Source organism: Trifolium pratense, linkage group LG3 (genome assembly GCF_020283565.1).
Source record: "Trifolium pratense cultivar HEN17-A07 linkage group LG3, ARS_RC_1.1, whole genome shotgun sequence".
NCBI classification, from domain to species: Eukaryota; Viridiplantae; Streptophyta; class Magnoliopsida; order Fabales; family Fabaceae; genus Trifolium; species Trifolium pratense.
In genome coordinates, this window is record NC_060061.1 from 20,801,893 (window position 1) to 20,872,799 (window position 70,907).

Sequence of the window (70,907 nt, forward strand, 5' to 3'; positions counted from 1 at the left end):
GGCATGACTTGGTCAGAGATGTGTTTTTTTTATATTTTTAGGCGTGCAGGAATCTCTGTGAAGAAAGAGGCACCAGTGAACTTCTTAACTGACTCACAAGAAGCGAGATTGACATTTCACTCAGCGGATGTTCTGATGTTTGGATGAGTATATGGGAAACATGCTTGGTAGATTTGACTGGAGTTTTCCCACTTATGGGACTGGGGTCGGAGATTTTATTGTGGGATGGACAACCCTCAAATCTGCTTCAAGCAAAATGGCCAAACATGAGAAAGCGTACTATGACAATCAAACACGTTTTTATACCATTTGCATTCGACACCTTTGTATTTCTAGCACTAGAGACTATAAACCCTTTAAAAAGAGTTCGAAAGGTCATGCATTTTAATGTCGTGTTGCCTGGGTCTATGAATGTAGTTTTTCAAAGATTGGATTTTTCTATAGAGAGAGAGGATTCGCGGCGCAGCTTGTTGCCTTTTGTTCATGTGTAATTATTTTATATATATGAGATTAACTTTTGCTTGAATGTAGATGAATTTAGAAAAATCAAATGTAGAGAAACTAAATCCCTTTTCTAACCCCCTACTACTCTTATTTGATTGAAAATTAAGTAGATTCTATTAAATTATGTAAGTCCCTTATAATTTGATGAATTTTATATAAAAATATTATTATATATTAATCTATATAAAAGAGTGTGTATTGCTAAAAAAAAGACTGTATATTGAAAAAAAGTGTATTAAAATTTTTTTGTAAGTATTTTTTTATTTAATTATCATATAAGCTCACATTAAAGGGGAAAAAAATGTTATTATCATTTCCTCTCAATTTTTATTTAATTATCATATAAGAATTTTTTTTAAGAGGCTAAAGAATTATTTTTTTTGACAATTAAAAAAAAATTATATTAAAACGCACAAGATGCGTTAAAAAGTATCAAATACAAGAAAAACTTTGAATGAAAGCTAATTTCAACAGTATGCAAAGGTCATTGAACAAAAAATAATAATTATCTCATGCTCTCTATAAAAAACTATTTTTTTTTTACAAACTTATATATGGAAAATGTTAATGCACACTCACCATTTTTTATGAAGGTGTACATTAATAATAACAACAACATTCATCTTATGATGTATTTAATTATTTTTTAGTTATTAATTACTAACACACCTTTAAAAATATAAGTGGATGAATTATAATAAATGTCTATAGGAGTTTTTAATTTACCCCCACTTATTTTTAATTATCTACAAAACTTTTTATAAATGATAAATGAAACAGTACATATATGTTTACACATATATAACATCATCTTGATGTCAGCACTTGATTTTTATCAGTAAGTTTATTATATATATATATATATATATATATAGATCAACATAAATAAATAAATAAAAATACTCTATAAAGAAACAATTCACTCAAAAATAAGAGGCATGGGCATTGGGCACCCAGCTATGTTGCCCGGGTGCAGGTACGGTACCGGTATCTGGTACGGATACCGGTACGTGGTACGTTATTTTTAGAAAAACTAAGGTACGGGTATGTTCCTATAATTTTTTTTAATATAATTATATTTATTAAATAATATAATTATATTGTTAAAAAAAATAATTAAACATAAAAAGTATCACACCACACTTTAAAAATAATTTAAATTGTTCGAAACATCAAAATATGAAATTAAAAAGTAATTAGCTCAAAAAAGTCAATTGTTTCCTCTCCATCGTCACTAAAAAGAGCGACCTCTAGTTAGGTTCACCACGAGAAAGATTAGTAATTTCAAGAATATCAACTATATATTAAATAAATTTCATTCATCTCTACGAATATCGCACATTTTTGTTGCACTTTGATTATAAATATTACTATTTCTCTTTCTCGAGAGAAGACGAAGATTGGTATGATTAAAAATTAGATTTTCATCTCTCTTTGAATTGAACCTATTCATTTTTAATGAATGAGTGAATAATTCCGGCGGCAACTTTATTAGTTTTTTTAGCAGTAGTTGCTACCTTTATATTATAAACAAATAAAAAACTTAAATCTTCCTATAAAAAAAAAACTAATACAAGAAAAAACAGGAAAAAAAACCGTGTTTTTTTTTTTGGATTGGTGTACTACGCGCGTACCACAAGTGTACCACGCGCGTACCCATTTCATAAAAAAAAAAAAAAATACTGCGTCAGTGCGTACCAAGAGAGTACCATACGCGTACCAGTACCCTTTACGTACCCGATATCAGTACTCGTCTAGAATGGAGTACCTGTGCAACATAGGCACCCAGTCACCCACACATTCAAACGTGTTCTAATGTCTTCGAAACTAAATACCTGTTGAGATATGTTAAATTATAATATCATTATCATAAGAATGATATATTTTGACTAATTATTATTATAAAAATAAGAATGATATTATTATTTGGACAATCTAGACCAAAAAAAAAGAATTTTGTCCAAATAACATTTTATAAATATAAATATAAGACCGTAGAGTACGGATGACAAAACATAATCACTAGGAGTCAGCTTAAGGTTCGAAAAAGATTAAAAGAATTACATAAAAAAGCATATCATTCCCAACATCAAAATCATTATCAACATCCTTAATGTGTCACCAAGAATAATTTTATGCTTACTTTTTATTTCTTTATCAAATATCATTGTCTAGCCATTAGATTCTATTTGAATCCAGGTGGTTTATTATTTCTATTACAAATTGACAATATTTATAATTAATTAATTAATTTATACAAATCTGAAAGCAACATATCCTACATTAAATACATATGTTTGGTTTAATTTAAATATATGTGATTATGTTATAATTATTATGTCCACAACATAAGATTGATAAGATGATTAAGGTGAGAGGTTGTTGTGGTGTGGTTGGTCGACCACGTTAACAACTTTCTATTTTTGTAGTAACCGGTTTATGTGAAAGTGCCGTACACTATCCTACCTTCACTTCTTTGTAATTTTCTTTTTATAGAAAATATCTAACTTTTTTTAATCTTAAATTTTTAGTACTTTAGATTATTTTAAGGTCGGTGCTTTGTAGGTTGTTGTAGTGCCAAGACATACTATTTTTCCTTCTCTTAAGGTTTTGTCAAAATCTTGAATTTTGATTTTGTTAAGTTTAGAGCATTTGGAGTTTGGTGCAATATTAAGTTTACATCATTTGGAACTTAATATGGAGCATTGTTAGAGAAAACAAATCATAGATTGTGTTTGCAAATCCTTCGTTTTTTTTTATATGCTGTATTTTTTCATTGAAGGAACTTGCTATATGGAGCTCGGATTCAAGCTTTCAGGTTTTTTTGTGAAACTTAATTTCATTGTTTTTTATTTATATAAATTTGTTTGATTGTGTTTCTTGTATGTTATGATGTTTATTATTGAATCTATTGCCTGTCACAAAGTTGGTTTCTCCATGGTTGGTTTCTGGATTTTCAATAATAAAGGGAAATGAATTTCATATTTTTTTTTTTCACCACCATCATCCTGTTCGGAGGTGAATTCTGGAATCGAGTGGTTTCAGCCCCTCCCGATTGCAGTTGCGGGGAGTCGAACTGTGGTCCTCCCTACCAAGTTCAGCGTCAATCACCACTGAACCAACTAACGATTGGTAAAGGGAAATGAATTTCATATTAAAATGTGAATGGATTTAATCAGCCGAAGAGAATGCTCCGTTTTTTTGTCTTAAACTCTGCAAATCTGGAGTTTGGCTGAGAGATAACTAAAGTCTAAGCAATGATTGTTTAGTTAGGATTTGAACTTGTGTTCTCCCAAACGATTCGACCAGTTGAGCTCATGGTTAATAGAGTTTTCTCTAAATTGTTTGCATCATACTATTTCTCTTAGGATTCATTTTGTTTTCCTAAAAAACTTTCTAATGATAAGATCTTCATTTTCTAATGTTTGTGGTCAAAATAAGGCTAAAACAAGTGTTGATATTTTAATTAATTTTTGATTTATTTTCATGAATTCTTTCCCTATGTTGAGAGTTTGCATATATTCAGTGTTAATCTTGCAGGACTACAAGATGCTGGTAAATTTGGAAGGAATGTTTGGTGCAAAAAATCATTTTCATTCAAAGGGTCTCTAACATTAGTTGAATTTCAATTTCAAGTTTTTTCTCCAACATGAACATGGAAGATCAATTTTCCTCAAAGGACAATGGAATAAGCTTTTGGACACCATTGGATAATGGAATGAAAAGTTCAATAACTTCAGATGACATGTTTAACAATATCTCTGAGCTTATGAACTTCGATAACTATGCCGGTTGGTGCAACGGTTCATCATCATTAATTGATCAAACTCTAACTAGTGACCTTTCATCATTTGCATATTCACCACATGATGGATTGAGTTTAGTTGAACAAATTAATGGTCCATTTTTTATGACAGATATTGGTGGAAATTATAGCTCCACCAGTTATGAGGAAAAAGTACTTTTACAACAAATGGAAACACAATTTGCTTTCTTAGATAATGCAAATGAAACAAATAATAATAATTTAGATTCACAATTTGATATGTGCAATTACGTAATGTCGAAATCGCCTAGTTGGTCACTTGATGAGAGAATGATGAGTGCTTTATCCTTCTTTAAAGAATCAGCTGGTGGAGGAATATTAGCACAATTTTGGGTACCTATAAAGTATGGTGATGAAATTGTTTTAACCACAAGTAATCAACCATATTTACTAGACCAAAAGCTTGCAGGTTATCGCGAAGTGTCGAGGTCGTTTACATTTTCTGCAGAAATAAAAATGGGAGCTTGTTGTCCTGGACTTCCGGGCCGCGTGTTTATTTCGCATGTTCCTGAATGGACATCTAATGTTGGTTACTATCATAAATCTGAGTACTTAAGATTAGACCATGCAATTAGTCACGAGGTTCGCGGATCGATTGCTCTTCCAATATCTGATATGAACTCTGAAGTTTCATGTAGTGCTGTGCTAGAACTTGTTACTACAAAGGAAAAGCCTAATTTTGATAAAGAATTAGAATATGTTTCTCATGCACTTCAGGTTGGCTTTTCTTTTGCTATACTTTGATGTTCGACAATTTTAGGGTTAGTAGTTATGTTAGTTTTCAGGGTTCCAACCCTCCTTCGGTGTCCTTAAATGTAGTAATAATGCTAAAAATGTATTTTCCATGACTTTTCGCAGCGTATGAATTTAAGGACTATTACCCCTCCACGACTTCTTCCACAGGTATTTGACAATTTTCCGAGTCTCTAATGTGTTTTATTTTTGAAATTCTTAAAGAGAACCATTTTTTTTATGCAGTGTGTATCAAATAACAAAAGAGCTGCATTAGCAGAGATAGTTGATGTGTTAAGAGCTGTTTGTCATGCACATAGATTGCCACTAGCACTGACATGGATTCCATGTTATTATAGTGAGGGAAAAGGCGAAGAATCTGAGAGATTACGGATTAAAGAAGGCCGTACAACAAATTCTGATGAAAAATGTGTGCTATGTATTGAAGAATCAGCTTGTTATATCAACGATAAAATGGTAGAAGGATTTGTTCATGCATGTTCTGAACATCACCTCGAGGAAGGACAAGGTATATCTGGGAAAGCTCTTCAATCAAATCATCCATTCTTCTATACCGATGTGAAAGCTTATGATATTAGTGAATATCCGCTTGTTCATCATGCACGAAAATATAACTTGAATGCTGCTGTTGCAACTAGGTTAAGGAGTACTTATACTAATGATGATGATTATGTGTTAGAATTCTTTCTTCCTATCGATATGATAGGGAGTTCAGAACAACAGCTTTTATTAGACAATTTGTCCGATACTATGAGGCGAATTTGTAAGAGTTTGAGGACAGTTTCAGAAGGCGAATTACGAGGGATAGAAGTTTCTCAAGATGGTTTTCCAAAGGAAAATATTTCAGGGTTTTTTCCAATGTCTAAGGGAAACTCTCAGATAGCATTTAGCACTGGTGATCCTGATTTATTCCAGATGCCATTGATGGCAGCTAATAATGGAATCCAAGGTTCACATAGTCAGGTATATTTGACTTAATCTTGTATACTTTCATTCTTTTGAATTTAATGCGAAATGACTGATTCATTTTAGGAAGCATTTATTTTATGTTAGTATGAATCATGGTCGTGTTAGAACAATAATAAACAGATAAGGCACGATATTTGATCATGGAGTCCGGACAATTGTGTCAACGCCTCTGGCTTCAGAAGCTTAGTGACCTACTCACTTATCAGTAAACTATGAGCCCTGCCCGACAGAGTAAATGGAGGAACAATACTAACTGTCCGTATCACACTTCATTTGTTATAAAGGAGTGGAATAGTGAAGCAAAATCCTTAATTTAATGTCTTTTGGAAACGTGATTTTGAACATTGTAGTGATTTTTCTTATAGGTAACAAGTGAATCGAGAAAACAGGCTGAGAAAAGGAGAAATGCAGTGGAGAAGAATGTTAGCTTGAGTGTTCTCCAACAATACTTCTCTGGTAGTTTGAAGGATGCTGCGAAAAAAATTGGGGGTGAGACACTGTCAATATTTGTGAAAATTTTCATTATATTTATTATTAGCCCGTCTAAATTTTTCAGTACTTCTCTGCTAGTTCAATTTCAAACCTAGGCGAAGTTCATTAACATTCTTGGTTTTACAAGTTAAAACAAAAAGTTAAATCGACAACATCTACAGCTATTGTTCTATGATCTTTTCTTAAAATGGACAAATTTGTTTTTTATTTTAACAGGCACTTTTTTCTTTAAACAGTTTGTCCGACAACTCTGAAGAGAATATGCAGGCAACATGGAATTTCAAGATGGCCATCGCGGAAGATAAATAAAGTGAATCGTTCATTGAAGAAAATACAAACTGTCCTTGATTCTGTCCAAGGAGTTGAAGGAGTGCTTAAGTTTGACCCTCACACTGGTGGATTTGTTGCAGGAGGATCAATCATTGAGCAAATTGGCACATGTAATAAAAATCTTATGTTCCCCGAGAAAAGCTCTGTAGAGAACTCGGCCATTAAGTTGGAGGATGATGGTGTTCTTATCTCAAATTCATGTGAGGGTGACTTGAAGAAAGATAATAATGCTTCTTCTGATGATTATATTCAAGACTCAACATCATGGCTTTGGACAAAGACTCATGAATGTCCTAAACAAAACTCTATAGATTCTGTTCTTGAAAAAGAGGAAGATCAATGTGGTTTGAACAATAGTAGTTTGCATGATATTGCCTCTAATAGTTCATTCTCATTGATAGAACTTGGTTTGGATGAAGGAAAAGGACTTGATGAACCTAACCATCCGACTTCTTCAAGCATGACAGATTCTTCCGATGCATCTGGATCAATGGTTCGTGGAAGTTCATCGGGCTCTCAAAGCATTGAGAACCATAAGAACTCAAAGATCAAATCAATTTGTGTTGATAGTGAATCGAAATTTGCCGTCAAAGCTACTTTTAGAGGCGATACTATTCGTTTCAAGTTTGATCCATGTTTAGGTTGTTTCCAACTATATGAAGAAGTTGCAACAAGGTTTAAATTACGGAATGGTTCATTCCAACTCAAGTATCTTGATGATGAAGAGGAATGGGTGTTGTTGGTGAATGACTCAGATTTGAAGGAATGTGTAGAAGTTTTGAGTGATAGTGGTACACATTGTGTGAAGTTACTTGTTCGCGATATACATGGCGATGGTAATAGTTGATTCTTCTCAGATATTTCGTATATGAAAAGATGCATGGGGCTTCAATGATACAGTTGAAGTATTGCTTGACAATGTTTTTTTCACTGATCACATCAGATTCTAAGACCATGCAAGGTGGATGAGTTTTCCTTTCAAGCCATCTAAGACATGAAAATTTTCATTTCTAGTTAAGATATTTCATGTGTTGTGTTTTTCATTGTGTTAAATTTTTATTTTAGTTCTTAAATCCTCAAATAAGATAGGTTGGAGTAAGGTCAAGCTTCTTTGGGGTGATTGATTTTACTTTTTAGAAGACATATCATAGAACAGTGTTTCACATGGAATCACCAGCAATAAATAAGCACATATATAGCTCTAAGTGCTTTGGTCTTAGTTTGTATATATTTCTACTTTCATGAGAAAATATGATCAAACTGTAAACAATTTCTACAGATTTGAGTCATCATCGCTAATCTTTTGGCTTTCTAGAGACATAAAAATTTCTCAAATTAATTTTAAATTATCATACTGAATATAAATATCTTTCTATAAATTATTTTACTTCTCTTAAATGGCTCCATTGTTTTGGTTTGAATTGGTTTATATCATCTCCAACGAGTTCAGCACAGCCGTTGAAGATGAATAATGGTGGTATGAAGATAAAGCTTTGTCCATTATATGAATAATCAGAAGAGAATTGTTCTATTTAATATAAAAATTGCTATTAATTAAAGAATTGAAAAACTATATGGTTATAAATTACAATGTAAAACTCCTAATTTGGTGAACTATATCCAAAAATGCAAAACCATTTCAAAATGCCCTTCTCTAGTTGAACCTGAAAGCTTGAGTTCCATTATCACGAGCCCATCAATATCCTCAGCCTTTCCATGCTACTGCAATGTCCAAAACGCAAGAGTTACTCATACTTAGACACATGAATTTGGCTTGTTTAACCCAATATCTATGCATCCAAATTTTACTTCACAAAGATGCAAGTGAGTAAAGCTTATTCAGAAAATAAAATCATGTCTTTCTTTTTACAGAATCATGAACATTATACACAAAATTTCTTGTTATGCAACTATAATTAAGGAATGTAATAAATACCTATCTGGAAAGGAAGGAATAAGCTCATCAATTGCTCCAACAATGGCCGGATCCGAATCTCTTTTGCGTTTCCTAGATGATGACTGTTCTTTTGTTTCTGCATGATATAAAGCTAGATAATCAATGCTGACAGCACAAGTATTAATTGATAAGTTTATAGCAAAACACTTAGTTAAATGTCATTCACAATATATTAAACTAAAGCAGTATCAATATGACCATACAACATTTTGTGGATAAATTGGTGGTAGTGGTAATGGTAGTAATGGAAGAAATTCAGTACCTTTTGCTTCTTCAATTTGCTTATCACGGTTGAGGTATGACCTCTTGATCATGTCTAAGTTTAGGCCTTCAGTTACAGCAAACTCTTCCAACATATGACCTATGAGATTATATGCAAGCATAGCGGTCTTATCACAAGCATCTTGGGTAGCAAGATATTGGTTCTTGTGTGCACTGTGCTTGGTGGGTATGGGTTTTGTCTCGTCGCAAAAATTAGATTCATCTCTTGGATCAACTTTAGTGTAAGATTCATAAAATTCATGTCTCTTGACATTAATATTTTCACCTGTTTCTTTGTCAGGTGAAACAACTTCAGAATTATAGTTTTTCCCAGCCATAGGTGTACTCAGCTGCTCTATGCTTTCTTCTTGGCATTGGTCATTACAGTTCTTAGGTTGAAGCTTTTCAGAATCACTTTTCAACCTTTCACCAGGTGCAAATGGGCTGTTCAAAATATTTTCCTCAGTCATAATGGTCGAAGGATGGAACTCAAATGGCATAAAATCACCAACACTTTCTCCTTCGTAGTTTGAATCTGTTGTGTTAACTGCTTCAATTTTAAATTGTATATTGTCAGAAATTTGATTGTCATCCTCATCCTTATTACCGTCACTGTCACTGTCACTGTCATCACTTTCTTCTGATTGCTCCATATAAGCATCCATGAAGTCCTGGTCAAATTTACAGTCTGGCAACAACTCTTGAACAATTTGATTTGTCTGAGCACTCACACTTAGTATACCGTCAACTTCTTCTTCAATATGCTTCTTCTGGAATGTTACATCATATGTGCTTTTATTAGAACACTTATTGACAACATCTAGGACCTGCAATAGAGACTTTGGAGTGTTATCCATATCACTGCACTCAAAAAGAAATTCAGTCAGAAGATTTACAAAAGCTGTTCGTAAGCTCTTATTTGCTATTGTAGTCGTTGGTTCTATGAGAAGCTGTAAATCTCTTAGCACTGGCAATGGCACTACTTCCTTTTTCCCAACAGACCATATAGCATTTATAATATCACTCTGCAGGGACATCACTTCAGGCGAGAACTGGTAAAATTCCTCTAAAAACTTGCTACCAAAACCAATTATCAGTTTTTGTGACAAGTCTGCTACTGAGATGGCTTTGGCTAATGGGTTTTGTTGTTCATTCTCATTTCCTTTATCAAGTTGAGAAAGCATCTTCCTACATAATTTATTCACTAACTTGATTAGATGGCCTCGTGTCCATCCGTGTTTGAACGGTTTCAACTGAGGCGTCGGTGCTTTAATTCCTTTAAGTTTTCTACGCATTGCAATCAAGGTTTCGGATGGTAACTTTTCAAGTCCACACAACACCTTTACTACAGAAGCACGATAAAATTGGGACCCAGATCCAGGTAAAATCTCACACCTATGTTGAAAATGCTGAGGATTGTTGAGAAGTTGAAAAATCTGTTTATGAGTTTCCAGTTGTTGCTGGTCATTGTGTCTTTCGCTACTCAGAACACTTGAAAGAGAACCCTTGATAATATTTTTCAAATTACCTCGAGTTCTTTCAAACTTGACAGCGTCACCACTAACTATCATAGCAAGAAGGTATAGACCCTTGGTGGTCAAATTATCGAGGCATGATAAAATCAACCTTTTTAAGTTTGGTATTTGGATAAAATCCATTTCATCCTGAGGGATACAATTCTCTCCTTCAACATACGGTGCTCCAAAGGCGTGTTTGACGTGAGTTCTCGCCTCTTCATAAAATAGCTGAAATGGTTATTAGATTATCAATTTATCATTCAAATTTCAAATCTTCAAAGAGCAATGCAAGTAACTGTAGGCATATTAATACAATAAAGGAAACTTACATCATCTTTTCTGAGTAAAGACTCGGGCAAATACCTGTAGACAGGAAAAGAAAAAAAGGAGAAAAAATTCATTAGAATGAAACCTGGTGACTAAATCATTTGAACAAATGAAGCACACACCTCTTGGTTTTGCGAATTTCTTTCAACTTCTTCCTCTCGCCATTTTTTATATGTAAGCCCAAAAACCACCTGCACCAGTTACATTTTAATGTAATTAAATTTAGTCAATATATATATATATATATATATATATAACACCAAAATAAATAAAAAATGGAGGTAACCTCTTCTTAAGCTTGGTACGTTTCTCTTGGCGCTTTACATCTTGCAAAATCGAAAATAAATCTGTTCTACCAAACTTCATTATTTAACTGATCTGATTCAATCTAAGGAAACTAGGGAGGGTAAGAAAATATTGAAAAAATGATTTTGGCATCTCTCGACAAAATTGACGGGAGCCATCACAGGTCCATAAGGTTTGGTTCGACGAATTAAATAAAAATTCAAACCAATCAAATATAATTTGGTTCAATTCAGTTATCCGATTAGTCATAAAAAAAACATAGCAAAAGCAAGATTATAGTTATACAAGAATTATTCTTTGCGAGTTGTTTTAAATCATTTGTTTTCCAATGGGTCTAAATGAAATGGAAAAGAAGCTAAAGCTGAAATATGAATATCACAACTTAAATTTGAATAATAAAAAGTGATTATAAGAATTAGTGGCGTTAGAAATTCTACACTATTTGGATATTGCAAGAGGTTTATATGAACTAGTGTCATTAGCATCGATAATTTTAGACTTTTAGCTTCACAGAAAGCTAAGAGACAAATTGCCTCTGATTAAAATTTGTGTTGCCACATAAGTTAGATTTAAAAGATATTTTCTGTAGCTATTTTTGTGACATTATAAACATCCCTGCACTATGATAGGATATTTTAGTGAGATATTGATGCTTTCTGATTTGAAGTCTACAAGGTACATTTAGAACACGGGGAATTATTTGGATTGAACTGAAAGTTTGGAAGAAAAGCTATTTTTTGTTGCAGAATGAACGAAGTTTGGACATGATGAAAGTCGCTCTTCCCCATTTGTTTAAAGCTATTGTTAATTTATGAGGAAAATTAGAATGTAATTAAAATCCTATTTACATTATATATAGCTATGTTGTGAATAGCAGCATCCATTGAGTCCAATTCCTTCCAGCATATTTCATATTCTTATTCTATAACTACATGTATGTATATCTATTAGCATATAATCAAAGTTGTTTATTCTAATTGTGTTCATGGACGGACCAAATCATTAACACAATTTCTCGGTAGAAACCAATACCAATAATAATTATTCACAATTAGCAACTAATACAACAAGTAACAACGAATGAATAACAATTAGCAACTAACAATACCAATGCACTAAGAATCACAAAAATCCCCAATTTTGAAGAACAACACAAAACCATGGAAAAACCTATGAATGATTTTTGTATTTTACAACACAAATATATTATTAATTATAGCTCCAATTAGAATGAGAGTCATATTTAAAACAAAAACCAAAACCTAAACAATAGAGTTTATAATATTTGAGATTTGAGATTCAGTACCTTGCTGTAATGTTCAGTGTTGGAAGCAAACCATGGGAAGTTGATTGGTGGATTAGATTTCGTGGCGGTTGACGGAGGAATGGTGTGGTCGCGGGAAGTGCAGTGGTGCCCGCAGAGCAGGAGAGGAGTTTAGAGAGCCTGGGCAAATATTTTAACCGCAAATTCAGAAAAGAAAAAAAATCACATAATATAGGTACTAGGTAGTAGTGATTATTGAATCATTCATGAATGTATTCAAATTTCATGTGCAACAAAATGCAATTGTAACTTGATCTTCATGAAACAGAAAGCAAGCTAAATTGAAACACAGCATATTCTTGGTTGGATTGAAATTAATCAATTTCAGAAGTAGTTTTTGGAACACATTCACTCTTAATCAAAGGATTCAGTATATCTATTATCTCTATCTATTCAATCAAAGAAACAAATCAAAATTTTACAAAAAAAACCTAAAACCTAGAAAAATTATAGAATTAAAAAATTTGTACCTGTCTGTAGCATAGAGAAGAGAGAGTGAGAGACAAAAGGGAGACGGAGATAGAGAAAGCTTTTGTGGTGGTGGTGGTGGTGGCGGCGACTAGCTTTTCCGGTGATGTGGTCGAGCAGAGAGAGAGAGAAAGGTGATGAGAGGCGAGTGGTGGTCGAAGCTTTTCCGGTGAACGCGTTTTGCACAAATGTGTGAGAGGGAGCAATACGGCGGCGATACGAGGGAACAATATGGCTGCGAGACCGCAAAGAGAGGTGGTGAGACGATTCGGCGGCAAAGGAATGGAAAGAACATAGGATTTAATGCAATTTTTATACTTCTATTTTGAAAAATCTGAACTTTTGATCTCTATTTTAAAAGTCAACTTTTTGATCTCCTATTTTGAAAAAGCCGAAGTTTTGATCTTCTATTTTAGATTTTTTGAACTTTAGTCCTCGAACTTAATTTGGTCAAATTTTTACTGATGTGTCAAACTTATTATTACAGTGGCAAAATGACAAAACGTTTCCACATCTTTAATTTTTTGACATAAAATATTTTAAAAGTATTAAACAATAAAATAATTAATTAATAATAATTTAAAAAATCAGTAAAAATAATCTCTCTCTCTCTCTCTCTCTCTCTCTCTCTCTCTCTATATATATATATATATATATATATATATATATATATATATATAATAAGTAAATCAGTAAATTAGTTTTCATCCCCTATTTTAAAAAATTAGTAAATTACCTAAAAAAAATTAACGATTGAGAACAAAGTCAATGAACGATTGAGAGGGAGCGAACAAAGACGAAGGATGTTAACACGAGCATGATTATTAGTGTTTCTGATTTCTTTGGGTGTCATGATTAGGAACCAACGTTTGCTTTTCTGACTTCTTTGAATAATTTACTGATTTTTAGTTAATAAGGTAAAGAGTTTTAATTTAGTTTTTTTTTAATCAATTAATTTAGTTAATATTATATAATGTAAAGAGGTTTATTTTATTGTTTTATAATTATCATTAATTATTTTATTATTTTAATACTTTTAAAATATTTGATTTTAAAAAAATATTAATGACGTGGAAATGTTTTGTCAATATGAAAACTGTCACGTCATTAATGAGCTTGACACATCAACAAAAGTCTTACCAAATTGAGTTGGGGGACTAAAATTCAGAAAAATCTAAAATAGGGGATTAAAACTTCAGGTTTTTCAAAATAGGGAGATCAAAAAGTTGGCTTTTAAAATAGAGGGATCAAAAGTTCAAATTTTTCAAAATAGAGGGATCAAAAAGTTGGCTTTTAAAATAAGGGATCAAAAGTTCATGTTTTTCAAAATAGGGGGATCAAAAGTGCATTAAAGCCAAAAACATATTTCTATTACCTATTTCTATTTGATTATTTTTTTTCCTAAATTTTATTTTTTTAAGGAGTGTGGTGGCTAGAAAATTCACGTTCGAATCCAGGCTCCTGCATATATAGTGAATGTCGCTATCAACTAAGTTAGTCTCACATGGGTCAGTTTGGTAAAAATAAGCTATAAGCTAGCTGATAGCTGATAGCTGAAAAACTAGCTTATAGCTGATAGCTGAAAAACTAGCTAATTGAAATTAAAGTGTTTGGTAAAATTAGCTTTTGAAGTGGTTAATAAATATGAAATGACATAATTGATAGTGGGTAGTTTATTTTTTAGAATGGGTAGTTATTAAATTAAAGGGTAAAAATGGAATAAAGTGTAAAAAGTTATAAGCTATAAGCTCAAACGCTACTTGAAATAGCATCTGGAAAAAAGCTATAAGCTAGTAAAAAAAGCTTGTTACCAAACACCTCTAATTTTTTGAAACAAGCTTATAAGCTCATAAAATAAGCTATAAGCTAGCTTATTTGTGTTACCAAACACACCCATACACAAATTTTTATTTTCTTTATTAAATAATAAATAAATAATGATTTTGAGGTTGTTAATCACAATCATTAAATTAATAAAAGGCAAATGCTAACATGTGTCTTTTAAATAAAGGCTCTTTAAATGAAATAAAGCTGCACTTCGCGAATCTTTTTGGAAAAAAAAATTAGATTGTATTCGTAGGGTTATTATTTGTTCGTTTTGGATTAATTTTGAGATAAAATTTATTCAATTCAAAAATAAATTTATTTGTGGTTCGATTTTTGGATGACAAGTTAAAAGATCCGATTTAATCCAATCCAAATATTAATATATTATAAAAACAATATAAAATAAAAGTTTGATTAAAAATTAATCTTAAAAAAAAATGTTAACATATGAATTAAGGACACATTTTAAAGAGTTAAATGTAGTATGATTTTCTTGGAACTTGTGTTTTCCACTTTTTAAACATTAAATTTTTTATTCATTTAATGTAGAATTCCTATTTATTGATACCTTAATACGTGTCTTAACATGTTAACATGACCCTGAATATTATGATATGTACTACCTCCGTCATAAGATTTCATTGAGAAAATTACAGAGATTAGGAAAGTGAATTGTAGTATTAAATTTGTTGACAAATTATTTTATTTTTACAATTTTATCCTTCAAGAGAGATAATGAGTTAATGATTTTTCTAGAATATTTATTATAGATTGTAGAAAAAGATGCAATATAATTAAGGGTATGTTGATAAAAAAATAATTAATGCCCTTGAAAATTTGAAAGATGTCTTATATAAAGGGACAAAGAAAAATCTCAATAGGGTTTTATATTTAGAGATAGAGGTAGTATTATGAAATTCTTTAAAAATTAAAAGTGATTATGAATATTATAAAGTGTATTAATGAAATTCCTTAAAATCAATTATGAATATTATGATTTTTTTTTGGTAATTAATGAAATTAAAAGAAACTATTGAGATATCTTTTGGTAAAAAAAAAAAAAAAAAAACTATTGAGATTGTGTTGAAAAGGGAATAGTAAGTAAAATTCAATTTTGTGAAATTTTTTTTTCTATCCCAACAATTGTCAATCTACCCCAACATTAATTTTGAATGGACGAATTTACCCTCATTTATAAACTAAAACCCTGAAGAAAAAAATTGGTTACCGGAACACTTTGAAAAAAAGTGTTCTGATATGTAAATTTTTTGTTGGTTAACGGAACACTTTGAAAAAAAGTGTTCAGATATATAAAAACTTTCTATTTTTTTTTTACCTGAACACTTTGAAAAAAAGTGTGTAGGTATGTAAAATTTTTCCAAATTTATTTTGTTACCTACACACTTTGGAAAAAAGTGTTCAGGTATGTAAAATTTTTCTAATTTTTTTTGGCTTAACTACACATTTGGTCCCTTACGTTTATTTTAGGTTTCAATTTGGTCCCTTACGTTTAAAAAGTATCAATTTGGTCCCTTACGTTTATTTTAGGTTTCAAGTTAGTCCTTTCCGTTAGTTTTGTCACTAACACCGTTTGAACAGTACACGTGTCAATGTGTCCAAGTGCCACGTGTCTGTCCACATATGCAAATTGACTGCCACATGTGACAAAATTGACGGAAAGGACTAACTTGAAACCTAAAATAAACGTAAGGGACCAAATTGATACTTTTTAAACGTAAGGGACCAAATTGAAACTTAAAATAAACGTAAGGGACCAAATGTGTAGTTAAGCCATTTTTTTTTTACCTGAACACTTTAAAAAAAAATGTGTAGGTATGTAAAATTTTTCTAAATGTATCTTCTCCTTTTGCATGGATTTGGTCTTAGTATTACATAGAGCCACAAACTGGACACAAGTTCCGTTCTTTGGTAGCTGTTCAGAGATATCTAAATGGAGAGACAAGAAACTATCTTCCTATCGAGAGAATGATATCAGAAAACAAAGACACTGTGAGTTCTAATTTCATGTCCTTAATTAAATTAACATGAAGGGATAAAGAATTCAAGGGATAAAGAATTGCAGATTGTGCTGCGGTCACCACAGTCACCGTTCAAGCATCCTGATGATTGGGTGGTTGAGCAATGAGCATCGACCCTGTGTGTCTAAACCCAACTGCGTTGACAGGGTAAGCTCCGTGATGAAATTTTGTTACCTGAACACTTTTTTTCAAAGTGCGTAGGTAACAAAATAAATTTGGAAAAGTTTTACATACCTACACACTTTTTTTCAAAGTGTTCAGGTAAAAAAAAATTAGAAAAATTTTACATACCTGAACACTTTTTTCCAAAGTGTGTAGGTAACAAAATAAATTTGAAAAAATTCTACATACCTACACACTTTTTTTCAAAGTGTTCAGGTAACAAAAAAAATTAAAAAAAATTCCAGTTTTGTACAATTTATTAAAAAGCAAAATTTGATTAAGCTTTCGACTTTTTCTTGATAGTACCCATTTTGGTACTAAAATTATTCCGTTTTTTTATCCTCATGAATCGAACAATACTATGCTATTTTCTATGCTTGCATTAGTACTATTTACTTTCTTCGTTGGATCCATTGGAATTTCTTTCGGCCAAGAAGGAATAGATTTGGATATATTATCTAAATTGTTAATTCCGTCTATAGACTTTTTACATCAAAATTCAATGAATTCTGCAGATTGGCATGAATTTTTTACAAATGCAATTTTTTTTGGTGAGTATAGATTTTTTTGGAATATTTATAGCGTCTTATTTTTTATAAACCCTTTTTTCTTCTTTACAAAATTTGAACTTGTTTAATTTAGGTCAAAATAGAGTTCTCACTCTATTGCTGATAGTCTATGAAATAGTCATATCGCTATTTCATAGACCATGATTTTCCATAAAATAAAAGAGCAAATTCAAAATATGTCAAAATATTACATTGAAAAATTTACGTTAATCCTATTGAACTGAATACGGTCGGTTATGTTAGAACTTTTTAGAAGCGCTTAGATCTTGATTGAACTCAAAATCTTAATAATATATTTTTGCCAAGTGTCTCTGAATACTGAACTAAATTCATGAGACAATATTTCTATAATTATTGAGAATAAATAAACCATATTGTATTAGATAAACATTAAATCTATGCATTTATATTTATATAAGTCGGACACTTTCACCTGAATTTAAACTTGTGTGTTTAAATTTCAATAGTATTTGGCACCTTCATCTAAAACAAGAATACTTAGTTTTAGTGTAGTAAGTTTTCTTTCAGTGTCAATACACGAGAGAAGAAAATGCTACAAAATATTCATACTTACATGTGTTCTGCAAGAACAACGAGAAGGAGGCAAGATACTGAAGTGAAAGTAAATTTGGTGTACCGTTAGATATATGAGAAAAATAGAAAAATGATATTATTTTTTAACAGACAAAAATGCCCTTAAATTTATTTCAATAGTTTAATTACTTGTTTACTCAAGATTTATTTAATTTAAAAATAACATTTTTATACGATTCAAATAATTAAATTACTAAAATGTAATAATCCAATTTAAATAATTTAAATTGATTTAGTCATTATCACATATCCATAAAGTAGGCTTGTAAGTGTAATGGGCGAATGCTATATATAGTATACTGGATAATTTTGGATAGAATTGTATAACTAAATAACACGTATAAAAAGAATAAGAAAAAATTCCTAGCAATAATGAAACAATCTTTTCCACAAGCAATAGTAAAAAATAATTAATATTCAGGATGAGTTAGAGAGCAAACTACCAAAGCCGCCATTTCCAAAACAGTCTTAATCAATGATGGCCAAGATACTTTTGCTTCCTTAACATATGCCTTAAGGGCACATGATAACATTCTCCTAATAATAATAATAATAATAAATGCTTTTCCTTTTTTGAAGGTAATAATAAATGATGGATCCATTTGCATTGCATATTACCAAAACTCGTTGAAATTCTGACCCTTGACAAGACAAAACTCAAATCAATTTTCAGAAATTCAAACCTAGGCTCTTCGACTTTTCTTATTGAGCTTGTCTTCTTTCCGGTATTTTTCTCGTCTTTCCTCTCTCTTGCGCTTTTTCGACAACTCCTCCTCTTTCTTTTTCTCTTTTTCCCAAGCTTTTTTCTTTTCCTTTTCCTTAAGGTTTCGTTTTTTCATCTGCAATAAATTCAGAGATAATGTCACACAAGGAAATGAGAAGCATTATATATATCAAAGCCGCATATAAAGAATGTTATTGCTACAGAAACATATGGAAATGATAAAAAATAAAATAAAAAATAAAAACTTCAGTTTAGACATATTTCCTAAGCAATTATCATTTTATTTTCAAAAAAAAAAAACGAGAATTTTTCCGCCTACCTTGGTATTGTTCATTAACTGTAATTGTTGAACAAGACCACGAATTTTCCGCTCATGAGATTCTTCAATAACACCCTTTTGCCTTCTCTCTTCAAGCCTAGGCCTTTTTCGCTTGGGTTGATGTTTAGGTTTTGATTCAAAGGGAAGATTTGCCTGTAGCTTCTTGGGAATCACCACTGGATTGAACTTTCTAGGCTTCCTTTCAATTTTCTGCCGAAATAGAAAGAAAAAGGTAAATAAGATAAAGAGGCTAGAGACACTACCGTAAGAGATGAGAAATGTCTTAAAACGCGTCAGGAGGGGGAAAATGAACATATGGTATTGGTACAAAACAAGAACATACCTTGTAAAGAGAATCTTTGTTTACAGGTATAGGAAGATTGTGATCTCTTCTCAATTCTGCAACAGTTCTCATTCCTTTCCAGGTCTGGTCGCGTGGCTGCAATGCTGTTGTTAAGGGATTATAAAACTGAGGAACTTCAACTTGAGTCCATGCTCGCAGGAAAACAATGTCACTCATCAGAATTTTGTCTTCAAAAGTACATCTAGCAATCCCTTCTTTGGTTTGCCCACCCTTCCTTTTTGGTTTGTTACCTAACTCTTCTTTTGCAACCTGCAGGTTAAAATACAATTGTCAGTAATGCAATTGTCTTCAAAATCATCAGTAATGCAATTGTCTGAGTGACAAGTCACTGACCTTCTTGATCTGTCCCCTAATCCCACTGACTGTTCGAATAGCCGCTCCTTCAAACCGAGGTACTTCAAGATCTGAAGTAAACATATCCTTGATAAGTGCTGTTTTCTTGAATATCTTGCACGGATAGCCAACCAATTTGATTTTCTTCATTATCCTTGCAGCGTGATTAAACTCAACAACAACTGCAGTTGCGGTAATCCTAAAAGTTGCCTAAAATCATATACAACCTTTTGGTCACTGAGCAGGAAAAGAAAACCATAGAAATACAAAAACAGCATCCACATTGAGAGGATCTGTAAATAGGAGAAGCCATGTAACATGAGCAAAGAATTGCTGCCTGACCTGATTGTTTGATAAAGTCTGAACAGCAATTATTCCAGTGTTGGGAGGTGCAAGAGGGCCCCAAAACATAGCAAGGCAATGCATGTGCTCTGGAGTGTATTTTAGCATTCGATGCCTTCCATTGTGATCCTCAATAGCATAAACTGGTGTTGTCTGGTAACGCCTCCATCCAACCGAAACAATAATTGGATCTCTAGTCTTCAGGACTTTCTTGTGCCACCTATGCCGCTTTAACCTGGCCTGAAAGAAGAAAACAAAAGTTTAAAAATGCAGAAAGGGCAAAGAGGGAAAAAAGGATGATATTAAAAGAATGGAAAAGATTAAAAGAATCAATCAACATGGTAATGACACATTAAACTGAAAACTGCTAACAACAAGCTGGGACATGTTTTTGAAGTCAATTTGTTTCTACTTGTCCCGATCCTTTTATGTAGAATGTAGATGGTTCATATCACCATTCATGTTTTTCTTTTCCTGACTGATGTATTAAATTTTTTGAATTTAACACGGGCACCTAATATATTACATCAGTCATCAGGGACATATGTTTGACCAAACAAATACACGTAAGTTATTTCGAAGCTGCAACAACAAAAGGAATTCCTATTGATACCATCTAGCACTGCCCTATTCCTAGCATAATTACGGAACATATACTCATTTTTATTCTTTGCAACAAAGTACCGTGATGTGTCCTTCAGAATTTTGCATAAAATAACTAGCCAATTAGAAGCCTGAATCAGTTGATTAGAAATCAACACACAATCCCCGAATGTTATTGCCCCTAATTGTAGACATCTTTGTAAAGAGGTTTCTACACTTAAAACAAGTTTTTTAATCTATTTCTATTTTAACTTTACAAGGAGCTATTTCTATTTTAACTTTACAAGGAGCTATGCTTCGAAAAGTTCCACTGACCTGCATGTATCCAACATTTTCCTCCCCTAAACCAACCCCTCCAACCAATATTGGATGGTAGGGATCAAAGTGTTCAACCATTTCATACGGAACATTATGAACCTCCAATCGTAAGTATGTCCCGGTTCGGAAGCCTTCTAACTCTAATCTTGTATCCTCATCAAGATCGTTCAGTTCAGCAATATTCGTTTGTTTTTGAAGCTCAATATCCTCCTTTAACTGGAAAATTACAAAGTTAGTCGGCAGCAATTCTATAATTTGAATATTGTCATTTGGTGTATGGACCAAGTTTTACCTTGTCAAGATAGTTACTTTCATTGGGTTGATCACGATGAATCTTGGCTTCATTTTCATTTCCAGTCTCTTCCTCTGGTGTCCCAGGGTCATCATTATATGTGGATTAAAATTAAGGTAACAAAAAATAGAGCCATTTCATGCTCAGAACTTGTTTTTGATGTAACACATCACAATCGCAAAAAACGGTAGTTTCACATCCCAATTGCTATCATACCATTTGCTGCAAAATTAAAATCACATAGCATAAAGTATTTTAAGGGACAGGAGCTTAATAAAGTTTTCTGTATAGCCCATCCACCGCTGAATAAGCTAATGACTTGTGCACTAAATAAATGTGGTTAAAACCTTTGAGCTTTGGTGGTGATGAAGTAGTAAAACAAGACATATATAAGTTAAAGAAGCCCCCACCACTAGGACCTAGATCACAGGTATAACACACAACAACGGAAAACATCTACCTACACAAATTAAGAACTTTTTACTATACCATTTTCTTGTCGTCTAAAAATAATTTGCTCATTCATTTGAGGCAGGGGGCTCAATCTTTGGATAACAAAAGGTATTATTATTGAAGTAACAATTCTACCACACTCAGAACCTTTAGAATGTGTCGTTCCCCCTTACTACGAGGAAATTAGTTTTTTTCTTTCTTTTTTGTGCGCGTGTGTGTATGTGTGTCCGAATCAGAAAGTAAAAGACAGCCATTCACGTTGGACAGGTATATGGAGAGCAAAAAAGGATATTGAGAATCAAATATTGCGCGTTTAGCAAGTTTCTCAAGCCTCCGCTCCTCAGCTACTGAATCAACTCCCATCTGTGTTGTTGTCGCATTATCTGTCAGATAAAACTTGTAGTTTTCTCCTGTTTCTAAATCTTCAAAGTCACCATAGACATCATCTTTCTCTTCAGTATTAGCTTTTTGCTGTGAATTTCTGAGTGCAGCTTTTGCCAAATTCCCAGACACAAAACGGTTGCGAATCTCCTCGTTATCTTTCTCATTCCATTTCTGGCTCATAAGTTTGACACACTTGGAACAATCCTCAGCGTCAACCATTGTATCATCCGGTCCATGTCTACTTTTTTGCTATAGTTTAAAAAGACACATGCATACACAAACAAAGTTCCTTAATAATGAAGCAAAAAAGCTGATATTCTGATATCCAGCAAATTTTAGAAAGTGAATTTTAGAATCTTTCAACATGCACATTTCAGATATTGCTATCTAATTGTTGCTAACAGGGGAAAGAAACATTCAAAAAATTACAAGAGCAATTGCGTACACATGGTGCTAGTAAAGGACTACTAACCTTTTTCATTTGTTCTTCTATAGGAAGAAAAAAGTCTTCGTCATCCTCACCACTATCATACTCTTCATTCATAGAAGTTGAATTATTAGTAGATTCCCCATACACGACTTGCTTCAAACTAGTAGCTTTTCGTGCGAGTGTTCTTTCAGCCAGCGACTCCTTCCACTTCGAAACATTTCCCACGTCATCTTCTGCGAGGAAAATAAAAAATTCATATAAATATAAAATATAAAGGCTCATGTACGCTCTTATTATCCATATTGACGGATCATTTTGGTAGAAATGAGTTGTTTTGTTTTTTTGACAATTAGAAAGGAGGTTGAAAGTTGCAAGAAATGATGTTAAATAGTTAAAATAGTTTATTTGTGTTTAGTAATAATATTTTTTATGAACAAAATAACTAGAAAGGTACTGTAATCCCCACACACCCACACACACAAACATATATATGCACTCCACGTCTCAGGATTTGATACATGTGAAATTGTCATTCAATCACAATAAGGCAGTGGATACTGTCCAATTTAAATCAGTGCACCCCTAGGCGGTGGAGCAGCCAGCAGTATAAGAATTTTTATCTATTATAAGTTGTAGATGGTTCATGACAGTATGTTTGAATCTCAGATTAAATTGTCAAAAGGTTTGGTTCGTGAAGTATTAGGTGCAAATTGTTTTTTCTAGTGCAGTTTGGTTAGCAAACTGTGTTTAAAATCAGTTCAGTTTTTTACTGTGTAATGTAATTCAGTTCAGTTTTGCAGTTCGATTCAAGTTTTTTTTTTTTTGGAACAGACCTATTAACAATACCTAGTACTGGGAGCATGACTACTACACATTTGTACAGCCAGAAAAGAACAGACAAGGTATAAACAAATCTTATTAATCAAAGGAGAAAAACTGCACCATCCGTGTCATCTTCATCCTCTTTTGAAGATTCTGAATCGGAAGATTCCCCATCCTCTTCTTCTTCATCTTCTTCTTCATCATCTTCTTCTTCATCATCTTCTTCTTCTTCTGAATCCTATTAATGAAGTCAGTCCAGAAATTATAAGTATTTCTCCAAGAGCATTCTAAATGCAAACTGACATACATATGAAACAAAAGTAACAACAATCTTCTTCATTAAAAAAAAAAAAAAAAATCACCGAGTCAGGGAATTCAATATAAGTTTAAGCTTGGACTGCAATTCAATGCATTTTAGCTTTGAACAGACACAAGTTTCCAAACACAAAACCTTAAGACTCACCACTAGATCACTTTGATCAACATCATTTCCAAAGATTGCTTTTCTCCTTTGTCTTCCATTGTGAAACTCAATCTGTTCATTTAAGTGGTTACCATTTGTAGTTTTACTGGCATCGCCATCAACATCAGGATCATGGACCTCATCGTCATCAGACGATTCTGAACCATTAGAATCCATTTCATTATTATCTTTACCACCCATACCAGCTACAGGCTGAGTCTCCAGATTTCCATCCTGCTCTACATCATTGTTTGTACCTGGTGCATCACCTAGAGCGTCTGGTGACACTTTTAGCCTTTGGCCAAAAAAATTGATGAAGCTATTCTCTAGCTTTTCATTGATTGAGAATTTGGTATCCTGAAGAGATTTCACCAACACCTCTCCTACATCCCTTTCCTTTCCTGTCAACACATAAAAGTACAAAATTTAATAAAAGAAAACACATGAATAGGGAAAGGGGAAAAAATAGGAGAAGCAAAACAAATAAATCATTGTGTTATGTGTGATACAACATAAAAATGTAAATAGTAATACGCTATTAACAATGCAGGTAAGGAGTAACATAGATGAGTGACAAAATTCCAGGACAGAAAAATACCTTAATTTATTTTATTAAATATTAAGAAAACTGAATGATCATAATATCATTCCAGTTTCAGAGATAAAGTGCATGAAAGATAAACAAGTCTGCCACCACATGATCATAACATGATTTAACTTTGTGAACATGGATAACATACATGAAAAAGAGAAAATGTTTAACCTTTGTTCGTCATAGCAGAGTTTCCATCATCAACTTTTGAAAATTGAACAAAGTGATCATTAATATTTATGTACACAGCATCTTTATCGTACAAAAGATCCCCAACACCAGACATGGGAGCATAAAACAACTTTTCTTTATCACGCAGTCCTTTCTTTTTGGCAGCAGATGGAAGAGGGCATGGATCGGGTAAACCAGTTGCATGAGCTAAACTATAATCACCCACTCCAGCTATGTGGACCTGATTTCCAAAATACAAATCACACTGTGAATATATATTTTGGCAGTGGGGGCAGAGCACTTCAAGCACTGCCTGATCACCGTATCACTAAAAACAGATGGTCAAAATTGATGGATTCTACTCATATAATATTAAATATAGATTATATAAAGTGCAAGTACTCAAAGTTTACGATCTTTTACTCATTCCAAAATTACCCAAAAAAAAATACTAGAATCGGTAGAATCCATACAAAATACCCGATTTTACAGGGATTTTGCTTTGATTTAGGATTCTACTCAGGATTCAGATCGTTTAGGGTGAGCAAAATTGCAAAATCCATGGATTTCACAATTCTACTCGCGATTTTGACAACAATCAATGGAAAAAAAAGACAAAGCATGTATAGTTCAAGTTAAAGGAGGAAAACAAAATGTGAACTTGGAGTTAACTACTATATTGAGAATAATGTAAATTATAGAGGATAATGCGAAAAAAATCTCCAACTTGTTGCTCAAAACGACCTCAGGTATCATTTGAGGACACTATTATTGCAGTCACCAAAAGCCACAAAGGAAAAAAATATTGAAACTGTTGAACGCACCTTATTGCCACTTTTCAAATTACAACCTCTAAGATAGCCATAAAGTGTGACTTTTCTGTCACATTTATTATTTGCATGCACTTGTTCAGGAGGAGTGATATCTTCAAAACGATCCACCAAAACATAGGGATGGGAAGTTCGCCAAGATAAAGGATGAAACTTCATGACTGATATGAATCGAGCAAGATTGTGAACTTCACGCTTGACATATCTGTTCAGTTAGGAAAGACAATATTATTAAGTAAAATGTGTACCAAAGATTGGCAAACACTACTAAACAACATGTCAGCAGGTGTAATAGAAGAAACAGTATATTAAAAAAAAAACCGATTTCTGGCAACCACTTACTTTCCATGAATAAGGCCAGATAAGTAAAACAATTTAGCTCCATCATATATTTCGGTCCAAAATCGGTGTTTGAGCCGTTGTTTCGTTTTCCTCAACTTTTTAACATCCTTGAAATGATCAAGATGAGTAAGAACCCCCATGACCTTTGGGAACCCATGAACTTGCAAAATATTGAGAAACTCAAATGTTTCCTGCAAGCAAAATAAAATCTTTAAAAACAATGAACCTGGTTCATAAAATTAATTGCAAGCAAAGTAGCACCCCATATAAACCATATTCACAAACCTATAACTTGTAATTGAGAACTCACCATTTCAAAACCATAACTTCCATCTATAAGAAGAAGTGCTAGATCAGCATACTTAGCCGCATCTATCATTCCATTGATATCATTTGGGCATTCCACAAATTGCAACCGCCTTTGCTTTCCTGACACAAGTGATCAAACATTTCCTTATCATTCAAATTTGAGTTCCCAACCATGGGAGAACTTATAAACTTGTTTGGGAGCTTTTGGAAACAGCTTACGAGTTACAACATATCCATAAGTTGTTTTCAGCTTATTTCCACAAGCTATCCTAAATAGCTTATGAAAACAACTTGCTGCTTATGTGAAACATTTTGACTGCGTTTAATCTTTTGTTATAGGAAAAAACTTATACACTTATATGATAAGTGCTTATTATATATAAACACTTAGGGGCCCGTTTGGATTTGGCTTATTTTTAAGCTTATAAAAAAAGCTTATGCAAATAAATAAACTTTTATGTTAATTCATCAGTTTTCACTAACAAAAATTGTACCTTTATAAGCTATTTTCTCATAAACTAGCTTGAAAAACATATAATAATACATTTTTATTTATTTGCATAAGTTGTTTTGCATAGACTAAAAAATAAGCCAATACAAACGGGTTAAGCTCCTCAGGTATACTATAGAAATAAACACATGCATATATTAATGAGCATGTAGTAACAAACCTGATACAATTGTAATTGGACCACGAACTTCAGGCAAGTTTTGCTTTGTATAATGCTTAATCAAAGACTTAATCAAAAGTGATTTCCCAACCTAAAATCAAACCCAGTACAAATACAAAATTAAACATCAATTAACCTAAATCCCAAAACTGAAACTTCAAAAAAATAAAAATAAAAACAATACACACCTGAGGAGGACCCTGCACAACAATGACAAAAGGAGGAGGTTCACCGTAACTACGATCAATAATAGGAACATGAAGACGGCGCTGTTCTTTCTCGGCGGTGCGTGATTGCAATCTTTTATTTTTTTTCGATGAAGAATATGCGAAAGCTTTAGGGTTTTGCATAATCTGACCGTCGTCATCGTCATCGCCATCTCGTTTCTTCTTAGGCTTGTTGGTCTTCTTCTTGGGACCGGCTTGACGTAACCTGTGAGGTTTGTGAGATTGATCGGCGTCGTTGACAGCCATTGAATCGGAATAGAGAGAGTGTAGTGTTTGGGTTCAGTTGGGGTTTAGGGTTTATATGGTTACAGTTTCAGAGATGCAATGCAATCCCTTTTGTATTGTGTAAAAGGTTCGACCCGGAAACAGTGGTGGCCAAGAAAAAATTTATTTTTCTAACCAAAAAAATATTAACTGATCTCGATTTTTAAAAATAAATATAAACTAGTATAATTTACCCGTGTCGTGCTATCGCCCGGGTTAATGTTCTATGAAAAATATAGATCATTTTTTTTCACACATGAAAAATATGGATTATTAAAATTTTAATATTGTGATTTTTTTAATTATTTGTAAAATTAATTTTATATTTAACGTAATAGTTTATTTAAATATGATAAAAGATCCAAATTTTGGAGATTTTAAGGAGAAATGGCATAATGGAGAGTGATACTCCACTCCCCGTTTCAAACTCACATGTTCGTATATTTGTTCTTTATTTTCATAAAAAAAAAGTCATTAAGCAAAAATTAATCTAGCGGTTAATATATATTTGTTATTAATCGTCATCTATCTCCTTTAGACATTTGCTTTCTTCAGGAGTATTTTATCTCATGTCCCCGTGTGATAAAATTTCACATTTGAGAAACAAAATGGGCCGATTTTAATTTTAATATTATTTATTTAAAAGTAATGAACAGTAGAATTGTTTGTCATTTGCTTGACACAAAAAAAATTTATATAATTTTTTTAAGCATATCTCATTTGTTAATGTGCAAATTTTAAAAAATGTATCTATTTGTTTTTATTTTTATTTGTTTATTTTACAGTGATGTATGGAGAATAAAAATAAAGTAATACATGATATTATTGCTTTTAATTCTTTTTTTTTTTATATATATAAAATCATTGTTACTTTCCTTGCTTTCAATTGATATCGTATTTTTTATATAATAAAATCTACAAATGTATGTCTCACCTCGTGTAAGTTATTTTTTGCTTAATTCCTCCATGTAGGTTATTTTTTTTTATCAATACCCCCGTATTTTAATATTTTATTTGGTACAAATCACTATGTATTTTTTTTTATTAGAAAAACCACGTTAAGGTAAACCATAATTAATAGAATAATAAAATGAAATAGAAAAATAATCTATGAAGTCAATTACTTCATTCCTTTTATATTTCAGACAATGACACATTTTTCTCTACTTGATGAGTATGAAGTTTAAGAATAATTTTTTTTAAGCATATCAATTTCTCAATTCCACATTTTTCCAATTCATTCTATAGTATAGTCATTCGATGAGTTTCTATTATTTTATCAGTGTATTTGTTAAATATCACATGAAAAATTAGACAAATAAAAAAATAATGAGTAAAAAAATAGAGTACAACATTTATTTATAAATAATAGTAAAAAAACATTTATAAGCATGATTTAAATCCAATAAAAAATAATATGAACAACAATTCTTTTTTAATAAGTAAACATATGATTAAAAAAAATGACAATAAAATATAAAAAATATAAATAAATACTTAAAACTCATACTTAATTCTAATTTGAATAACAAACAATATTGTTCTTCGGTATATGGACCTGCAAATAAAGAATTATAACTCAAAATTAGTACAATTTTCTGATTGTAGAATTAAAATTGAATATTTTATCCACTCCTCTGTTCCCAATCCACATGTTATTTATTCCTCGTAGTCATCTTCATCAGTCTCTGCAAGAATCTCGTAAATCACCATATAAAAAAATTAGATTATTATTATATATGATTAAGGTTAAAGTCAATTAGAGTAGTGAAGGTGAGAAGAGAAAATAGAGAAGGGGCGCTGAGACACTCAATGACCCTCACTCTTACATGTTGACCCGTATATATAGAAACTATAGTAGATTTTTGGTCCTTAATTTTTGAAATTTCCATACACGACCATTAGTATTTACGACCTTAGTATTTTGATACACGACCATTTAGAAAAAATTTTGTGAGAGAATAATTTGGAGACCATAAAGATTTAATATTTTTTTAATTGAATTTGAAGACCATAAAAATTATTATATCCAACTGACAATTATACCTAATTATTAGAATTTAATTTACATGCACCGTCGGTGTAAAGTTATTTTGCACATGCGTCCAATAATATACTGACACATCATGCATGGTAATTAAAAACACATGATATATCACATTCATTAAATGATGTGGCAACGCGTCATTGGATGTATGTGTAAAAAAAAATTACACCAACGGTGCACAACAATTAAACTCTAATTATTACATGCAGTTGGCAATCTTCCTTTCATAAAAAAAAAATTAAAAACAATTGCTTTGGTACAAAAATAAATTTTTTTTTGACGAAATTGGTACAAAAATAATTATTAGAGTAAATTTATGATTTTCGGTCAACAAAAATAATGACTATATAATTGCTTGCTATATATAGCACTTCAGAAACAATTCATTTTGTAATAATGCAAAAAAAAAAAAAAAAATCATATAAAGCATTTAATTCATTTATTGCAAAAAATATGGGAGAAAAATGTATTTGGAAACGCCATGTGTACAGAATCCTTCTATCAAACCCTCCCAAATAATATAATAATAATAATAGATAGATAATAGATAATAGGGAATGATTTGAATTTATTTCTTGGTAACAAATGATTTGAAATTTTGAATTCACATTAATTGAGAGATCGTGTATTAATGATTTTAAATTACTACTTGATTTGATTTAGTTGAAATCATTTGATTTATTTGTGGAATTGATTTTTTTTTTTTAATGTTTATTTATTTTACGGTGAAAGCAGCCTGTATGCATGTATTAATAATAATAATATGTTAACATTATTTCTCTAAAAAATATATATTTGAAGTTTATATTGATGGTTGTTATTTTTTTTATTTTATTTTGTGTCTTTCAAGTGTGCTTAATAATATGAAATGAGTTTTATTTTAAAGGGATTTGTTACTAATTTTTGGCATATATTTTTCTATAAATAGGGAGTGCTTTATTCATAGAAAAATTGAGAGAGAAAGAGAGCAACTCAAGAGAGTAGAGATGTAGAGGCAAGGATTAAGGTTTGCCACCACACAAGGTCTAGGGTTTTAGAGAGGAAAAAAGGTTTTCTCTTGGTATAACTCTAGGGTGGGAGAACTATCTTTGTGGTACACCTTGGGAAACACTTATCAAATTGGGTCTCTTGGCCACGGGAAGAGATTCGGGTTTTGGGTAGAATTAGGATTAATTCTTGTAACTCAATTGGAACTCTTTGTAAAGTTAGTCGTTTGATATAGTGGAACAGAGGGGCTGCTCTCCCCCCCCACACTAGGTCATTATTGGACCGAACTGGGTAAACAAATTATCGTGTTCTTTCTTCTCCTTTATCTTGTTTATCGGTTATTATTATTATTGCTTATTCCGCTTAATTATTTGGTTGCCGTTCTATTGCTCCACACATCAAGTTCTTTTATTGGTGTGATTTTAAGACGAATTCACAACAATTGGCGCCCACCGTGGGGCAATCGGAACAATTTGAAGTGAGCACCATGGGTTCTAAGTCGGATATCGAGGGACTTTCCAAAAGCAATTTGGAATTGTGGAAAGTGAAGATGAAAGCAATTTTAATGTTCGGGATGATGGGTAAAACATGGAGTGTTGTTATCCGGTGCCTCAAAGATAACGAGTTAATGGAGATGGCGAAGACGATCGGCCTGGAGAGGCGGTGGTAATAATACTCGGGTTACTTCTGAAACAATAACTTTATTATGCGGAGGTGCTAGTGGAAGTTGAGATTCAGTGGAGTGTTGAGTCATGACGTTGGATGCTCCTTTCACATGTGGTCAAAGAATGAATACATTGAGACTCTAGAGCTAGTTGAAGGTGGAGTTGTTCATCTTGAAAACAGAAAGCTTGAAGGTTCAAAGTATGAGTTCAGTTTGTCTTACAAAGTTTGACAATCGTGAGTTTCTTTACACGATGTGAGGTATGTTTCTGAACTTAGATGCAAAGATAGTTGGTCATGCATCTATAACTAGTGGTGACTCTCATAATGTGGTTGAGTTGTGGGACTTCGGGTGGACCTGTTAGTGACATGGGTTTAGTTGGATTAAGATTTAATGTATTTTCACGTGTGCAAGCCACGTCAGCAAAGATGTACAGTCAAATTTCCACTTGTTCATCTAAGGGGCAAAATAAAAAAATCTTGACATTGCAGTAGGTAAACAGAAAAAAAATTTACACAGGGATAAACGAAAAATTCCTAATTTTGCAGGGGGTAAATAATAATTTATCCAATAATTAATTACTACTAGTAATTAGGTTTATTAATGCCCCATTTTGCCATACTTATTTTCTACTTTTCTACCTCTTCTTAAAAGAAATAGAAAAGTATAAAATTGTATTTGGTCATATTTCTCCTTAAAATAATTAGAGAAATAAAGTAAATAAGTAGAAAATAAGAATAAGTTGGTTCAAACACAATTTTTTACTTATTTAATACTTTAAGCAGAAGAAAAAAGTGGAAAATAAGTATGGCAAACGGGACCTAAATATAATTAAAGGTGGCTTCCAAAAAAAAATATATGATTAAAAGTTGCGTCAAAATAATTATAATTACAATTTAATTTCTTTAATTATTCTTTATATTTGCATTTTTTTAATAAAAATTTATTTATGGGAATATACGTTGAATTAAGTAAGGGGGTGTATTGGATTGGAATTTCAAAAAATTTTCAAAGACTATTTTATGATAAAAAAATCTTGCGGTATTCAATCAAAACCTCAAGACTTTTCAGAATCTCCCGAGACTTTTTTCTTCTTCTGCCGAATAGGACAACTACGACTACTACCAAAAAAATTTCCCTTAGAAATTTTTCCCAATCAATCTATTTTCATATTGAGTCAGAATCTATATGCATACCGGTATGGGAATGGATTCTCTCAAGTATAATTTACACTTGAGAGAATAAAGTGTGGTTTGTTACCATTGATAAGAGAGATAAACATATAAAAATTTAGAGAAAATAAATTTAGATGGTGTTAGATTACACTTTATTCTCTCAAGTGTAAATCACACTTGAGAGAATCCATTTCCATACCGGTATGCTATTGTTCATGCATATTGCTCTAGACTATTGCTTCCACTCAAACCTTTTGGTATGCATATTTGTTGGCAATGAATTTTATTCATTTTATGGTTTTTTATATACGATTGATTCGACGTTGCAATTAAAAAGAAGGTTTTTGGAATCCCATAAAAAAGAAGGGTTTTTTTTCGTATATTATGATTGATTCATTTTTTTTTTTCTTATTTCTTCAACTTGTTTTTTTTCGCAGCAACATTATCTCTCAGAAGAAGAGTAAGATTTTTGTTTCTTTTCTTTTGTTTTGGGTTTGTCACTTTTCAACTAATAATTTTCTTTTAGGTGTTAAGTTTTGCAATTTTCTTTTTGATGTAATGCTTTTCTTCTTGTTCTACTACTTTTTTTTTAGCATCATGCTTCCTTTCAACTCTAGTCAATAAATCAAATTTTGTTTTTTTGTTATTATCGTTTTTCATATTCATTCTTTTTTGTACTTGTAACAAAAAAAATTATTTTTAGAAATTTTATAAATCTTAAAAATCCTTAAAGTCTTTTGAAATCTTAAAAATATGTGCAATAAATCCATCAAAATCCAAATTGGAAAATCTGGATTGTAAAAAGTCTTTCAAAAAGTCTTAAAAGTAAATACAATCCCAAAAAATCTTTTAAAATCTTCAAGACTTTTTTTTTTGTTAAAATAGTCTTACAAAATCTCAATCCAATACACCCCCTAAAAGTATTTTGGAAATATGATTTTATTTTTTTTGGAAATATGATATTAAATATAGTAAAATTAATTAAAATTTTCTTTGGTAGACAAATATAAATACATGTCATTGAAGTTTGTGGTATCAAGTAAATTATGTGGGAAGTATTGTGATTTTTTATAATCACCTTCAATTTTTAAGGGAGGACGAATTGTGAGAATTCTAGTTATTGATGTATAGATGTAAAGTTTTGTATTTTATGTACCAAAAAAAAAACTTTGTATTTTAGAATCATTAAACTTAATTGTGATGGTTCGATAACACGACAATCTAATTATGCGGGTTATAGTAGTATTTTGAGATATGGTAGTGGAATAATGGTACATGCTAACATATAGACGAGCACGCAACATAGTGTTGCCGAAGTCGAGTTTTTGTTGGTAGGCAGTCACGACATATACGCCAAAGTAGATGTTTAGCTCTTGGCGACACTATAATTTTCCACACACTACTCCAATCAACAACAGTGTCATCCCGTTTACCCCTTTCTCTTTTCTCACGCATCAACAATCTATATCATGTCTTGATAGTATACTTACTGTTATGAACAATTGCATAATTCTATGTTGATCCCATTTTTTAACACATTTCCACATTGTGGTGCACGTACTCAGCCTTTGCATTCCCCTCTAAGCCACGAATTGCGTATCGCCTTAATTTTACTTCCATCTCCAACTCGCCATCTACATCCAAGATCAAGTACCCAACGAGATTTCCATAAACTTCGTCATGCATAACTTGGATTATTCCCAATATTTACTTCAAAGAAAGATGAAAATACCTTCCTTTAAAAATTCTAACTACCAATGTATTTGAATTTGTCATCATGCTTCGTCCTTGTTTCACCATCATAGCTATGTTAAAAGTCTTGAGGTCTCGAAAGCATAGACCTCCTTCACTTTTAGTCTTTAAGATTGTTAGATAATAAAAAATAGTCTATGTTATTGGGCTTGTTAGTTTAGAGTCCATTAGGTTTTATTATATATTCTCTAGTAACCTTTTTGTAATGTTAAGCTATTGGTATTATATTGAAACCCTAGTCGTCTTTCTCTTTTTATATTTGTGTATATCATTATTGTTAACATGGTATCTAGAGCATGGTTTGATCCACCTTGAACTATTTGTCGCTTCCGTTGTTGAGTTTCCATAATTGTGGAAATATGTTTGCTTTGTTTTTTACGATTAGTTGGTTTTGTTAGTGTACTTGTAATATTGGTGTTTTGTTCGAAATCCACATCAAACTTCGCTGCAATATTGAAGTGAATTCAGCAATTGCTTTTTCTTATTTTGATAAGTGGCCACACAAAGGAATTGAAATAGAATTGGATTTGATGTCTACCGTAGCAACAAGAAAGAAAAAAAAAAAAAGCAACGTAGTTGAAGCTCTTGTGAGAAGGCAAATTGGAGTATTATATTGTTCCTGGGTTTATCTTCTCTCAGTAATGTTTGATTAAATTTGATTTGGTTCTCTTTGAATTGGTATGTTTGGTTTCAGTTGGTTTGGTTCTGTTTGATTGCACTTTTTTCGATTGCATTGCACTTCTCCCTATTGCATTTCTGATTGTATTGCACTTCTCCCTAGCTTATTCTGATTGCACTTCTCTCTGGCTTCTTCTTATTGCACTTCTCTTTGGCTTCTTCTGATTGCATTGCACTTCTCTCTGGCTTCTTCTGATTGATTGCACTTCTCCCTCTATTGGTTGATTCTTCTGTTTGGTTTGGATCTGTTCGTTTAATTTGTAACAAGCTTAAAGCTTAGTAAGCTTTAGCTTGAAGGGTAGTGTTTGAAGTTTATAGTATTTAGTATGTTTTTCGTATTTTGTTTGACAAACTCACAATGCTTTTTGTTGATGCATCGTGAGTTTGAGAGTAAGTGTTAGATAATAAAATAATAGTCTATGTTATTTGGTCTGTTAGTTTAGAGTTCATTAGGTTTTATTATATATTCTCTAGTAACATTTTTGTAATGTTAAGCTATTGATATTCTATTGAAACCCTAGTTGTCTTTCTCTTTTCCTATTTGTTTATATCATTATTGTTAAAACAATTTCATTTTAAAATTTAACATTTTGATTATTATTCAAGTATCACACTTGTTACAATTCTTATCTGAGTTGAAACTAGAGAATATCAACGGGGCAGAGAATGTGCGAAGGATGCTTCCTCGCTCCCCGCCCCCAAAGTTATTCCATGTCCCCGATTCCCGTCATGGGGGAATATTCTTCCTCATCCCCATAGATCCCACGGTATTCACAAACATAAAAAATTAACAAAATTTATATATTTTTCGAGCAAAAGCATGATGCTAGTAACTTGTTATTTTTTCCTTTTTTTAAAAAAACAAAATGATTTTAAAAATACGATCACCGTAATGATGACTATTGATTTTCTAGCATATTAACTTTATTTTTTTATAAAAAATAATTTAAAAATATTTATATACATCGTCAGTATAAAACTAACCGATTCAGACATGAAAGCACGGTCAGGGTCATCGACTATAGGCGATAGAGTGCCATCGTAGTCTAGAAACATAACAATCTGTTTCCCTTTGGAAGCATCCATAATCTGTTCAAACATGTCTAATGCCGATGGATGGCGAAGCTGTTTGAAAGAAGAAGAAAAATAACACGTGTCAAACAGTGCGAATGCACGAGTATTTTACTAGTTCATATAAAAATAAAAAATCAGATCCACTGTTTGTTGAAAATTTGCACGTGAAATGAATAACAGTGAAACCGAGAGAATTTGATTATACTCACAATCCAAGAATTGTATTCTTCAGCCAAAAGTGATTAATGCATTGTAGGATCAAAGACTATTTTGTATTTTTTCCTGAGCCATGGATCATAATGACAGAGAGTTGTACATTCAGGGTCCAAAATTGTTGTTTTCCCGTCTTAGTGCCAACTCAACAAGCTGATGTGTGTCCAACAAAATGTCAAGTAGAGACTAAACTGACTAACGGAATACAGATTCAGAAACTATTTAATAGTTTTTTCCTCGGTGAAGGATGAAAATGACAACGAGTTAGACATTGAGAGACCAAAATGACTATTTACCGTATTTATAAGATAATATAAATATGATATGATAAGCTGATAAGCATGATGATTAGAGTAGTAAGGAAACAAGATGGAACAACATAAACACTTTCACAAAAAATAAAGAAAGAAAAAAAAGGAGAATTGAGAATGTTTTATTTTGGGTTTTGGCGGTAATTGATGCAAATTTGTTGCCTATGTCCATAAGCAAATACCAAGTATAGTTCTTTTCTCTCTGCGCGTGGTTGTTCGAATATTGAAGAATTGAATTGATCTGAACCATCATCATCATCATCATCATCATCATCATCATCACCATCATGAACAAACCTCCACGAGAAGATCATCATGAACGTAACAACACTGTTACTACTTCTACTACTCTCGACTCCAGATTCAGCCAGACTCTCAAAAACGTTCAAGGGTGCGTATCATCTTTCCTCCAATTTCTCTTCTTACAGATCTCGCAATTCCCTCTTTTTTCAATTTTGCTCAATTCTTCATCCGCGTATTCAATTTGCTTCTGTTCGTTTCTTACTGTTATTATTGTTGACAATTCAGATTTCATTTTCACCTAATTTCATACAAAAATTACTTTTTAGATATCAAGGATTCGCATAATTGGGATTTCATATCATTCTATTTATTAGATTCATTTGAACTATGTTATTTTTGTTTTCCTTCATTATTTTTTAAATTTAGTTTCACCTACAACTTGAACAAGTACTAGTATGTGGCTTGGATTGATTTTAGAATTCAAAAATTGATTTTTTTTTTTTGATCAAGTAGCCTAGTGGCTAGTAATTCCACCTTGAAAGGTGAATTAGTGGAGTGTCCGGGGTTCGAACGCTGGCTCTGCATATATATAATGTGACGTCCCTATCAATTGAGCTAAGTTCACGGAGACTAAAGAATTGATTTTGACATGCTTGCTTGCTTATTCTTGAGTAGTATTAATTTTGCCTGTATGTTTGGATTCATTTTAATGAGAGGCAAAATGATTGCGAGTGCGAGCATTCTCGAGTAGCATTAATTTTGCCGCGTGTTTAGATTCTTTTTAATGAAAGACAAAATTGACTTTGACATGCATATGAGTATTCTCGAGTAGTATCAATTTTGCCGCGTGTTTGGATTCTTTTTAATGACAGACAAGTGATTTTAGAATTCAAAATTAACTTTGACACGTTTGCATATTCTCATTAATATTGTCTCAATGATTGATTCTAACTTGAAATATGAGATTTTGAACTCTTGCCTCAAAACATATTGTAGCCTCAACTAACTTTAATTTTGCCACAATGGTTGCCTCAATTTATTGTTAACCTTACTTTTAAGTAAATGTGTCTAATATAAGTCACTTTAGATTCAAGTAACTTTTCGCCACCAGAGAACCAATCACACAATGACTTTAGTTATTGATAGCAATTTGTGTTCCTTTTCCATCAAGGTTACTCAAAGGTCGTAGCATGCCCGGTAAAGTATTGATGAGCAGAAGGTCTGAACCTTCTGATAACCTTAACTTAAAGGTATCCTCAACGTACTTCAAAAGGAGTTTCTCACACAATGATGCTGGCACAAGTGATCACATATCTGGTGCAGTAGAGGTGATCTTAGTATTCTTAATTTCTATAATTTTTTATATGTCTCTATAAGTTTGTTGTGGATCCATTCACCAAGTGGGGACTTCTACTCTTAATACAGGAGGAAGTTCAGAGTACAAGTAAACCAGTCAGCATTGCTAATGTTAGTAGGTTAAAAATATCAACCTCCCTTGGGGAAAGGGAGAACTTATCTGACGACTTCCGCAAGTATACCATGGGCGCTAGAGCTACCGATTCGGCAAAAGTTACAAAGTTCACTAAGGTGCTTTCTGGAACAGTGGTTATATTAGGTACTTTAACCTTCATACTTAATTTTCCTATGTATTGGCCTCTTGTTACTCCTAAATGGCCACATCTGATTATTGTAGTTGTTAGACAATATGAGTAATAATATCTTGATCTTATCTCAATGTATCTCAAATTATTTATTAGGATTAGTTTTCCCAATTCTTTATATTTTATGATTTATTTCTTTATTTAATTTGGATTAGGAGTTTAGAATTAGCTTAAATAACGATCAATCCATAGTCTTCCATATCATCTACCCATTATGACAATCACAATTTAATGTTTTTATTTCTCTCCATTCCCTCCTTTATCTAAAACTTTATAACTGCCCACATTATGGTTGCCTTAGCCTATTGATATTTTTGTCAGCTAGGTTCAAAATAATTTGCAACAGAAATCGAGCCTTGCTCATGATATATGATATTGTTGAATTTTATCTGTTTTGTTTTACTAAGCTGTTAAGCCTTCTGGAAATCTATTTTTTCCTAGAAGAATAAAATATCTCCTACTTGACAATTTGACATCCATATTGTAGACAAATTGCGTGAATTAGCTTGGAGTGGTGTTCCAGACTACATGCGTCCTAAAGTGTGGAGACTCCTCTTGGTAAGCTCTATGGACCTTCAGCTATTTTGCTTGCACCAGCTTATGCTCTTATCACAGCACTCAGTCATATGAAGCATGATAATGATAATAAGGAACCGTTGAGCTCATTTAAGTTGTTAAGACAAGTAGATTATTTATTTATTGGTATCTTAACATAAAAGTTTTGTTCATTGAGGCTGAGCCATGTAATTATCCTCTATTAAGAAACCTTGATGCTGGCCTCATAAATGTTTTTGCAACAAGCTCATGCGGAATATTTTATAAAAGAAAGAAAATATAGTGTATTTGTTATATAGAGAATCATTAAGGGGTCAAACTAATTGACCTCCCCCATCACACCTTCTTACAGACAACATTTTGTCTTCCTGGAAATTTAAAGATAAACTGACAACAGGGATATGAACCACCTAATTCAGATAGAAAGGAGGGAGTCTTGAGAAGGAAGCGTGGAGAGTATCTTGATTGTATTTCTCAGTATTATGATATTCCTGATTCAGAACGTTCAGATGACGAGGTCAGCATGCTTCGCCAGGTATTCCCAGCTCTAATATATTCCTATCTTGATTATTTGTGGAAACAATATTATTCTTTTTGACAGCTGCCATTGTATGGTTGTTAGATTGCCGTTGATTGTCCAAGAACTGTACCCGATGTTCCTTTCTTCCAGCAACAGCAAGTTCAGAAATCATTGGAACGTATTCTTTATGCATGGTAAGATATTCTTTTTATCCATTTCTTGCCCCCTCTATTCTTAGTTTAGTGTTCTTTGTTATGGATAATTGTAATAGGTGAAAGATGGCTCTTAGCTTGGCCAAGAAAGTCATACAGCACAACTTTCCTAGTATTAGGGCATGTGTGTACCTACTGGATATTGGTACTTGTTATGTATCCATTACTGGTATGACAGTTGTTGTGAATTCGGATTGAATCACACCAATAAAATAATTGATGTGTGGAGCAAATAACGATTAAGCAATCAAATAATGAGATCGGCAATAATAATAAAAAAACAAAAGATAAAGCGATAAAGAAAAAAGGAACACAAGAGAATTGTTTACCCAGTTCAGTCAATGTGACCTACTCTGGGGGAGAGAACAGCTCTTCGATCCACTATCAAACTTGTTCCTTGATTACAATGAAATTCACCACAAGAGTTACAAGATTTAGAGTTTTTCCTAAATCTACCCTAAGCCCGAATTTCTTCCCGTGACCAAGAAATTCAATATGAAAGTGTTTGCCAAGGTGATAGAATGTTTCCCTAACCCTAGAGTCTTCCCAAGATGATCTCTCTCAACCCTAGCCTTTTTGTTAGCCTTTGAAACCCTAAAATCCCCTTAAAAAAGTCAGAAAACGCATAACATATATATAGGCCCGCAGACACTACGCCTGGGCGCAGCCTCCCACGCCTGGGCGTGAGCAGGCAGAGTTCAACCCAGTTTTTCACGCCTGGGCGCCAGCTCCCACGCCTGGGCGTGAGCAGGCAGAAACTACCAATACATGATTTTCTGATTTTTACATTATTTCAAGGCAATATTCAACAATTCTCCACCTTGCCTTTAAATCAATGGTGATGCCGACTTCTCATCAACCACCGTGCTGCTCTCTCCAACCTCCGTCTACTCTTCAACGAAGTTAATCAAGTCCAAGCAATGCTTGAACTTAGCTCTAGGTAACGATTTGGTGAACATGTCAGCTGGATTCTCCTCCGATGCAATTTTCTCCACCATGATCTCTTTTGTCTCAATCATGTCTCTTACAAAATGCAACCGAATGTCAATGTGCTTTGTCCTTTCATGATACACCTGGTGATTTGCCAAATGAATGACACTCTGACTGTCACAATGTATCTTCACACATCCTTGACTAATCCTCATTTCTCCAATCATACCCTTCAACCATATGGCTTCCTTGACCCCTTCAACAAGGGCTATGTATTCTGCTTGAGTTGTTGACAAAGCTACAACAGATTGTTGATTGGCCTTCCACGTTACCGCTGTACCGAACAATGTAAACACAAAACCCGATAAGGATTTTCTAGTGTCTATGTTACCTGCATAGTCCGCATCCACATATCCCTCCAAAGCATCTCTTCCTGGATCAGTTCTTGTGTACTTCAGACCACCCTTCAAAGAACCATTCAAATACCTCAGAACCCACTTCAAAGCTTGCCAATGAACTTGGCCCGGATTTGCCATAAACCGACTTACCACGCTAATTGCATATGATAAATCAGGCCTACTACAAACCATGCCATACATGATGCTTCCAACCCCACTTGCATAGGGAGTACTCTCCATCTTCTTTCTCTCATCCTCGGATTGAGGACACTGTTTTATCGACAACTTTGAATGGTGACCAAGTGGCGTATTCACTACCTTGGAATCTGTCATTCTAAACCGCTCCATCACTTTCTTCAAATAATCATGCTGAGATAAGAACAACTCACCTTTACTCCGGTCTCTCAAGATATCCATACCAAGTATCCTCTTCGCATTGGCAAGATCCTTCATCTCAAATTCACCATTTAGTTTCTCCGTGAGCTGTTGAATCTCTTGCTTGTCAGAACTTGCCATAAGAATATCATCTACATAAATAAGAAGGTAGAGAATGACTTTCTCATTCCTCTTCATCATGTACACACAACTGTCATAGTTGCTTCTCACAAATCCAGTCTTCAATAAGAAATCATCAAACCGACGATACCACTGCCTTGGACTCTGCTTCAACCCATACAAAGATTTCTTTAACAAACACACTTTTGAATTGTCTTTCACAAAACCTTCAGGTTGTTGCATGTAGATAGTTTCTTCTAACTCTCCATGTAAGAATGCGGTCTTCACATCCATTTGTTCTAACTCAAGATCATACATGTTAACAATCGCCATAAGTACCCTTATAGAACAATGTTTCACCACAGGTGAGAAGATTTCGTTGTAATCAATCCCCTCAACCTGAGTAAAACCCTTTGCTACAAGTCTTGCCTTATACCTTGGTGCTTCGACCCCTGGTATACCTTCTTTTCTTTTGAACACCCACTTGCTACCAACTACCCTTTTATTTTTAGGTAATGGCACAAGCTTCCAAGTCTGGTTCTTCTCCAATGAAAGCATTTCCTCATTCATTGCCTTCAGCCAGTCTTGACTATCTATGCTTTCTGATGCTTCCCTGAAGTTCTTTGGTTCCTGGTCTTGCACTTCTTCAGCTGCATTCAAAGCATAACAAATAAGGTCAGCATAACCGAGCCTATTAGGTGGACGAATAACTCTCCTCTCCCTATCTCTTGCTAGCTGATAGTCAGGAACAGTTGTTTCATCACTTCCACTTTCATCAGGTACTTGAGTCTCATCCTCCTTTTCCCTCTCATCTGTGGAAGGCTCCACCTCAAACTGAATTCTCTCCACCCCAATTTCTGGTCTTTTCTCAAGGTCTTTGCACTTCATCCCCATTCGGGTCTCATCAAAAGTGACATCCCTGCTTATGATAAACTTTGATCCTCCAGGCTCCATCTTCCATAGCTTGTAACCTTTCACACCTTCAGGGTAACCAATGAAAACACACTTCACAGCTCTAGCATCAAGCTTATCTTGCTTGATATGTGCAAATGCTAAAGCTCCAAAGATTTTCAAGTTAGAGTAGTCTGCCGGCTTGCCACTCCAAACCTCCATAGGTGTCTTTAGATCAATTCCTGTTGATGGACATCTGTTGATCAAATATGCAGCAGTGTTAACTGCCTCTCCCCAGAAACTCTTGGGTAATCCAGCTCCCAACATCATACATCTCACGCGCTCTAGCAAGGTCCTGTTCATCCTTTCAGCCAGTCCATTCTGCTGCGGTGTGTATGCAACGGTCTTATGCCTCTTTATATCTAGTTTCCTGCAAAACTCATTAAACTGCTCTGAAACAAACTCCAGGCCATTGTCAGTTCTTAAAAGTTTTAGTTTACTTCTTGTTTGATTTTCTATTAAGGTATGCCATTCTTTGAATTTTTCAAAAGTGTCACTTTTATTCTTTATTATGTAAACCCATACCCTCCTAGAGTAATCATCAATTATTGAAAGAAAATATGAACCTCCCCCATGAGTAGACACAGATGCTGGACCCCAAAGATCCGAGTGAACATACTCGAATGGCCTAGTAGACTTATGCACTCCCACCCCAAACTTAACCTTATGTTGTTTTCCTAGAGTACAATTATCACAAAAGTCTAGTTTGTTCAATTTTTCTTTCCCTAGTAAACCTTGTTTAGCTAGTTCAACTAAACCCCTTTCACTAACATGACCTAACCTCAAATGCCATAGTTTAGTTATGTCTGCATTTTCAACACTAGTTACTAATGCATTAGAAATAACAGTTGAACCTTCTAAAATGTAAAGACCATTCATTTTAGACCCCTTAGCAATTACTAATGCACCATTAGAAATTCTCATTACCCCACGTTCAATCCTAGTACAATACCCTAGATTATCAAACATGCTTATGGAAATTAAATTTCTTTTAAGTTCAGGAATATACCTCACATTTTTCAAAAGGAAATCACGATCGTCATACATTTTAAGACGAATAGTACCCATACCTTGAACCTTGCACGCTTTATTGTTACCTAGACGGACGACTCCACCTTCTTTAAGCTCCAAAGTTTCAAAGTACTCCTTTCTTGGACAAATGTGATATGAGCACCCCGAGTCCATGACCCAGCTCTTCTCAGGTTCCCAACTTGTAACTGTCAATGCTCCTGCACTCTCATAACCTTCCTCTTCACTAACGGCAATTTGAGCTGACGAACTACCACCACCCCTTCTCTCAGGGCAGTCCTTCTTGAAGTGACCTGGTTCATGACAATGATAGCATCTTAACTTGCCACCACCATCACCCTTTGACCTAGACTTGGACCTATGCTTCTTTCCCTTCCCCTTACTTTTGTCCTCGCTTCTTCCTCTCGCCACATTCAGCCCTTCTCCGCTGTCATCAATCCTCAAGTCTCTCATCTTAGTCATCTCCTTGGTTCTCAAAGCCGATTGGACTTCATCCAAGGTGATAGTACCTTCTTTGCCATAAAGCAATGCATCCTTGAGGTTTTCAAATGACTTAGGTAAAGCACACAATAGGTGGAAAGCTTTGTCCTCGTCCTCCAAATTCACATCAATGTTCGCCAAATCGTCAATAATCTTATTGAACTCCGAAAGCTGCTCAACCACGGACTTGTTCTCCGACATACGATAGAAGAACAACCGTTCTTTCAGACACTGCTTATGTGCCAAGGACTTGGTCATATACAATGCATCGAGCTTCGACCACATCCCTGCAGCAGTCCTCTCCTTTGCTACTTCTCTCAACACATTATCCGCGAGGCACAAGATAATGGCACTCAATGCCTTATCATTCATCTCGTTCTTCTCTGCTGCTGAGAAAGTATTAGGCATGCTCGCAATTCCTAACAATGCTTCTGAACACTTCTGTTGTTTTAATATTGCCCTCACCTTCACCTTCCACAACCCAAAGTCGTTACTCCCGGTGAACTTCTCAATGTCCCACTTAGAACCCATGATACTTAAATCGTTTGATCCTTTGCCCCACGGTGGGCGCCAATTGTTGTGAATTCAGATTGAATCACACCAATAAAATAATTGATGTGTGGAGCAAATAACGATTAAGCAATCAAATAATGAGATCGGCAATAATAATAAAAAAACAAAAGATAAAGCGATAAAGAAAAAAGGAACACAAGAGAATTGTTTACCCAGTTCAGTCAATGTGACCTACTCTGGGGGAGAGAGCAGCTCTCCGATCCACTATCAAACTTGTTCCTTGATTACAATGAAATTCACCACAAGAGTTACAAGATTTAGAGTTTTTCCTAAATCTACCCTAAGCCCGAATTTCTTCCCGTGACCAAGAAATTCAATATGAAAGTGTTTGCCAAGGTGATAGAATGTTTCCCTAACCCTAGAGTCTTCCCAAGATGATCTCTCTCAACCCTAGCCTTTTTGTTAGCCTTTGAAACCCTAAAATCCCCTTAAAAAGTCAGAAAACGCATAACATATATAGGCCCGCAGACACTATGCCTGGGCGCAGCCTCCCACGCCTGGGCGTGAGCAGGCAGAGTTCAACCCAGTTTTTCACGCCTGGGCGCCAGCTCCCACGCCTGGGCGTGAGCAGGCAGAAACTACCAAAACATGATTTTCTGATTTTTACATTATTTCAAGGCAATATTCAACAACAATCATTCAGGAGTATCTATGCATCCTATGTTATACTAGGTTTAGAGGATGGGACTTCTACTTGCTTTTCTAAATATTGTACTTAATCTACTACCAGTACAAAAAAAGTTATCAGATCCATCTTTATGTTATTGCTGTGTTAGAACTTAGAATTCTTTAAGTAAACTGATATAATTTCTTAATATTTTGTCAGGGCCATTCGACATCCTGCAAGTGGATATGTTCAGGGCATAAATGATCTCGTTACACCCTTTTTAGTTGTTTTTATATCAGAATACTTAGAAGGGGGTATAGATGATTGGTCCATGTCTGATTTATCGTCAGACAAAATCTCTAATATAGAGGCTGACTGCTACTGGTGTTTGACAAAGTTGCTTGATGGTATGCAAGACCATTACACATTTGCTCAACCTGGAATTCAGAGGCTTGTTTTTAAATTAAAGGAATTGGTCAGGAGGATCGATGGTACACTTTTTTCCCCAGGCCTTTTGGTTTTCTTCAAGCATTGCTATAATTTCAGGAACTTAAATGCCTCACCACCTATTTATGGATTTCATACCATTTCTATTCTCAACTTTTCATTTTCTATTTTCAGATGGTATTCTCAACTCTAGTAATATTAATAATTAGTTTAAGGTTTTAGAGTAAAACTACTCTCAGATTATGGCCCATCGATTAGGGGAAAGATAAGAATGTGGATTCTTGAAGCTGAAAACATATAAAACTAAGGAACACTATTACTTTACCCTCATAACCAATGCAAAAGAGATGCTGGAAAACTGTTGTTCCCCATTTTCTAGGTTTGAAGCATCTGTTGGTCACCATATATTATTACCGGAGTTCTTTAATCTATAATATACTTTCTGATGTTTTTTTACAATCAATTATGATTTTTAGTTAGTTGTGTGTGTCCATTTTGGAGTATTTGTTTTTTCTAGACAGAAGAATATAATCTGTTTGAGTGCCACAAGGGCTTGAAAGATTCAATTAGATATTTCACTCAAAAAAATTTAAAAAATGTAAATCTTATTATCTTATTTGCTTTTACTCAGAAGTGTCGAAATTTGATCATCGCTTTATTTATCCATTGGTTAAAAATACAGAATTTATTGACATGAATTTATAAACTCGATCATTATTCATGTTGCTGTATTATTATTCATATATATTCAAATATAATCTGATCTGATGTGCCCTGTTGAAACTTTTGAGCTGCACCAGAGCCTGTTACACAACATATAGAGGATCAGGGACTTGAATTTCTTCAATTTGCTTTCCGCTGGTTCAACTGTCTTCTGATCCGCGAGGTTTGTCCTGGCCATTTTTCCCCTTATAAATAGGATAAGTTGAGTTAGCCTGGATAAAGTTTCCAGAAGCACCTGTGGAAAATGAAATATTATGAACATCTTATAATAACTGAGTTTTTTAAATAATACTTTCTTGCATAACTGTATAAGTAGAAATTGGTTATGCAGCTTCATTTTTCAGATGTTTTTTCTTCTAACTTGTCGATAAACATATACAAGATTATTTTTGGAAGTGAATAACCATAAATTATTTTAATTGAGAAGCTCTCATTAAGTAAAAACAAATCCAAACAGCATCTTTCTCAAGAGCAACTTCATGGTGTCATTGATAAAGTGGTCTGCGATAAAAATGGATTGATTTATGCTGAGGCTAATATCTGATTGACTGATTGTAGATACCCTTCAATCTCATCACACGCCTTTGGGACACATATCTAGCTGAAGGAGATGCCTTACCAGACTTCCTCGTGTATATATTTGCTAGTTTTCTTCTAACGGTGAGCTAGCTTACTTTGGTCTTTTTACTAAAACAATATACTACATATTTGAATTAGATTTCATCTCGTAGCATGCTGATTAGGATTGGTACTTGGTGGTCTTGTTAACGTGAAGTTTTATCTCTTCTGGTTCATATTGGCTGATAATTCTAAGCCTGATTTCCAAATCTGTTCGCGATAAAACAAACTTGCTGTTTGCTTTTTCACCACTTTCGCTATTTAATAGAAATGCCTTTCAAAGAGATTTTTTTTATCGAGATGTTTTCAATGTGTACTGAAGTTAATGAAGAATGCATTTCTAGCATTCTTGGATATGCTTGTATTTCCCAATTGTCTACATCTACTTCGATGTGCTTGCACATACACTTATTATGCATTTCTTTTTCCCTGTTGTATTTAGCATGGCTACTTTGGTTATTTACACATTCATTTTACTTTTATCAATGATTAATTAGTAGAATTGTAGAAACTAGAAACTGAATTTTTCTTTATGTATATATTTTTTTTTCTTTAGTGGTCAGACAAGCTGCAGGGCTTGGAATTCCAGGAGTTGGTAATGTTCCTTCAACACCTTCCAACTCAGAAATGGACTCACCAGGACCTCGAGATGGTGCTTTCCCGGGCATTTATATGGCATAGCATGTTCAACAACTCTCCAAGTCATTTCGCTAGCTGAGCAGGCAATTGTGTGTGGTTTTTCTGAAATTAGTTCTCCTTAAAGTTCTCTCTGCTTTCCATCGGCGTTGCTCTTGCTTTGTGTATGGTGCTTTTTGTCAATGAATGATTTTTTCAACCAATTGAGTATTTTGTAAAGGAGAGACAAATAAACGATAGTCTCAATTTTGTTGTATTTATGTATTTTCCAGAAAAGCAACAAATACCCAGTTTGTGTACACAAGTGTGTTCTTCTCTAATGTATGCCAATACAAGTATTACTTATATAGTGTGTTTGGTTGGAAGAAATGAATGTGCTAACATACATGAATCAAACACCACAATTTCTCACTCATGGCATAAATGCGCAACAAAACTGTTTGTAATATGTTCCCTGTTCTCTAGTTATTAATAAGGCTGAAAGTTCCACTGTTTGACCAAAAGCTTAAGCGGAATAAAGATTCAATGTCCCTCTTGAAGACCAGAGAATCTGACATAAGCTCTCATGTCTCAATCGCAGGTCCAATGTCATTTTCAGTATGGAAATTATACGCAAGGAAGATTCAGGTTTAATATACTTGACATCGTAAATTTCAAACATTACTCTACATAGCTGTAAGTTTCAAGGGTACTCAAAAGAATTAACAATTGTATAAGATAATGATAGTGATGGTGATAAATTAAATTTAGGTTGACTGTGTACAATCAAGGTTGAATCGACAACCAAATTTTATTCCTCATCATCCACTTCAAGTCCTGGTACATATTCCAAACTTACATCAAATACTACCGGACTGTTTGGAGCCACTCTTGGTCTTCCTGGAGCAGAATTAAGTCCTTTTGGGAATGCCAACTGCCAAACAAGAAAAACAAAATCATATAGCCAACAATTAGAATTAATACTTACCCAATCTGTAAATAAATTTGTCAGAATTGTGCAATTGTTCTTTAGCATGCTTCCTTTTATAGTTTCTCACCATTCAGTGATCAATGCACATTTTAAGTATGGATGCTCAATTGCTCATAGCCACTTAGAAACTAGAAATGCACTAGCTTTACATGATGAAAGACAAATTTCAGTTTAATGTTTTGAGTTTTTTTTTGCTATGTTTGAAGATGTTACTGGCATGCAAGTAAGGGTAGGGTGGAGGGGAATCTACTGTGTCAACAATCAAGACAGAAGCTTACTGGTCCAGGTATGTACAGCCGACGTTTTCCTCCTACTTTCATGCTCAAAAGACCTTCATCAAGTCCTTTTATCACCTGTTATCTCATTGGGTTGAATATCAGTTAGTCTTTGAAAGGATTATCAAACACTTACTACTGTTTTTCGCGAACATTTAGTAGGATTCTTGAGCATAAGAACACTCAAAGCAACATTTAGGGTTTACCTGACCCGATCCAACACGAAAAATGTAAAGCTGGCCTTTCTCCAATGAACTGTAAAATTGAAAGGGGGGAAAATAACAGAACAAAATACATTATCATTAAAGTGCATGCTCATAGGATTCAAATTCATTATCATTAAAGTGCATACATATAATTGAGCATTATAATGAATGTTTCAAAGAGAACAACTTCAAAAACCAAAATTAGGTGACAACTTAAAAAGGAACAATCAAGTTAAAACACCAAATCGTTACAATACTACTCGCTGTTTTCTAAAGGGGTCCATTTGATAATTATGCTAATAGCACGCTTCAACATCTTATTAGGCATGGTTGTACAGTTCAGTACATTCAAACGCAACTTATCATATATAATACAAACATGAAACATCAAACATCACTTGGCATCTTGCAATTTATTGACTAAAGAAAGATTGATAGAACTTTGTAATTGGTAGATACCTATCAAATATTTGTCCAGATGGAACCATTGCAACATAATTAGCAGCCACCTGTTAGAGAGGTTCATGAAAATGCAGTCAGTATTGCTTTATTGAGAACAATATCACATGCTGACAGGGAACTTCACTACAGATATAAGTCATCTTTTTTAAGTTAATTCAAGGTTAAAAAAGTGATTAAGTATCATGACTATTTCTTAGAGAAAAAAAGATTCAGTTGCTTCCATTCCCCAGATGCGAGTTAAGTAGTTAGGAATTGATCTCGTTCGAAATTGGCAATGCCTGTCTTTTTGAAATGGTGGAGACGAACGTACAAGAGACACTGAACAGGTCAGAAGATTTTACACACCTGAAATCCAACTGGTGGACTAGGGCCTTGCCCAACTTTAATATCCTTGTATTGCAAACCTGATTCAGTAGTTACAATAGGTACCTTCATGCATAAAATATTCAGTGTAAGTCATAACTATCGATATTAAAGGTTACTAGGTTCGTAAAGAAAAAACATTTTGCCCATCATTTTTTGTCTGTCAAAGGTTCATAAATATGGCTAACTTTCAACAAAAGTTCTATCACATTGATTTACAATTTTTAAGGATAACATAGTCTTTATCGCATAGTGCATAACGGAACCTGCTATACTTTCTTCAGAAGAACTGTAAGAATCTCTGCTCATTCCTACCAGAATATTGGATTCTGTTATTTTGATGAATTAGACGGTGCACAAGTATATTAATTCTTAAATTTCTGTCAGGGATTTTTTTGTTACAACAAAACTTGAAATGAAATGACAGCATACAATGACAATGAATCTACTTAAGTTCTGATAATCTCTATTGCACTAGCAACGGTTTGTGAAGAACCTTAAAATAGAAGTCCTTTCGTCAAACGTTTAAGACTAAAAATTTCAATGACATTGCAATGATATCTTCTGCAAATTTTGGTCACATATTACCAACCTTTCAAATTTTGCTGCCTAATTCGAGTAGATAAAAACTAAATGCGATGAAATGTGAATGCATTCTGGGCAATGTACAGACAGTAATCACAGGTAGGTAAGGCATAGAAAGAGGACTATGTAATCTCACCATACATTTTCAAGCTCTTTCTCACAAGTGTCGTCGCATAATTTTGGTTTTTCTTCTGGTGGCAAACCAGCTCCATTGGCAGCATCAAATGAATGGATGAAGAGTGTAGTAGAGACTCCTAATGCTAATCCAAGAAAGTCTCTACGTGACTCGGTATTAAACACAGCATTATCATTAGCATTAGCAGTGCATTCCCTTGTTTCTGAGCACTTAACTTTAAGAACAAATTTTCTAATAGAAATGGCTTGAGGAGCAGTAAAAGAAGGAATTTTACCACAAGTAGAATCTATCAAAAAGAAACAAAACCAAACATAAATTAACAGTGAAATTGAAGACTGTTATTTCCAACTATGCAGAAATAGAACTTGATTGCAAAAATACATAGTACTATTTCACATAGTTACAAAAACACACACACCATTTTGACATAATTATGATACATAGGACATGTAATCATGGTAGAAAATGTCATAAGTAATGATATATGCATTATTGGATAGTGAGAAAAACAGAAAATGAAAGCCCTTACAAAGTGGAAGGTGGAGAGGGGAAGCCATACTAGGCATATCCAAGGATGTAATATTGTGTCATGTGATGATGATGATGTTAATGTTTGCAAATGGATAAACCAAATCTAGTTTGAACAATAAACATGGAGCATAGAAACGTGGTGCGTGTTTTTTCAGACCCAAAGTCTTTATACTCTTCCACGTGGCAGATATAGATATAATCAACAATAGAGTTTAGTGTTAGAGCTTGGAGAGTTGCTATCCGTGCCCCCATTTATTTAATACACCTCCTAGTAAAAAAAAACTCTTGACTTATTTCATTTTTGTTTATATAAAAATACTTGGTTTTTCACTTGAAAACAGACAACTTTAACATATTCTCACCCATATTTATCATCTAGTTTTTGAAATGGTAAGGAGTTTAGTCGAGTGAATGACCATTTTTAGTTATTACATACATATAATTAAGCTCTTTTCTTTATGTCATGTCTTTAAAATTAGTCACGTCAGTGTTTTTTTATCAACATGTGTATATTAAGAAACATGACATCCATGAATAAGAGATTTTTTTTTTTAAGAATCAATTGGATTGATTATGGTAGAAAATGACACAAAACAAAGAAGATGGAGCAAAATGAGTTAACCTATGCCTTATACACTAATTAAACTAATGAGCCTAATTTCCTATATTTCATGGTGCATGAGGGACTAGTAGTTGCAAAATAGGGAAAATTGAAAATTGGTTATTTTAAATATGAGACTAAAATCACACAATTATAAAATTTAAGGGGTCAAAAATGCAATTTGACCTATTTTTTTTTAAAAAGAGGAGTGTATAAGTAAAGAAATGACATGAAGTGTGAAAAATTAAAAATGTTCAAAATGAACGTAGAATACGAGAGTTTATTTTGGCGCCCCTGAAATTACCAAAAGTGCAATTATATAACTTAAGGGGTCACACAATTATAAAATTCAAGGGGTCAAAAGTGCCATTAGACCTAATAAAAAATTTAAAAAAGAAAGAGAAGTGTATAAGTAAAGAAATGACATGAAGTGTGAAAAAATAAAATCCCTAAATAAACGTAGAATACAAGAGAGTTTCTTTTGACACCCCCTGAAATTATCAAAATACCCCTCCCGCTACTTAAGTGGGTAATTCAGTTTGCTACTTAATGCAATTGTTTGGTTGGTTTCGGTTATGAAGAGATGAATTTTTAAAGATCCGCACCCTCCCGTATACACCATTCTTGACCAATTTTTCACAATTGTCAACCCTCACCTGACCGAGTGCTACCATATATTGGCGGTTATGTCGGTTTCTAGTCGAATTGCAGGTCCGTGCTCAACCCTAGCCAAAACAAGCTCTCGGAATACAAAGACTAGAAAGAAGAACTGGGCCTGCAAAAATAACAGACCGAACTCGCTCCTTCTCCGGCCCATTAAAAAACAGGAATTCCCTAGCATCGAACAAACAACTAGAGAGGAGCGAACGAGTGAGCGTCCCTCGAAATCACACAATATCTTCAACTCTATCTATCTGCAACTCTTCTTCACTCCAACTCCAAAATTTTCTCTCTTCGTCGATCACAAAAATGACGACGAAACTTCAAATATTCACCGGATTACCCTCCGCACCACTTCCATCTTCTTCCTCTTCTACTCTCAACAAGCCTCTCAAATCTTCCTTCTTCGGCACCAGACCAGGTCTTCTCATAATTCCGCCGAATCATTACTTTTCAATTAATTCGCTTAATATTAACTACGCATCATTAATTTAACTAATTTTTGAATTCTTGCAGTTGATACTTTGAAATTTAGAGGGATGAAGATTGCGAAACCGGTTCGAGGTGGAGGAGCTATTGGTGCCGGCATGAACCTATTTGAAAGGTTTTCGAGAGTCGTCAAGGTGAAAGAAATCACTCTATAAGAATTCGTGTTTAGTTTTAGCTTTAATTTTGTTGTTGTTGTTGTCGTCATTATGGTTATATTTTATGTTCTTAGTAATGCAGTCATACGCAAATGCTGCTTTGAGTGTGTTTGAAGATCCTGAGAAAATTTTGGACCAAGCTGTTCTTGAAATGAACGATGATTTGACTAAAATGCGCCAAGCTACAGCACAAGTTAGTTACATTTGTCTCTCTTTTTTTTTTTTTTTTGTTTTTTTATTGTTTGTGTTATTCTTGTGTGCATTCCATTATTATATATTTGTATCACTGTTTTGTTTGTTTGAATATTTAATTGAGGTATATGCGATCAGTGTTGTTAAATAGCGGTGCTATAACGATATTGGATAGTGAAATTTGAACAAATTGCTGTTGTTCTTCAATATCTATTTAGTACAAAATATTGTGAAATTGTGGCTTTATTATTAGTGGCGCTATAGCACTGTTGTGTAGTGGAATTTGAACAAGCCGTTATTTTCTGCGACCATAATTGATAGCACTCTATGAAGCATGGACACAGAGACAAAAACGGACACCGACATGTCGACACCGATAATAATTTGAGAAAATGACACAATTCAATGTAATTATAAGTGTCGGCGTTGTGCGGTGTCCGACACTGACGCGTGTCCGACACCGGGACACGCCTAATCCGAGGAGTGTCCGTGCTTCATAGACAGCACTGTATTTTGCTGAAAACATACTGAGAAATAGGCAGTTAATTTTATTATAAAATCATCTTATTATTGGTTTTTTCCTTTTTTGAGGTATTGGCATCGCAAAAGCGGTTGGAAAATAAATACAAGGCGGCACAACAAGCGTCTGAAGAGTGGTAATGTATGAAATAGTTATTGTCTTAATTTGCTTGCAGTATTTGGAATTTGAATACCATTTTTGTGTTTTATATCTGATGTAGGTATGGCAGAGCACAGCTTGCCCTTCAGAAAGGTGAAGAAGATCTTGCTCGTGAAGCACTCAAACGGCGTAAATCTTATGCAGTACGTACTCATTTTGTTCAAGTATTTTTTTTTTCTTTTTCAAATGTGTAATTTAGATTTTAATGAGGATTGTTTATTTTTGAACTATGTAAATCAATCAATAAAGTTGTTATCTTTTTCAATTCTTTTCACACGTTTTCTATGGGATCTATACTTTGCCGGTTGTTCTCCTCACATAGCTTAGCAAGATTGGTACATTTGATGTTTGCATTTGCGGTAGTTCTCATTCCTAGGAGCTTATGTAGAACCTTATTGGAACTCAACACCATGTTCCTAATATATATAACCTCATAACCAAATAATAAATAGGTAGGTTTGTCAAATGAATGGCCATTCTGTTGGTTTGTCCGTGGGTCATAATGTGTTTTGATTAGAAATCAGTTTAGACATTTTAGATGATTAGCTTCCTATCACCTACGCGGCTACGCCTCCTCCCAGGAAGTCACTATTTTTTCCTTTCTCCCTGATGCTTTTGCATTTTTCAATGGCAGACCTCACAATGGTTGCCTTTTATAAAGTGCTTTGATGTATGCATTAATACTTATGTTAGATATGGCTGTAAATATCAATGTTGACGATAGTGTTGTTCATTGAAAAATTTGGAATTTGCTTTAGTTTAACATTTTATTAGATGATACAGGAAAATATAACTTTAAAGCAGTGCTTTATCATGCATACCAACATCATGGAAAATCTCATTATGCTTTTAACATTTTGCAGGATAATGCCGGTGCTTTGAAAGCTCAACTTGATCAACAAAAGGGTGTTGTGGACAATCTTGTCTCAAATACACGCGTAAGCTAAATCCTTTTTTATCTCAGTAGAGTCAGTACCATAAAACACTCAAATGTCATGTTTCAGAAAACTATATTTTTGGACTCTGTAGCATCAAGAAACCACAAGTTTAAATTAAACTGCTATTTATCTTAACATATTGGATTAGTTTTGACTCTTGATTATAGGTCATAATTATATGTTCAGTTCATAGAATCACTACACATTTACTTGAGTTCATTTTATATTCTGCTCTAGGCATATTTTAGTAATTTTAATGATTCTTCATAATGAACTATATTTTGTTTGGTCCAGTCCAGTGTTGTTAAATAGCAACTATAGGGGCGCAATAGCGCTATAGCGTAGCAGAAATTGAACAAATTGCTATTGTCTGTGATACACTATTTAATATAAAATGTTGCCAAATAGCGGCGCTATAGAACTGTTTCGTAGCATAATTTGATCAAACCACTATTTTTTGTGATCCGCGATTGATAACAGTGGTTTGGTGTGCATTTATTTACCGTTGATTGCTCTATTAATGTCTGAGTTTCCCTTTTAGATTTTGTTGCAGTAGGAAGCACCATTCTGCATTGTGTAATAAATTGGGGTCTTCATTGTCTATCCATTGAAAAGTCTATTTCAACCTTTTATTGCATTCTTTTAGATATAAGATGATTTTTATGACTTTTGTAAAACCTAGGTTATTTTACTTATTTTTTATCTCCACCTTGTTTCTTTCCGACTTCACCTGCACCAACTACCAAAACCTATTTTTCTTCGCCTGTTAGATTGTAATCATCTACTACAAAAGTCTTTATGTTCTTCTATTTTATCCCTGGAGTCTGTAAACAATGGTTTTCATTGCTTGCAGTTGTTTGTTTTTCATTGTAAAATATATTAAAATTAATTTACCCATGTTACAGTTACGTAACCTTTTTTTAATGCAAATTTTTCCTCATATAGAATACTTTACAATAATACTTCAGTCCACTAGCTTTTGTGAGAAGTATATCATTTTAGAAATGATTGAAATTGGTTGAACAAATTTAGCTCACTGTTCTAACTTCTAATGCAGACATATTTAATAACAACAAGTAATCAATATTTATTATTTAGCTCAGTCCTGAACTGTAAATTGTTCATTTTATAGCTTTTGGAGAGTAAAATACAAGAGGCAAGGTCGAAGAAGGATACTCTAAAAGCAAGAGCTCAATCTGCAAAGTTTGTCTTTCAAATCTTTTATCCATTGATTTCCATCTTATCCCATTCTGTATTCTATGGTTCTATTAGTAATGTTTGTTGGTTGATGCTCCTTTAGGACTGCAACTAAGGTGAGTGAGATGCTCGGAAATGTCAATACAAGCAGTGCTCTTTCAGCTTTTGAAAAAATGGAAGAGAAAGGTAAAAAGAAAACTCTCCAAGTCCACTATTTACATAAATAATACTTATAACCTTGTCTCTGCTTAATTTTTCCCTCAACCATATACACACATACTCTTTCATTTGCATGCTGACAAGGGCTACATTGTATGATAATGAGATATTATGATTAGGTTGAACCACTCTTTGCATCTATGAGCATTTTGACCATAGGCATGCTCATTATCTAAATGAATAAATGTAATTTCTGTCATAATAACAAAAGTTGTCATATCTGAATTCTGATCATGATATACATGCTTACAAAAGTTACGGCCCAATTAATGGAATAAAATGCAGGTGAACATTTGCACCAGTCCACATTCCATATGTGACAGAGATATGTACATAAGCTTTTTATGTGCTCTCATCATTCCATTTGAAATTATTTTTCTTTCTAATTGTGTTCTGTTATCTTAATAGTGATGACAATGGAGTCCCAAGCTGAAGCTCTGGGCCAGTTGACCAGTGACGATCTTGAAGGGAAGGTGAGTGACTGTTTATATGTATGAATTGTATTTTAAGCTTGAAATCGAAAAGAAAAAACCTAGAGGCATGTTTGGTTTGCAAAAAATATTTCTGTATAATAGTGAAAACAAAAAAGTTATTTCCCATACAAAACTTTGAAATCAAGACAGAAAGTGAAAACAATATGATTTTATTTATTTTTAAAATAAAAGTGAAAGAAGAAACGAAAACAAAACACTTTTGCAAATCCAATATACTCTTGGTTTATTTTATTTAAATTTATTTCTTATGAGAAGGGGGATCAAAGGGCCCAAACTTAATTTCACTTTTCCCAAAGAAAAGATGGTGTTTAAAATAATTGAAATTAAAATCTTAATATCATTTTCATAGCTATATTTACTGTGTTTCTTAGCTGGTTTTTAATTAAATACCTGGAAATGAAATGTCAAAGGCAGTTTTCCCCTTTAACCTACATCTTCTATTCAACAACAATGCAATTTACTTTTCCTCTTTCGATTTTGTGAAATTCTTCGACTTCTTTCTGCTGCACCTATCTATTTTTTGCAGTTTTGCATGATAATTGGTGAAAATTGTTTATTTTTACAGTTTGCAATGCTTGAAAGCTCATCAGTTGATGACGACCTGGCACAATTGAAGAAAGAATTATCTGGTAGCTCAAAGGTATGCTTCAAACAGCAAATAGGGTGTATGTAAAAATAGGATGAGAATATTTTTTATGTTCAATAACTTCCTTGCAAGTTTGTTTCCTTTCTCTGTTTTGCCACCAGAAGTTGGCAAACCTGTGAAGGGAGTCGATATATATATTTTTCCCAAAGCATTTATATTATGCTACAGAAAGTAAATTCAAAGATGAATTGTCATACAATACTACCTCTATGTTCTACATATACTTTTGTATTTCATTGTTGGACTGCTTGTTTCAAGCAGAAAGGAGAGCTTCCTCCTGGAAGAAGTAGCACCACTAGCGCCAAAACTGGAAACCCATTTCGAGATGCTGACATTGAGACAGAACTTGAGAAACTGAGACAAAGATCAAAGGAGTTTTAAAGTATGAAATCTTTTGTCTCTTTATAATCTATGCTTGAATTCAGTTCTTTATTTTCACTTATCAACATTGTACAGCTAAAGGCTAGTCATGATAATATTATTTAATTAGTGTCCAAATTTCAATTGGAAATCCGAACATATTATCCGTGTGCTTCTGCAACTCATGTTACACTTAAACACACTTAATCAGATAATGTTATTGTGACATGTATAGTCCTATTTTTTTTTCCAATTAAAATGGACTTCAGTAGCATAAAGCTGTAGATAATTTCATAACACGTTTTGTGAGTAGCTTTTATATATTATATTATTACATCAAGTAACCGGCTTAAAACCGCAGGTTTTGGTTGCCTCCTGAATTTGGATGTAAACATCTTCAACGAGGAGCAAGGTAGCAACGTGACCATAGTGTTCATAAATCACGAGCGTCTCTTTTGTTAGTTGTGAGCTATGGTATTATATTTTATTTTGAACAAACACAATCATCCATACCTCATGGCCAGATTTATATGGAGAATAGAGTATATTTTGCAATCCATATAATGCTTATCTATTGTGCATATATTTTTTAAAATTTTTCTACACCTGAAGTTGTAACCCTGCATGGATATGGAAAAGCAATACTTGGAACAAGAAGGATACAGTGATAGTGTGAGGCTAATTCTTCAATGTTTTCGAATTTAAATTATAGGAAAATTTCGTCTTGGTTACTCTTTAAACTTACCAACATATGAGTATTTAAGTCATTAATTTAAGTCTTCGATATTTAACGTGTGTCATAATGATCTAAAATGAATAACTATAAAACATATATCAGTCTATTTGTATATTGTAACAAAAAAAAAAACAAAGTCTACTTGTATATGAACGCAGACTCTTGACTTATTTTTTTTTTTTTGGTCGAGAAAATTGAAATTCAGTAAGCATGTGATCTCATTCTATGAATGAATCCATTTTTGCATTCTACTCTTTTTCTACTCTTTCAGAGAAGACTTTAACAATTTTTTTTTTGGTACAAAGACTTTAACAAATTTAATTAGGCTTAATAAAGACATTGAGAGGATCTACTGTTGTGTTTGAAGCCCTCTTTTCTGTGGTGAGCACAATCAACCCCAATTGGAGTATATGTACGGTTTCATCTTAGAGGTGTTTTGTGTTAGCTTGTTATCTATAAGTATGATTGACCCTTTTCAATTTCTGCTTTACTCACCCCAAATGGTCGCTATTATGTGTTTTAATGAGTCTTTCATGAATTAAGAAATCCATATTTTTATTAGTAGTCTTGTAGAAAAATACTAATATTTTTATTTTTATATAGAAAGAGAAACACTACCATTGTATGTAACTAATACTATTTTTTTTTTTTTTTTGATAAGCATGTAACTAATACTATGTTCGAGTATATAAAATATTAAAGTTTAAGTTGTGTGTTTGGAGAGAAATGTTTTCATGTGTTGAATTGGGACATCATCTTCTTACTCTAAATTTTTTATTAGAATTTGTTTTTGAATGGTAACATTGCAATTTTATTTTAGTTATCTTTCAAGTCAATATAGTCCGTCTTACCAACTTTATACTGATTCAAGTGAAATTGAATTTGAATATTTTAAGTAGGATTATGTTTTTAAGCCTTTTGAATAGAAAATTGGGGTTTGGAGGAGAGATTCCACAAAAGTGGTCATTTAAGTTTTTCGGCGGAGATTAATTGATAAATGTTGGCAAGTATTTCGTACCAATAAAATGGTAAAAACAAATAAAAATATAATCCATTTTAAATAAAATAGAAAGAATTTAAAATTTAAAGAATTAACCCTACCAAATTTATTACTCATCTCGTGTCAATTCTTGTTCATTCATCCTAGAGGTCCTTATATTCAAGTTTGATTTTCTTCCAACCATAGAATAAAAAGGTTAGTCTTTTTGTACCAAAAAAAAAAAAAGGTTAGTCTTTTTTTTTTGTTTTTTGGAATAAGGTTAGTCTGTTTTTCTCTTCCTGATTTCAAAATAAAAGTGGGTAGTTTAGTAGAATTTAAAACAGGGAAGAAAGCATCAAAGACAAAGTTGTTATCGAATTCCTCTAAGAAAATTACAAATAAGTTAGGTGTATCTACAAATAATAGAATTGACAGAAAGCTTGAGTGTTAATATAAAATTACTAAGTACTCAGTTTTTTTTTGACTAAAAAGTATTTGAGGTTAGGTGGTAACCTATTATCATTTTCAATTTCTCGGACAGAGTCAAATATGAAAAAAGAGAGCTAGTCAATTTAATTTTTCTGACCTTGAAACACGACTAAAAATATAACATAATAAAATCAACATAAATGTTAATAAGTCACACATAAGTACAAAAGTCGACACCATATATAAAAATATAGTTTTCATTTTTATATTATTATTTTTTCTTTTCATACGATTTACCATATCATCAACTTTTTTGTGTCTGAATAACATGTAAAATCAATCATATTATATTTGCACCATCACTTATTAAACGTACACAGCCAAAAATTAGTGTTAACAACGAACCAGGATTTCATGCATTCGATTTTTGGGTGTAGTTGTGCAGTCATTTCATTTATAGTCGTCCGATCAAGATCGGATGATTATGATTTAAAACTGTATTTATTAACTGAATTTATTTAAACCGTTCGATTGTGATCGGATGGCTATAAATCAACTGCATTGAAATTTTGACTGCACATAATCCATTTCCGTTAACAACACCCACCACTCATTCTCTTTTAACACCTGCTCTCTTTTATTGTTGAGTGAAATTTATGTGAGTCCCATTTAGAGGTGAAAATATGTTGGACGAACATTGCAAAAAATTTAAAGACGAAGTTCGATATTTTGAAAGTAGAATTGAGAGTTGAGCCTAATTCAACCTTATAAAACCGACGCTTTGTAAGGTGATAATTGTCATCACTTTATAAACACATATTCATGTCAACTCGTAACCGAGGTAAGACTTCTTAACATAGACTAATAAATTTAAATTATTGAAAATATTAAATCATAATAATCATAATAATATTAACATAAACAACTTTAGCAACCTTTGACATTTTCAAACGTGAAAACCATGTATAATGTATTGATCTCATTACCAGGTAAATGTGCAATTTGATATTTTATAATTATATTATTATAACCAATTTGTATATATCATTTTCATTCAAAAATTAAATAAAAAAGTATTTACATTAAAGTCAAGTAAAATAAAATATTATTATTTGGTGCTACTACGCAGCTTCCCTACTAGTCCTTGGTCAGCACGTAATTTGCTTCATGTTCAAACCAATGTCCACTGAATAAGCAGTTGGAGTCCAAAAAGACAAGCACAAATTTAACACAACCTTTTTTATTTGTCACACTATAAATAGCACCAAATCTTGCTCCCTTACTCCAACACCAAGCAACATAGTAACAACAAGTTTCTATAGCTAACATTAATTATCCTTTTCAAGCTTATTAAGTTAGTACAAAAAGTTCTCAAAATGAGTTGTGTAAAGGCATGTTCCCTTTTGAATATGATCACAATTGTTATGATCTGTTTGGTTATTTTGATGAGTGAAAGTCAAAGTAAAGTGGAGGCAAGTAGGGTTTTAAGGAATTCACAAGAGTTTGCATTTGCAAGAAATAATCACCTCCAAACATCAGCTTACGAGGAGGCCAAGAACACGATGACAATTTGGCTTCAACGTTTGCCTTCTGGACCAAGTCCTAAAGGCCCTGGTCATTGATTCAAAGCATGTTGAGGAGTCTTAGAGCATATTCAAGGGTCTAAAGAGAATTATTCGTATTTTTATTATTTCATTCAAATTCATGCCAAAAACACAAACACACACATCTTTAATTACTTATTTTCTAGATAGCTTTAATTGCTTTCTCCCCTTTTAAATTTTTTTCATGTGATCATTGTATAATATATGGTCTATAGATTTAATAGATAGAAATATAAAGGATATATATGTAGAAAGCATGTGAATCTACCAAATGTAGAGATTCATGTGTATTTGTAATATAAGATTCTTCAATTTATATACGCAATTTTTGTTTCACAATCACATGTATCTAATCTTTTTCTGCATTGCATTGATATTAATACGCAAATAAATAAACTATCATTATGGTCTTCAAATTATCACATTCTTTCCGATTTAATATTCAAACTATAAAAATATATTAAGTAATCCTTAAACTATTATTAATTCTTCCGTAAAAAAAAAAACTATTATTAATTCAGAGACAGCTCCTATGCATGTGCCACATAGGGCCTCATAAAAGCAGAGGTTTAAAAGAAATCATAGATTAGTAGTATTAGTAAATGTAAGTATAAAATGAAGGATTGTGGAATCCAAGTATTCGAGATTTTTTATATTCTAAAATGTCAAACAAGTCAGCCCGACGAAACCATGACAAAACCAAACCATGTATGAATTTTATTCCAAACTTCCATAGCAACCGGACAATGAACAAAAAGATGGTTTTCCGTTTTCAAGCTCCCATCACACAAAGCACATAGAGCCGCCCTCCTTTATTGAAATTAATCAACCAAATAGAAAGATAAATATATAACATCTGGATATATATGAGAATTGATAAAGTTTGTTACAAGTTTGAGAGGAAGAGCACCTCTTTATATATCCTAAATAATAGAACCGTTGATGACTATATAAGGCAAAGGATAATATTTAATTACAAATTAAACTAATTTGACTAATTGACAGCTAATAACATTAACTAATACTAATTACAAATTAATTGATTTGATCAAGTAATATCAGTAGGTAAAACTCCCCCACAAGCTGGACTGTGGATGTCATGAAGGCCAAGCTTGGATATGAGATGAAGGAATTGGGGACTGTGCAAAGGTTTTGTAAGAACATCGGCTGTTTGTGCAGCAGAAGGTATGGGAAAAAGTCGGAGCAGGCCACTTTGAATTTTCTCTCGGATGATGTGGCAATCTATTTCAATGTGTTTAGTACGTTCATGAAGAGTGGGATTATGGGCAAGGTAGATGGCGGATTTATTGTCGCAGAAAACAGAGGCAGGTGAAGAGAAAGAGATGCGCAGATCTTTAAAGAGGTACATCAACCACTGCAGTTCACATGTAAGGCTTGCTAGTGCACGATATTCTGCTTCAGTGCTTGATTTGGAGACGGTAGACTGCTTCTTGGATTTCCATGAAATGAGAGAGGAGCCAAGAAACACGCAATAGCCCGTGACTGATTTCCTAGTTGTAGGACAAGTTGCCCAATCAGAATCTGCAAAACCAGAAAGTTTTAAATTAGAAGTTGATGAATAGAACAATCCTTTGGCAGGGGCAGTTTTCAGATATTGTAAAACTCTAACAGCAGCTTGGTAGTGAACTTGTCGAGGTTTTGAGACAAATTGACTTAATTGTTGGACGGCAAAAGATATATCAGGACGAGTAGTAGTTAAGTAGATAAGTCTGCCTATGAGTCTTCTATATTGAGTTTCATCATTATAAAGTGGGGAATCTGAATTTTGGAGTTTTAGAGAGATATCATAAGGAGTAAGAGTGGACTTTCCAGCAAGATTACCACTATCTTCTAGAAGTTCAAGAGTATATTTTCTTTGATTAAGTAAAATACCTTCTTTGTTTCTAGCAACCTCAAGACCTAAGAAATACCTCAAGGGACCAAGGTCTTTAATTTTAAAACGATCATTAAGAAAAGATTTAACATTCTTGATTTCAGATATATCATTTCCAGCCAAAACAATGTCATCAACATATACTAATAGTGCAGTAAATGAAGAATCATTAAATTTTGTAAAAAGAGAAAAATCAGAAGAGGATTGCAAATAACCAAAGGAAATGAGAGATTCAGATAACTTAGAATACCATTGTCTACTTGCCTGCTTGAGACCATATATAGATTTTTGAAGCTTACATACCTTGGTTGTTCCAGTATCTGAATTATGGATGTTAATACCAGGAGGCAAAGACATAAAAATTTCTTCATGGAGGTCCCCATGTAAGAAAGCATTGTTAACATCAAGTTGTTCAAGATACCAACCTTTAATGGAAGCTAAAGCAAGTAAAGTTTTAACAGTTGTTAGTTTAGCAACAGGTGAAAAAGTATCAAAGTAATCAACACCTTCTAATTGAGTATACCCTTTAGCTACTAGTCTAGCCTTATACCTTTCAATAGAGCCATTAGCATGATATTTAACTCTATAAACCCATTTGCAACCAATAGGAACTTTACCTTTAGGAAGGTCTACTATGGACCAAGTATTATTAGCATTGAGAGCATCTATTTCTTCTTTCATAGCGGTTATCCAACAATTATGTTTGCTGGCCTGATTAAAGGTTTTAGGTTCAACAATAGAGGAAATGGATAGACAAAATTGTTTGTAAGAAGGGCTGCATTGCTCATAAGTGAGAACAGAGGATAAAGGAAACACAGATGACTGTTTTTGATGAAAGGAGGGGGAAGAAGAAGTAAGAAGGCTGCAGTGGTAATCTTGTAGATAGGAAGGCTTATTTTTAATGCGGGTAGACTGTCTAATAGGAGCAGGAACAGCAGGGGGAAATTGGTGTAGGGGTAGTATCATTTGGCATGTTGGTATCATTTGGTGTTTGAGCATTATTTGGTGTAATGTCAGTAGGTATGTTGGTGTCATTAGGTATGTTGGTTTCATTTGGTGATAAGGTAATAGGTTCAAGGTCTTGACTATCCATATCAAGATTAGGAGTACAAATGGAAGTAACAGAGGTATTTTTCTTTGAAAATGGAAAAATAGTTTCATAAAATATAACATTTCGAGAAATAAAGAATTCATGACTAGTAATATCATATAAAAAATATCCCTTTGTACCATCTCTATAACCTAAAAATATGGATTTTCTAGCACGAGTATCAAACTTAGTTCTATGATTTTGAATAGTAGAAGCATATGCTAAACAACCAAAAGATTTTAAATGCAAAAAAGTAGGGGGTTTTTGATAAAGAAGATTATAAGGAGTATTGTTTTTAAGAAGAGGTGTAGGTATCTGATGACAATTTTAGCAAGTGTACTAAATTCGTCGTTAAGTAATAAAATTTATAAGATTCGTATCCACAGAGATTGTTCTTATTTCAACGAAACAATTCAATGAATTTAGGATTAATTAACAAATTGCAAAGGGGGGGTTTTTAGATTGATTTGTAGTAACAATGACAATAATTAAAATTGCAAGAAAGTTGAACGTGAACTTTTATGAGAGAAAGACGATTAGGAATTATTTTGAATCTTCTCTTTGTCCTATATGGTACTCTAGGTTCTAGCCCTCAACAATGAAATTCTTATAATTACGACAATATAACAAAATAGACTGAGTCCAATTCCTTGGCTCATCGATCCCATTCATCTAATAAAGTACCCTAATTCCTTAGGCGAAACTAATATTATCAAAAGCTTTAACGAACGTTATATTAACAATCATGCCAATTAATTCTATATTCCTATAGCAATTACGATTGACAAACAATTAATCTAGTTCCAGTATAAATCCTAGGGTCAATAGTGATTTATAACTTAAAATCAATTCGAAAGTGATCAATTAACGAAAAGCAATAAACACAAGATTAACTGAATAATTATAAGTTTTCATTGAATAAACTAGAACACGTAGTTACATGGCTCAGATAGTTTCAGAGAGAATCATCTATAATTCCTAATCCGATGAGATTAGTTACCCATAATAATAATTGACATAACAAAAGAGTTAAGAAAATTATACATGAATAACCGATGAATTGCTTGACGGCGAAACCCTGCGTTTCTTCCCTTGTTCGCTGCTCGTCCCTCTTTTTTTCTCTCAGGAAGTGATAATCCCCTTTTATTTGTGATACAACTCCTCTTTTATAGGCTCCATACAAGACAAATCGTGTCCTCCCTTTATAATAATCCACGTCCTTCAATTAGTTTGTTATTAATGACGTGTCACAAAAGAAAAAGCAAATGGCTTCCTATGTAGCATGTGGCTGACGTCATGTGAAATTATAAAAGCAAAATCGCGGCACTATGAAGCATGCATCGCGGCGCGGAAAATACAGAAACTGGAGGCTAAATTTTGAGCTTGGAATATTTTTCTAAGTCTTTTTCTTCTTTGGTCTTTTGTCTTCAAACTCTTTTATGTGTCAATTTCTTCATAAATTCTTCTCTTTGATCATGCAATACTCTTAAAAACTAACTAAAATACTATAGAATAATAATTAAAATTAACAAATGATTGGCTGTCATCACAACCCCAAACTTGAACTGTTACTTGTCCTCAAGTGACATGCCTGTCAAAACAAAACTATCAGGGAATTAACAAATTAATTTGAATGATAAAAATCTCATAAACCTTTTCTCTTCATCCGGCAATAGAACCACCGGTGTTAACTTCCGTGATCCTGCTCAATCAACACTTTGGCTTCCAAGACTTGAATCAAATTTGGTCCAATGACCGTTCCACACAATGTACAAAGTTCAACCTTATCTCTCACTCACTAATTCACTCAATTTTTGATAGGGTGTTCACTCCATCAACATGCAAATGCTATTTTACCATAAGCTTGAAAAAAATTCTAAACGTCAATCAAAGTAAATACATTGCACACATTTTTGAGGTCTTAAGGGTTATAACTTGGCTTGGGCAAACGGTGGGATAATTTTGGAAAAAGTAGGCTAAATTGGAGTTAGATATCCACTACTATTCCTTGTTGAAGCATTACCGGGGCTCAATTCATTGTTAATAAGGTACTTAGAGAACTTATTTTTCAATTTTTTTCTCTTTTTTTTTTTTTTGAAGATGCCACTATTTTTCATGATTAATGGCTCTTTATTTTTTGAAGAAAACTCAATTATTTTGGTGAGTCTCTTGTTATTATTATCATTAATTTTTTTTTTTTTTTTTTGTTCTCTAGTACCCCTACCCCAAACTTAAGATGTTGCTAATTCCAAAAGCAACCCCAAACTTAAAATGATGCCATGACAAGAAAATTTAAAGCTTATACCTAACTCCAAGGAGGGCAAACAGATAAAAATTTTCAAGTCTAAAAGGCTTATAATTTGGAATGTCACCGAAAGAAAAGGGGAATATTTTTTTTTTAGGCTCAAAATGGTTTAGCAACAGATAAATAATAAATAGGGTAGCTTGAAAAGGCTCAGAGTACCAAACAAATGTGCCTCTATGTGTGTAAATGCAAAACCAATCAACAGTAGAGAATAGTCGCAAGTTCTAGAAAATATACAAAGCATGGATACACTCATAAGATGTGAAAGAAAAAGTATACCGTGGAATTTATTTGGCTCAATATGCTCACCAGCTGCGGTATCTGAAAGTTGAACTAGTACACCGTGCAAAACTCCATCTTTCCTATTCGTCTCTTTGTCTCTTGAACCATCACACTTTCATGAGCAGTCACACGTCAATTATTCTTTTATGTGCAAGTCTAAGAGATTCTCATCATGCAAATTCAGGTATTAACACACTGACAATTCTGAAAAGACATAAAAACATTCAACTTGATAATAAACAAAGTAACATAAGGATGAAACATAGGGATTGTCAGCAAACAACAACCATGACCGACTCTTTTTTTGTTTCTTTTTGTTTTTTTTTTTTAAAAAAAAAATTCAGGACTAGAAAATAAATAAAAACGTATCTGATGGGTTGCCTCCCATTAAGCGCTTCTTTACAGTCATTAGCTTGACTCATCACCCATCGTTAGGGTGGCATATATGACAAAAAGAACACATCATCCTTCTTCTTTCTCTTGTTTGGTAGGAATTGCATGAACTTGACATAAAGAGTCAAATTCTTCCGTGCTCCAACAACTAAGCTCTTGGAATATGCACTCTCCCACTTTAGAGAAGAATGATGCTTATTTTTCAAGTGACATTTCTTTTTAATCTCCATTGGTTGAGACTCACATGTTGCATAGAGATCAACATTCTTCACTCTTGAATTCTCTTTCATGCCATTATTTTTGTTTTTCGAATTTTCTTCTTCTACCACAATGGCATGAGGTTTCATCACCATCTCAACCAACTTCTTCTCACACTCATTTGCCTCCTCCATGAGGTTACCACATTGCACTTCAAATCTATCACAGGGAACTTGATTGGACTTCCAGAATTCATCCAAAATACTTTCGAGTTGTGAATTGTAATTAATCATGACCACTTGTGGCTCTTCATCTTTACTACAAGGTTTCTTATTATATTCGCAATCATGATTTTGATCACAATAAACACACCTCTCCTTTAGCTTCTTTATATCTATCTCCCTGTATTTTTCCTCGAGTCTTGATCTCAATAATTGATATCGAAGAATGCCTATTTCTTCACTATCAATCAATACATTCTCATACCATATTCCTGTCATTACTACAAAACTCAAGGAAACTTTTCAGTAGCAAAGCACAATGAAATAAACATGAAGTGTAAAAGATTTTTTTATATACAAAATAAAATAAAAATAACAGAAAAAAAATCCTATATACAATAAATTGTTTAGTCAAAATTAATCAACAATCCCCGGCAACGGCGCCAAAAACTTGATGACAATTTTAGCAAGTGTACTAAATTCGTCGTTAAGTAATAAAATTTATAAGATTCGTATCCACAGAGATTGTTCTTATTTCAACGAAACAATTCAATGAATTTAGGATTAATTAACAAATTGCAAAGGGGGGTTTTTAGATTGATTTGTAGTAACAATGACAATAATTAAAATTGCAAGAAAGTTGAACGTGAACTTTTATGAGAGAAAGACGATTAGGAATTATTTTGAATCTTCTCTTTGTCCTATATGGTACTCTAGGTTCTAGCCCTCAACAATGAAATTCTTATAATTACGACAATATAACAAAATAGACTGAGTCCAATTCCTTGGCTCATCGATCCCATTCATCTAATAAAGTACCCTAATTCCTTAGGCGAAACTAATATTATCAAAAGCTTTAACGAACGTTATATTAACAATCATGCCAATTAATTCTATATTCCTATAGCAATTACGATTGACAAACAATTAATCTAGTTCCAGTATAAATCCTAGGGTCAATAGTGATTTATAACTTAAAATCAATTCGAAAGTGATCAATTAACGAAAAGCAATAAACACAAGATTAACTGAATAATTATAAGTTTTCATTGAATAAACTAGAACACGTAGTTACATGGCTCAGATAGTTTCAGAGAGAATCATCTATAATTCCTAATCCGATGAGATTAGTTACCCATAATAATAATTGACATAACAAAAGAGTTAAGAAAATTATACATGAATAACCGATGAATTGCTTGACGGCGAAACCCTGCGTTTCTTCCCTTGTTCGCTGCTCGTCCCTCTTTTTTTCTCTCAGGAAGTGATAATCCCCTTTTATTTGTGATACAACTCCTCTTTTATAGGCTCCATACAAGACAAATCGTGTCCTCCCTTTATAATAATCCACGTCCTTCAATTAGTTTGTTATTAATGACGTGTCACAAAAGAAAAAGCAAATGGCTTCCTATGTAGCATGTGGCTGACGTCATGTGAAATTATAAAAGCAAAATCGCGGCACTATGAAGCATGCATCGCGGCGCGGAAAATACAGAAACTGGAGGCTAAATTTTGAGCTTGGAATATTTTTCTAAGTCTTTTTCTTCTTTGGTCTTTTGTCTTCAAACTCTTTTATGTGTCAATTTCTTCATAAATTCTTCTCTTTGATCATGCAATACTCTTAAAAACTAACTAAAATACTATAGAATAATAATTAAAATTAACAAATGATTGGCTGTCATCAGTATCCTATTTATTAAATGAACAGCATGTTGAATAGAAAAATGCCAAAAATTAGAAGGTAAAGAAGCTTGAAAAGAAAGGGATCTAGCAACATTAAGAATGTGTTGATGTTTCCTCTCAACAATACCATTTTGTTGAGGGGATTCAACACAAGATCTTTGATGAACGATCCCTTTAGAGAGAAAAAAATCAGTCATAAGAAATTCACATCCATTGTCACTTCTTAAACACTTAAGTTTGGTATTAAATTGATTTTCAATATAAGAGATAAAGTTAATAATATGATTTCTAGTTTCACTCTTAAGTTTCATGAGAATAATCCAAGTAAATCTACTATAATCATCAACAAGGGTGAGAAAATATCTATGTCCAGATACAGATGGTGTAGCATAAGGACCCCATATATCAGCATGTAATAAATCAAAAATGTTACTAGAATGAGTGATGCTATTAGGGTAAGGAAGAGTTCTTTGTTTAGCAAAATGACAAACATCACAAGGAGTATTTTTATTATTATTCTTGTAAGTAATAAAAGGAAAATTTGAAGCAATACATTTGTGAATAGAATCTGAAATATGACCTAACCTACAATGCCACAAAGAGGCAGAATCCATATTATTAGAAATAGAATTGCAAGAAAACATAGGAGAAAGTAAAGAAACCGGGGCATGGGCTTGTAAAGCATACAAATCTCCATGTCTCTCAGCTGTACCAATCATTTTCTTGGTGGAATTCTGCAAAATCAAACACTTATTAGGGTGGAAGGTAATATGACAATCTAAAGATGCAAGTAATTTAGTTGCAGAAATTAAGTTAACATTAAAAGATGGTATGTAATACACATTAGATAAAGTAATTGAAGATGAAATTTTTACAGTTCCTGATATAGTAGCAATGGTTTTGTGGCCATTAGGTAATGCCATGGTAAAAGGAGATATATTTTTATAACTAGTAAAATTTTGAAGAGAGTGAGTAATATGATCAGTGGCACCTGTATCCATGATCCAAAGGACAACTTGCTTACCCATTTGTGGAGATGAAATGGAATGAATGGATGCAGATTGGGAAAGAACAGAGTTAGCCGTAGCATGTTGTTGAGGAGACTTTGTCGTGGTAGAAGTCAAATTATTTTGAAGTAGATGAATAATTTGTTGATATTGTTCCTGGATGGTATTTAAAGAAGGAGTACTTGGTGCCGTTTCTTGAGTTGAGGTTTGTTCAGAGGCAAAATTTGCAGCATGATTAACAGAAGCTTTGTTGTTCTTGTGTTGGAAACCAGGAGGATATCCATATTTGACAAAACAATTTTGAACAATGTGGTTATTTTTCCCACAATGAGTACAGACACGAGTATCATCACCATCGCCGAGACCACCGCGACCGCGGCCACCGTTGAAACCAGCACGACCTCTTCCTTTATTGGGGAATTGGCTCTTTCCACGACCTCCCCCATTGAAAGAAGAAGACTGAACTTGCAT

General features: G+C 33.2%; 6 protein-coding genes and 1 long non-coding RNA gene across 14 annotated transcripts; 3 read left to right on the top strand and 4 right to left on the bottom strand.

Annotated features, from left to right (window-relative positions):
- Positions 1-2,525: 2,525 nt before the first annotated feature.
- On the top strand, positions 2,526-8,164 carry LOC123913310 (protein NLP9). Of its 5 annotated transcripts, none has more exons than XM_045964013.1 (7): positions 2,818-2,982; positions 3,287-3,322; positions 4,031-5,047; positions 5,189-5,233; positions 5,309-6,046; positions 6,418-6,541; positions 6,781-8,164. In XM_045964013.1, the coding sequence occupies exons 3-7, from the start codon at positions 4,154-4,156 to the stop codon at positions 7,719-7,721; spliced, it is 2,742 nt and encodes a 913-aa protein (XP_045819969.1). In that variant the 5' UTR covers positions 2,818-2,982; positions 3,287-3,322; positions 4,031-4,153; the 3' UTR covers positions 7,722-8,164. The 5 variants fall into 5 exon arrangements, with proteins under 5 accessions (XP_045819967.1, XP_045819969.1, XP_045819968.1 ...); XM_045964012.1 differs by having other exon boundaries at positions 2,822-2,875; XM_045964008.1 differs by having other exon boundaries at positions 2,837-2,875; positions 4,045-5,047.
- A 182-nt stretch (positions 8,165-8,346) lies between these two features.
- On the bottom strand, positions 8,347-13,361 carry LOC123913311. 3 transcript variants are annotated; one of them, XM_045964014.1, is made up of 8 exons: positions 13,037-13,361; positions 12,549-12,686; positions 11,223-11,324; positions 11,059-11,127; positions 10,939-10,972; positions 9,094-10,837; positions 8,811-8,907; positions 8,347-8,596 (listed from the first exon to the last, which is right to left on the bottom strand). In XM_045964014.1, the coding sequence occupies exons 3-8, from the start codon at positions 11,300-11,302 to the stop codon at positions 8,560-8,562; spliced, it is 2,061 nt and encodes a 686-aa protein (XP_045819970.1). In that variant the 5' UTR covers positions 11,303-11,324; positions 12,549-12,686; positions 13,037-13,361; the 3' UTR covers positions 8,347-8,559. The 3 variants fall into 3 exon arrangements, with proteins under 3 accessions (XP_045819970.1, XP_045819972.1, XP_045819971.1); XM_045964016.1 differs by having other exon boundaries at positions 11,223-11,283; positions 13,037-13,329; XM_045964015.1 differs by having other exon boundaries at positions 11,223-12,686.
- Positions 13,362-18,575: 5,214 nt separating this feature from the next.
- LOC123913309 (ribosome biogenesis protein BMS1 homolog) lies at positions 18,576-27,591 on the bottom strand. The gene is made up of 17 exons (XM_045964007.1): positions 27,176-27,591; positions 26,988-27,078; positions 26,318-26,436; positions 26,008-26,198; positions 25,660-25,870; positions 24,836-25,076; positions 24,073-24,473; positions 23,730-23,847; positions 22,830-23,020; positions 22,266-22,606; positions 21,521-21,620; positions 21,226-21,444; positions 20,308-20,547; positions 19,966-20,175; positions 19,612-19,881; positions 19,269-19,478; positions 18,576-19,064 (listed from the first exon to the last, which is right to left on the bottom strand). Exons 1-17 carry the CDS (start codon positions 27,458-27,460, stop codon positions 18,909-18,911), a joined length of 3,594 nt encoding a protein of 1,197 aa, XP_045819963.1. The 5' UTR covers positions 27,461-27,591; the 3' UTR covers positions 18,576-18,908.
- Positions 27,592-35,760: 8,169 nt separating this feature from the next.
- Positions 35,761-36,094, bottom strand: LOC123918311. The gene is made up of 2 exons (XR_006812752.1): positions 36,065-36,094; positions 35,761-35,906 (listed from the first exon to the last, which is right to left on the bottom strand). It is a non-coding gene; the product is annotated as an uncharacterized LOC123918311 (long non-coding RNA).
- Positions 36,095-36,405: 311 nt separating this feature from the next.
- On the top strand, positions 36,406-47,853 carry LOC123914012 (GTPase-activating protein GYP1-like). Its single transcript, XM_045964983.1, has 10 exons — positions 36,406-36,770; positions 37,794-37,950; positions 38,048-38,237; positions 38,771-38,841; positions 39,236-39,373; positions 39,461-39,552; positions 45,253-45,524; positions 46,281-46,366; positions 46,762-46,863; positions 47,378-47,853. Exons 1-10 carry the CDS (start codon positions 36,667-36,669, stop codon positions 47,537-47,539), a joined length of 1,374 nt encoding a protein of 457 aa, XP_045820939.1. The 5' UTR covers positions 36,406-36,666; the 3' UTR covers positions 47,540-47,853.
- A 226-nt stretch (positions 47,854-48,079) lies between these two features.
- On the bottom strand, positions 48,080-51,144 carry LOC123914013 (peptidyl-prolyl cis-trans isomerase FKBP16-3, chloroplastic). Its single transcript, XM_045964985.1, is given in 8 exon segments — positions 48,080-48,248; positions 48,251-48,370; positions 48,706-48,780; positions 48,909-48,957; positions 49,368-49,417; positions 49,716-49,799; positions 50,460-50,740; positions 50,984-51,144. Coding segments are annotated over 8 exon segments (741 nt in total). The 5' UTR covers positions 51,021-51,144; the 3' UTR covers positions 48,080-48,203.
- Positions 51,145-52,437: 1,293 nt separating this feature from the next.
- Positions 52,438-58,332, top strand: LOC123916180 (membrane-associated 30 kDa protein, chloroplastic). Of its 2 annotated transcripts, XM_045967566.1 has the most exons (12): positions 52,438-52,667; positions 52,763-52,869; positions 52,973-53,083; positions 53,674-53,738; positions 53,823-53,904; positions 54,625-54,699; positions 55,832-55,902; positions 56,000-56,082; positions 56,524-56,588; positions 57,175-57,249; positions 57,517-57,637; positions 57,977-58,332. In XM_045967566.1, the coding sequence occupies exons 1-11, from the start codon at positions 52,556-52,558 to the stop codon at positions 57,634-57,636; spliced, it is 966 nt and encodes a 321-aa protein (XP_045823522.1). In that variant the 5' UTR covers positions 52,438-52,555; the 3' UTR covers position 57,637; positions 57,977-58,332. The 2 variants fall into 2 exon arrangements, with proteins under 2 accessions (XP_045823522.1, XP_045823523.1); XM_045967567.1 differs by lacking the exon at positions 52,438-52,667 and having other exon boundaries at positions 52,965-53,083.
- Positions 58,333-70,907: the final 12,575 nt, after the last annotated feature.

Excerpts from the sequence above, each read along its gene's own strand:
- LOC123916180 (XM_045967566.1), top strand. The coding sequence starts at position 52,556 with ATGACGACGAAACTTCAAATATTCACCGGATTACCCTCCGCACCACTT. Across the intron at positions 53,739-53,822 it reads CAACAAGCGTCTGAAGAGTG|GTATGGCAGAGCACAGCTTG; the intron begins GTAATGTATGAA and ends TATCTGATGTAG. Across the intron at positions 57,250-57,516 it reads AATTATCTGGTAGCTCAAAG|AAAGGAGAGCTTCCTCCTGG; the intron begins GTATGCTTCAAA and ends TGTTTCAAGCAG.
- LOC123913310 (XM_045964011.1), top strand. The coding sequence starts at position 4,154 with ATGAACATGGAAGATCAATTTTCCTCAAAGGACAATGGAATAAGCTTT. Across the intron at positions 5,048-5,188 it reads ATGTTTCTCATGCACTTCAG|CGTATGAATTTAAGGACTAT; the intron begins GTTGGCTTTTCT and ends GACTTTTCGCAG. Across the intron at positions 5,234-5,308 it reads CTCCACGACTTCTTCCACAG|TGTGTATCAAATAACAAAAG; the intron begins GTATTTGACAAT and ends TTTTTTATGCAG.
- LOC123913309 (XM_045964007.1), bottom strand. The coding sequence starts at position 27,460 with ATGGCTGTCAACGACGCCGATCAATCTCACAAACCTCACAGGTTACGT. Across the intron at positions 21,621-22,265 it reads CGCGCAATATTTGATTCTCA|ATATAATGATGACCCTGGGA; the intron begins ATATCCTTTTTT and ends ATTTTAATCCAC. Across the intron at positions 20,548-21,225 it reads AAAATGTTGGATACATGCAG|GCCAGGTTAAAGCGGCATAG; the intron begins GTCAGTGGAACT and ends TTCTTCTTTCAG.
- LOC123913311 (XM_045964014.1), bottom strand. The coding sequence starts at position 11,302 with ATGAAGTTTGGTAGAACAGATTTATTTTCGATTTTGCAAGATGTAAAG. Across the intron at positions 10,973-11,058 it reads GAAATTCGCAAAACCAAGAG|GTATTTGCCCGAGTCTTTAC; the intron begins GTGTGTGCTTCA and ends TCCTGTCTACAG. Across the intron at positions 10,838-10,938 it reads CTTTACTCAGAAAAGATGAT|CTATTTTATGAAGAGGCGAG; the intron begins GTAAGTTTCCTT and ends TAACCATTTCAG.
- LOC123914012 (XM_045964983.1), top strand. The coding sequence starts at position 36,667 with ATGAACAAACCTCCACGAGAAGATCATCATGAACGTAACAACACTGTT. Across the intron at positions 36,771-37,793 it reads ACTCTCAAAAACGTTCAAGG|GTTACTCAAAGGTCGTAGCA; the intron begins GTGCGTATCATC and ends TTTTCCATCAAG. Across the intron at positions 38,238-38,770 it reads TGGAACAGTGGTTATATTAG|ACAAATTGCGTGAATTAGCT; the intron begins GTACTTTAACCT and ends TCCATATTGTAG.